Below are 72089 nucleotides of genomic sequence, written 5' to 3'. Positions count from 1 at the left end.
AATAGAAATGTTTATATGGCAGATGCTTTAGGAGGGCAGTTGCATTTTGGTGTAAGCGTGAAAATTATTTTCTAATGACACTATATTTTATAGCATTCTGGGTGGCTCTCATATGAGAATGTGTCTATTCGAGGTGAGAATATAGCACAGTTGCTGTGTGAATTATTTCTGTATCTCTTCATAATTAATCCATATTTATAAAATCTATGTTTGATAGTGTAGGCTTTATTCTATACTTGAAATCAGTTGGGGGCTAGATGGGAACAGCAGTTCATTTGTGAGCTGTCAGCTGCATGGCTGTGGATTGAGACTCCAATTCTACAAATATTTAGACATGTACTTGACTTCATAGTGTAAGTTTAAGTCAATGGAGCTGCTCAGAAGTGCAGCAAACTGAGTATGTCTTTGCAGGGTTTGATCCTAATATGATACATTTTCCAGTATTGCTTGATCATATGATGGGCAACTCAGTCAACATGCATAAAGGGACAGAATTAAAGTTGTTGTGAAAGCCTTCACTCCAACTTTACTAAGTTTAAATATCATCCATCATATGGTCATGTATTAATCTAAGTTTGGGAAGAATGCAGATAAAAAAGCAGTATAAGGGAATAGAAGAAAAAAACCAACAAAACAACTAGAATATAAGCCTATTTTTGTCTCCATGTATATACCCAGGACTGATGGGTGGAGAAGAGAATGGAGCCATGTAATATGAGGAGTAAATACTAAGGGTAATAGCTTTGGACATTTTTAAGGACCAGAAGCTTTTTTTTGCTTTGCAAATGCTTCACAAAATTTAACAGAAATATTGTATTACTATATTTTCTCAAATATAAGATGACCCTGATTATAAGATGACCCCCCAAGAATTACATTTTGTATATGAAAAAATTATAAATTTAACACAGTTTCCAGGCATATATAACATAATTACTGGAGCTTTGTCTTGACTTTATCCCTCTCCAATTGCTATAGCAGGGACAACAAATATGGGGAATCAGGTAGCCCCTTTGCCGTCTGCCCTTTCCTGCCCCCCCCAAACTTCTTCCCCATGCAGCTGTGGGAATGAAGAAGTCAAAATGTAGTCAATGTAGTGGCTCACCATGATTTGAAAAAGAGTCAGTGCCAAGTGAGGCTTCTCAATGGGCACTACCATATATCTTATTCAGATGGGCTGCAGGAGACTGTCTTTGTGCTGGGCTCCCATCAGCATTTCAGCTTTTTGGCTAAAATGTAGTCAAGCATTTTTGGCACCTAGAGAGGGGTGTCATGGCTGGCTATTGCCCTCCTGGTGCTGGCCTGATATTGCAGTACCTTCGGACCTGATGCCAGTTTCTTCCTGAGGGAGCAACTGCCCACATTTTAAGGGACACACACACACACATATGCAAAGATACCCATTAGGATGCTTGTCCAGTATGGGCCACATACTTCATAGTCATGCTCAGTGTTCACTGTATTTAATCAACTTCATGGTTGGTTTCTATCACTGAGTGAATGCTGCTTTTAGCACCTGTTCAATGATAGACAATGCATTTAATGCAGTTTCCTTGAATGCAAATGTAAAGTGAGGTGCTGACTGGAGGAAAAAAAAATCTTGTATTCAAATAAATATGGTAGTTCTCTTTTCCAAAATGAAAGTATCATTTCTGCTTTTGATACATTGCACTTGATGGGCATGTCTACATGTTGTCCTACAATAATGTAGTGACATGCTACATCACCTTACAGTGTGTTATGGTGAAGTAGCAATCATGTGTGTCTACACATGATTGCCTGCTACATCACTATAGTGGCATGCCACCCCCTTCCTCCCCCCGGTATAGCATACTGCTATGGCAATGTTGCGGCAAATTTTACCCAGGCACTGCAAACATGGAGCAGGAACCAGTTGTTCTGTGCATGCCTCAGTAACCATCTGTACTGCACCGTGCTTTAATTCCAAAAGGAAGTACGAAGGCATGGTGCCATAGCAATGTTGCCATAAGGTGGCATGCAGACACTCTCTATAGATATGTACTAGTGTTCAAATCAGTGGTTGACATTTAGTAGTTTAGTTTAAGCCATTTAAAACTCAACAGGGTAAAAGCTAGCCCAACTGAAATGCTGAAAGCACCCAAAGCACCCACCAGGAGACCCCAGAGCATGCATCCCAGCATGCTTTGCAGGCACCCCTGTCTGTCTGGAAACAGGTGAGAAAGGCCTGGGCCACAATCAGGGCCCAATTCCTACAGACCATGCAGCCCCTTCTCCCCAAAACAACCCCTCCTTTCCTCACAGCTGTCAAGCTGGGGCTAAGGCTGAGGTAGGCAGGCTTTGGCTATGGCTGCAAGTGGAGCTGGAAACACAGGCTTCAAGTCTTCCCCCACCCCTCCTGCAGCACTTGAGAGCCCTGGACTTTGGCCATGGCCAGAGGCCCGGCAGCATCACAGACAAAGAGTTCCCCTATCATAGCCAGAGTCCAAGTTCTGGCTATGGTGGTGGGGAGCAGAACCCAAGCTGCACTGAACCCAAAGCTACCCCACCACAACCAGAACCCTGGCTCTTGCTGTAGTGGGCTTGAGGTAAGGGCTTTGCCTGGCTATAGCATTGAAGGCAAAGACCTTCAGCCAAAAAAAAACCCTCCTGCAATCAAAGAGCCAATTTTACTTGCTCTGCTTATGGAGCTCTAGGGTGAAGTGCCCTCTGAGTAGCCCTTGTAACCACTGCATGTAATCCTGTATGGGGGGCTAAAGGCTCAGGGCTCTGAAGTGCCATGGGAGGGGAAATCTACTCCTCACAGCACTTCAGGTTGGTGCCTACAGGCCTCCATAGGGCTTCATGTGTAAGGTTCTGAATTGCTGTGTCGAGTGGAGGGGTCTTTTCCCCTGCATGACACTTCAGAGTCCTGCATATGCAGCCCCAGTGGCATTTAAGATACTGTCTTTGGTGTGCTTCATGTAGATAGGTGATCCCCACCATTCAGCACTTCAGAGCCCAGTGCCCATTGTGCTGCACATAGGCGAAGCATGGGTGGGGGGCACAGGGGGAGGTGCTTCCCCAGATTTCTATATCAACAGTGGGGCACAGGGCTGCAGTCCAGCTGGGGCCAGGGCCTGGCAGCAGCAAGAGTAGCAGTGGAGGTGGCACAGAATTGTATTCCCCCACTGACAACACTTATGCATTGTCTATAGTCTTGCACATGTGGGTATAGGTACTGGCCTGTAAGGGCTCTGAAGTATCACATGGTGGGAAGAAATCTACTGCCCTCCCCCACTACCAAACTTGCATACATGGTACTTCAAACAGCAACTGCAGCCCTACAATGGGAACTGCAGTGCAGGGTGGGCCTGCCCTGAAAGAGCATGGCTTTCTCCAGCCATCAAGAAAGTCTTCAGCCTTATGTAGTGAGGTTGAGAGCTCTATCACATCCACTATTTTTTCTCTGATTGAAGTGCTATGAAAGCTTGTATACTGGACTTTCAACCAGTGGAACCGTGATTCTCCCTGTTAAAATGTACCACTTCTATGTACCCTGTATGTACTGTTAATTTGCAACACATTTATGGAGAAAAAGAAAACCAATCCTGTTGTGTTCTGCTGAGCTGAAGCTATGTACAATCTGTCAATTTTGTCTTGTTGTTCAATGGTGAATTATTAAGGGAAAAAATTAAATTGAAAAGTGTTTGCCTGAAAACTGTGTGAAAATATTGTGTTGGGGGAGAGTGTGTGTGTGTGTTAGAGGGGGTATGACTGTTTTGTATCCATTCAACTACTGCTGCACCTTATGGGAATGTTCAGACAAGTGTGCACATGCCTTTTGCCTCGTTTCAAGCCTCTTTGAGGTGGGGCAAGAGGCACGTGCGGAAACAAAAAAATGCTTGCAGTGTGGGGAGAAAATTAGACCCCTGGATATCCAAGGGTCTTTAAAAAGTTAAGTTAAAAAAAGGGGGCAGGGCACAGTCTGGAACCATGCCCTGAGGCAACTGGAGGCTGGATTCTCCATGGAGATGCTCTGGCTACCAGACCATCTCTGTAGTTGTCCCCTTGCCCTGGTGCTGAAACTTGTGGACTGGCAGACAGCATGCTGCAGCACCAAGGCTCCAGTGCCTGTAAGTAAGGGGTCGGGGGGGGGGTTAAGAAGGGGGGAGGGGACCGTGGGGGGACCTCGCTGGCTGTGCCCACTCCTCCAGCCCCCCCATCACTTCCCTGCCTGTCCCCTCCCCCCCACTAGCCCCTCGAACCCCTCTGATTACTTCTGGGCCTGGCTTCTCCTCCCACCTGCCCATCTGCCCTCCTAAACCCTGCCCTTCCTGGCCCCTCCCCCTGCCAGCCCCCCCAACCCCATGATCACTTTCCTGCCAAGCCCCTCCCCCCACCAGCCCCCCAGACTCCCCAACACTTTCCTGCCCAGCCCCATCCCCCAAAGCCCTCCTGATCCATGCCTCCCCCATAGCTTAGAAAAACAACACAAAACTGCCCTGCATGTACTGGAAGTCTGGCTACCATCTGGCTCACTGAGGCCCCACCTGCACACTTCAAGGCAAAGGGACATCCCCAGTGGCCCCAGCCTGGGCCCTGCTGTCCTGTGCTGTCAAGGTGGACTCTGCCAGGAGGCCCCAGAGCTGCCCCCTTCGCCACCCCTGCTTCTAGGGTAAGTAGAGGCTTTTTTCCCATTTTTTTCTGTTCTTGTTTTGTTTTGTTTTTTAAAGTGACAGTGTCTGGGTTTGGGAGGGCCTGGGGGTGCAAGTGGGGGGTTGGGTTGGGCAAGGAAGCCATTGGGGGGGCTGGGGGATTGGGGTGTGTGGCTGGGTAGGGCAGCCATGATGGGGGCTGCAGCAGCTGGTGGGGGATGGGGCCAGGTGGGGAAGCAATTGGGGGGCTGGTTGGGGCATGTGGGCCTTGCAAGGGGGGGGTGGTAGCCCCTGCAGGGACCATTTGGCCCCTGTTGGGGGGGCTGTAGCCCCTTTGCAGCCATAGTCCCCCAACAACCAGTGCTTTAACACTGTAGAGATACCAGTAAAACATTGCCCAACTGATCGCTCTCTCTCTCTCTCTCTCTCTCTTTCTCTCTCTCTCTCTCTCTCATGGTCTTTTGTTTTAATTGTGAAGGAACATGGATTTTAGGGTATTTTACAGAGTGACTTTGTGATTTTTTTTATCAGGGATTTTTCAGTTTTCCAATAGGGAACACCAGAATTCCTGCTAGGCTGTGGCTGACCTCCTGGCCAAATGGGGCCAGGAGGACATGCTTTGACATGCTTTGACATGGTCCCTCAGGGACCATGACCCCAGGGAGATGGGAGTTCAAGAAGAGTGGTTGCTTCTCAAGGAAGCGATCCTCAGTGCACAAGCTAAATCTATTCCAACACGGAGGAAAGGCAGCAAGAAGGCACAGCAGCCCCCCTGGCTCTCCAGAGACCTAGTGGACCTACTGTGGCTAAAAAGGAAAGCCTACAAAGGATGGAGGACGGGATTCACCTCCAAGGAGGATTACTCCACGCTGGTCCGGTCCTGCAGGGACCAAACCAGGAAAGCCAAGGCTGCAACTGAACTCCAACTAGCTTCAGGCATCAAGGACAACAAAAAGTCCTTTTTCAGGTATGTGGGGAGCCAGAGGAAAAGCAAGGGCAATGTTGGACACCTGCTAAAACAGATGGGGCAACTGACAACTGACGCCCAGGAAAAAGACAACCTATTAAATAGGTACTTTGCGTCAGTCTTTCATCAGTCACACGGGATGCCCATGCCTGCTATGGGACAGGGAAATCTGGGTGAGGGGGATCCCCTACCCTCCATCAATGCTGACCTCGTGAAGGAACACGTTGAGAAGCTGGATACTTTCAAGTCAGCTGGCCCTGACAACCTGCACCCCAGGGTACTCAAGGAGCTGGCGAGCGTCATAGCCCAGCCCCTGGCACGGGTCTTTGAAAACTCCCGGCGCTCTGGTGTAGTGCCCGAAGACTGGAAGAAGGCCAATGTGGTGCCGATCTTCAAGAAAGGGAGGAGAGTGGATCCAGCTAACTACAGGCCCATTAGACTGACTTCTATCCTGGGGAAGATCTTAGAAAAGTTTATTAAGGAGTCCATCCTTGAGGGACTGGCCCAGGCTAACATTCTAAGGGACAGCCAGCATGGGTTTGTTGCGGGTAGGTCTTGTTTGACCAATCTCATTTCCTTCTATGACCAGGTGACCTATCACCTGGACAAGGGAGAAGAGATTGATGTCATATATCTTGACTTCAAAAAAGCTTTTGATCTGGTATCCCATGATCACCTCTTGGCCAAACTGCCCAGTTGTGGCCTTGGCTCCACCATGATCCACTGGCTGGGAAATTGGCTTCGTGGTCGGACCCAGAGGGTTGTGATTGATGGCAGTCAATCATCATGGTGCCCTGTAACCAGTGGGGTCCCTCAAGGCTCTGTCCTGGGACCCATACTGTTCAACATCTTCATTAACGATGTGGACATTGGAGTCAGGAGTGGACTGGCCAAGTTCGCCGATGACACCAAACTTTGGGGCAAAGCATCCACGCCAGAAGATAGGCGGGTGATCCAGGCTGACCTGGACAAGTTCAGCAAATGGGCAGACGAGAACCTCATGGTGTTTAACACCGAAAAATGCAAGGTTCTCCACCTTGGGAGGAAAAACCTGCAGCATCCTTATAGGCTTGGCAGTGCTACATAGGTTAGCACTACAGAAGAAAAAGACTTGGGGGTCATCATTGACCACAAGATGAACATGAGCCTCCAATGCGATGCTGCGGCTAGTAAAGCGACCAAAATGCTGGCGTGCATCCATAGATGCTTCTCGAGCAAATCCCGGGACGTCATTCTCCCCTTGTACTCGGCCTTGGTGAGGCCGCAGCTGGAGTACTGCGTCCAGTTTTGGGCTCCACAATTCAAAAAGGATGTGGAGAAGCTTGAGAGAGTCCAGAGGAGAGCCACGCGCATGATCAGAGGTCAGGAAAACAGATCTTACAATGACAGGCTGAGAGCCATGGGACTCTTTAGCCTGGAAAAGCGCAGGCTCAGGGGTGATCTGATGGCCACCTATAAGTTTATCAAGGGTGACCACCAGGATCTGGGGGAACATCTGTTCACCAGAGCGCCCCAAGGGATGACGAGGTTGAACGGTCACAAACTCCTGCAAGACCGTTTCAGGCTGGACATAAGGAAGAATTTCTTTACTGTCCGAGCCCCCAAGGTCTGGAACAGTCTGCCATTGGAGGTGGTTCAAGCACCTACATTGAACACCTTCAAGAGTAAATTGGATGCTTATCTTGCTGGGTTCCTATCACCCCTGCTGACTTCCTGCCCTTTGGGCATGGGGCTGGACTCGATGATCTCCCGAGGTCCCTTCCAGCCCTAATGTCTATGAAATCTATGAAATCTATGAAATGACAGTTCAAAGCAGGCCACCACACCTGGAATATCTAGGCAATAGCTGCCCAGGTGGCTGGGCAAGGGGCAGACATGGCAGTAGTGTCACACAGAGGCCAACCTTGCAACCACAGCCTGCTGGCAGCTGACCCAGAGGAGCAGATGCCTCATTCTGTAGGTGTGCAGCAGGTCACATCCAGCAGGTCACATCCAGCCAGCAGCCCCCACTGCCAGACTGCTGCAGTGGGTAGAGGGTGCAGGGAACTCTCAGGGCTGCTTTACCAGTCCAGCTGGCACAAGGGTTAGTGTCCCCAAGTACCAATTGGCTGGGCCCCGGAAGCTCCTAAGAGTGAGTAGCCCAGAGCTACTTGCCAGGGCAGCTTTTTGTACTGCTGGAGCCAGGACAGGGAAGCTTTTTATACTGCTGGGGACATAACAGGTAGCTCCCCCTGGCTGCAGATCTGGTAGGAGCCAGGCAGGGTTATTTTGCCCCAAGTGGCCACAACAATGTGCATGTCTGAGCACATGCACTGAGGCAAAAAGCCCCAGCTGAACTTTGCACCACTTCTATATGAGCTGTTGCAAGCGCATATGCTTGCATATGTGGAGGTGCCCTATGAGCTGAAATCTTGACATCCCACTTTCCTTAAGACCACACATCATGTCCTATAATGCACCCTACTGTCTTCGCTTGCTCAGCCACTGCAATGCATTAAGAAAGTTTCACGGCCCTGTTGGGTCAAGGGCAGCATGCTTTGTGACAGAAGCCCCACTAACCGAGGAAAGTGAGGACATATAGTAGCTGGACAACGACTGCCATGAAGCACTGCAGTGCCTAAAGATGCCAATATAAAGATAGTTTAAAGATGAAAATATAACTACACTGTTTCTGTTCAGTTAAAATATTAGTTTTCACATATTTTTCCCCTGTAAACCAACAATTTCCATTTCTCCTGTGTTGGCTTTAGGGATGGAGGAAGGAAGGAGTGAAAAGTTTACATTTTCTGTGGAAAACAGATGTACTTCATGAAAAATCCCATTTAATCAGAAACCTTCCTAATTTATCCAGAATTTGGTATCTTTCTTGTCCTGATTTGTACTGTCAACCCTATGAAAAGCCCTGCATACGAAAATCTTTCTGAACTCTTAGTATTTCAAATGCCTGCTGGAAAATCTCTGTATCTGCTGCATGTGCATTATTTGTTTTTGCTTCTGAGTTCTTTGAGGCATCTATATCAACCTGGTAAAAAAAACCTGATCATTTCCTTTCATCCCTCTCAGTGTTCAAGAAAGGGCACTCACTGCTTTCTAAAGAACTCCTGAATAAAGGTGTTGAAAATGGAGCTGATAAAAAGAACAGGAGTCAGGATCCCTGCTATGGCCATAGTTAGTTTTATATTGATAGAAGCAACTGTCAGTTCAAATGGCAATGAAATTGAAGAGTGTTCAGTGTCTTATTTGCATTTTTATTTTAACATTCTTATTTTCCACATTATAAAATCTACTTCACTATTTATCTACTGAATTCTATCAATATCCAGGTACTATATGGAAGTCTAAGCAGCAGTATTATTGAAATCTAGTTTCAACCATATTCTCTGCCTCTCCCAAGGATATATTGACTTTTTTTTTGCAGGATCATTTTTGGATATTGATTATAAAGCACCATGGGTATATATGTGGTAAATTTGACAACCTACTCCCTGAATTTGAGAACCTACTCCCTGAAGCCTCACAACCAATGCATAGCTTTTTTTCTAAAAATTAGGAAGATGCTTTAACAAGACACAAAGGAGTTGGTTTGTAAACAAAGCCTGGAAAACGAGGTTTGATTCAACTCACCGTGTAAATTCATTCATGTCAGTGGAGTTATTGCTGATTTATACTTGCCTAAATAAAACAATAGTCCACCAAATAAATATATATATTTCTGACCTTGCACCATTATTATTTCTATCCTCACAGTGCTACTTTAAGCAGCAGGAATGTTGGGATGTCTACTCCAAGAGTACATAGAGGAAAGTCTACTCTGATATTTCACATCGGTTTGATTCCTAGAATTACGTGGACCAGACTTTCCCTCCGGGTGTCCTTGTTCTACTGTTTCTTTCCCCTCAGCTGTCTTTCTTCTTCTTGTACCTCTGCCTGTCCCCTTCCTCCAGGTGTCTTTTTCTCTCATCTATAGCACAACAAGACTAACGGTGTTGTTACTCTATTTGATAATGCTTGCTATATCATCTGTTCCCTTTCTCTGTTGAATCAACAAAGCAATATACAATGTTTTTTGTAAACATACAACAATGCAGTTATAGGAAGCAGATCAACTGTTGCTAGCACTGGTGTCCATGAGTCAAGCTTCAGAATCATGAGATTGAATTAAAATCAGGTGACTTTAAATATAAAATAAAAAATGTATTTTGTTCTTTTTGTCTTGGTTTCTAAGCCTGTATTCACATCATGCTGTCATCAACTCTGAGTGCTAGAAATACTTTCCTGCTCATATTTTTTTTTAACTGAGAGCTGATATTTTAGACAACATTAAAGAAACTGTAGCTAGAAGAAGCTTATGAAATATTGCAATGAACTGTGAGAGTTGCTAACATAGCAGATAATGTGAGTGTGCGCACTGGTACCTATATACACATGCATCTATGGATGTTTAGAAATATTTCATTGGTTCATTGTTGTATTTGTTCTGGTCAAAGGGTGTCCTAACTGCTGGTAGTGTAAACTATGCTGTTATTCAGATGATAAATACAAGTAACTGAAAGAAGTTCATTATATTAATATGTGCTCATATAAATCTTTTCTAAATGGAGAACGGTTTGTATTATTCACTGACAAACTGCAAACACCACACTGTGTGCTATGTTAACTATTCCCAGGAAAGTGATATGTTGGGTCTCTGGGGCCTGGTGTTCCTTACTGGTTGCTAAAGTTGATGTTTGTAGGCCTTCATATTTAGGGCTATATTCAGTCTGATGTTATTCCAAGGCTTAGTTTCATGTTGGCTAAAAGCTGCAACTTTCTTTCCTATGTTTCTCATACCTTTCTTCTTGGAATGGCTGAGACTTTCACACATCTCTGCTGCATTTTCATCTTGCTGTACAGTAAATGTGGAAGGATCTTGCCATAGGAAGTGTTTGCGCATAGAATACCCACTTTTTGATGCTGCTTCTTTCGGTCTTATGCGCCTCAGTCTAAGCTTTCCTCAAACAGAATATCATGTTTAGAAAGGGAATGTTATCAATTTGGATAAAAGGGAGTTAGAAATCTCAAATGGGAAGGAGTCAAGCTGAGTTGTGGAAACAAGCTTGTGTTATCAGGAGGGAGGGAACCAGGAGACTGAAGATGTCAAAAGAGAGCACAAGGAGCTTAAAGTGAGGTCTGAAGGAGGTCAGTAAGAGGCAACATAGGCACCTTTGTCATTTGTACCTTTGACAGTTGTATAGTTCAGTATTTGCTTGCAGCCATTCATTCTGTAGTTGCTTCTGTGTGTAAAAATCTATTTGGCCTTTGGCATGCTGCATTTCATGGGCAGAGAGAGAGATGCCATATTTTAATACAGTTTGTGAATACTCGTTCTCTACAATAAGACAGTACCTTCTCTATAAGCCAATAATATATTGTTTTTTAAAACAGCTATGCTATGTATCTGAAAATACCTGACACACTGTACCTGCTGGTTTCTAAGTAAACTAACTTAGCTCAATAATTTAACAATTTTGCTTAACATTTTTCTTCATAATTAATTGGTCCCCAAAATATTGTATCGTTTGAGTTAAATCACAAATACATTATGCCTTGCTTAACATAAAGCTGAAATAATACTTAACACAGCAAGAAGAAAATGCATTTTAAAAATCGAATACTAACATTGAAAAATGATCGAGACCCCTCCTGGACAACGGGTGCATGGAAAAGGCTACTTTGAACAGCAGCTGGACATGTGAAGTATGAGAACATGACACAGTATTAATTAGAGGGAGTACATCGAGTGGTCAAAAGCATGACAACAGGCTTGACTAGTTGAATTGCTATCTTGTGTCTATTATATTTAATTAGCACTACAGAATGTTCAGTTTTACTTTAATTAGGTAGAAAAGAACGCAGAAAATGCTCACAACAGGTACTTTGTGGACTGGAATACTGAGCTTTCCCTCCAACTCCGACATCCATGTCCCTAGGAATACATTAGTGCTGGATTTAGGCACTGCTTGTTGACACAGGTTGTAAACCAGTGTATTATTGTTGCAGTGTATTTGATGTGTAACATATTTTTCTTGCAGGTGGTGAGCTAGAAATCATGCAATATTAATATTTCTCACATACAGTCAAGCCATGTAAATAGACTACTGAAATACCAAGCATCAGTGACACAGAAGGACATTAACTGGAACTTTTGCTGTTGCATATATAAACAGAAATCCTGCATGTGTCTGGCCTCAGTACTTCAGTATACTGGGAATATACTTCTTTAGCACATAAGCACATGATGATGGTGATGATGATAATAATACTCTTTATTACTAGTGATATGTCTAAAGCAAATGCCTAGTCATTATACACCTTCATCAAAACCAAATAAATGTCAAAAAAGACAGAGAAATCCCTAATAATAGAACACCTTTTTAAAGCTCACACAAATAAAAGCAGTCTGTAAGAAAGAATACACTAAGACAAGTAAATGGGGGGGAAAGTAACTTATAGAAGATTTGAGATGATGCTAAAAGAATATTTGGAAAAGCAATTTTTTTTTTTTTTAATCTAAGAGTAGTTTAATTTAGATGCATGTCAAGATAGAGAAGCTCACTGGAGAAAAGAATTAATAATCACCTCCTAATCTAAAATATACCAGTGAATCTGACAAAAACAAGTAATGCCTGAACTCTCATATCTAAAAAGATGAGGCTCAAGATGGAGGTCTCATTGGGTACTAAGTGTGCAGTAGCCTAATAACACTTGAACAGTAGAGTGCCAGCCAAAACCTTTGCTAATATACTACTTTGCAGTAGTATTAGACTACTGCACAGTTAGCCTGTAAAAACCTCTGTGCCATCACTAATGCACAGTATACCGCACATTGATTTAGTACTTGGCTATCCAAGTACTATATTTAATGCCGAGTAACTATAGTGTGTTAATGAACATGTAGCTGCACCCATTATGTACATAAATGTGAATGGGTACACAATCGATGCTTATATTTTTCAAGCTCATCCATAACTGCTTATTAGATTAAAGCTGCTGTTGACTTTAATGACACATGATCCGACCTTTTGTACTTTGGACCAAATCCTATTCTCATTTAGATTCTCCATCAAAGTCAATGGACAATTCTATGTGTGCAACCAAATTTTGTAAATCCCGTTCTATAGTTATGTTTCACATAAAGGTGTATTCTTTTAAAAGTAAATTTTTCATGCCACAGTTTACCAGTGGGTACAGTATATAGGCCGTTTGCTCTTTTACTAGGCTTACATTGTATCATTCATGAATTTTGGTGCCTATTCATTTCTTCACTGCCTATTACGGAGGTTCATAGAATTTCTACGATTTCAAACTGCATCACAGGATGTTCCATAAAGCCATAGTCCATTTACTAGGAGAAGGAAATTCACAATGTTTGACTTTGTAAAGTACTTCAGGTAAACTCAAAAAGTATTTCAAAAATTTGTTCAAGTACGTCATTGGATTTTGCTGCTTTTACTCACACATATTATATTTAGAGGGTGAAATGCACTCACCCAAAGTTCTAAACATGATCGATAGCCTACTTTCATGTTGTATTTGAGTTTATCCAGAGCATCACTACAGTCATATGGAGACCCTTTGTAGTTGGGTGGATTCCACTAAGGTAACATATCAATTTTATCGGTTTGTTAGGAATGCGTGACTGGTATTTTTGAACTGATAACAATTTTGGGTCTGATCTGCAGCTCTTACAAAAATAACCCCTTGGACTACCTGCAGTCTGTCCTTAGCAGAAGGGATGGCAAAAAAACATCCGTGTCTTTACTTCAGCATGTTTTTCAACCTAAATGTAAACACCTGTTTTAATTAACAAAATAAAGGTTGGTTAGGTTATTACAGTTTTAAGGAGGAAATGAAACATCATGGCTAAGACCCTTCTAGGAACAGAACGTCAACAGGGAGAAGCAGAATATGGATTGTTTATGTTTTGTGTTGTGGTTTTTTTGTATCATTACTGAGGATGACTAGTAATCTCAATTCAAGAGAAGAGGAGCTGGAAAACAAGGACTTTGCCAAATCAGGAATAAGCCACATTGGCAGGCTTGTGTTAGGAGTTTGCACAGTGCCTGTTCACATTACATCTGTGTGAATAGTTTTACAGTATTTTAAAGCAGATCCTTATTTGTCATTTCAGCCAACCCCAATGGCTCCTCTCTGAACAGTGAACCAGCTGACTGTAGAAAGTATCAGACTGAAAATATTATAGCAACTACCAAGTACCAGTTGTTGATCTATGGGTTCAATTTCTAAGCTATCCCACTTGCTGTGAGCAGGCAGTGAACTGGGACAATGTAAAGAAGAACACCTCTGCTTTGAGCAAGTTTCTGACCATCAACTTCCTACCTGGAAGGTGAGAAATGAGAAATGGTGTCTCTGAATGTTTTTCCCCCCCTACATATCTTTTCCTCTCTCTCTGACACCATACTGAGAGGAAGGAATTGCCACCTTGCATTTCATCAGTTTTCTGGATGACCTACAAAAATTATTTCAAAAAATGGAAATTAGGTTAGAGACTCTGGCTCTTATCGCAGTGTGTCATGTTGGTAATTTATTACAGGATGGAACACAGCAATATGCTGGAATTTCTTTCTGGAAATAACTTCAGGTTTTGCAGTACTCTAATGTTTTAAAACTAAAACTTCACTAGTAATTGGCTCCATAAAAATTTTTTGTTTATCTAATCGAGAGAAGTTGCTAACCCCTTTTTTAACAAACAAGGCACAATTTCAGAAAATCCTTATGAAATGCATGATTTATTGATAAGACTACGAATTAGGACTCCTGGGGCACATCTACATGAGGCATTTACCATAGAGTTGACCAATTAGCTCTGCAGTAAATTGTCACTATCTACATGTGCGGTGCTATTAGGATGTAGTAAACTAATGAACTCCACTGTAGTATAGTACTGCCAGACACAAGTACTATCCTATGGTGTAGTTATTTACCTCTGCTACAATGCATGTGTAGACACTGATAGGGCTGGCTGGGGGCTATCCCTGAACTAAACCTCACTTGTGCCCCAGCCAGCCCCTCTGCAGTATGTTGAGGTGGGTTGGAGCAGCCCCAGGCTGGCAGGCCAACTCTTAGGCCCCTTGCCAACCAGGGCTGCTCCGCCCTGGCTCAAAGTGCTGAGGTCCCAGGCTTATGGGCAAACACGATGCCTGGGAACAAAATTCCAGCGTGAACTGTAGCCGAGTTTATTCAGCCATATTAATTGCACATGTAGATACACCCTTGGATTCTACCCTTAACACAGATATACTACATGGCCTTGGACAGGTTAGCAATGTTTCTCTGCCTCAGTTTACTCTTCTGTAAAGCAGGAAAGATATAATAATTATTTATTTTACAGAAATATTTTTCAAGGCTAAATTAGTGTTTACAATGTGTCAAAGATCAAAGTCTTTGATTTCAGATGCCGATGGCAAAAGGTCAGATGACAAAAAGTCAGAGGCTAGCACAACAAACTCTGTGGTTGTAATTTATCCCTCTGTATTAACAATGCTGCATATACACACCCCTATCTGTGCCTTATTTCAAATCGCTTGAGCTTTTCATATGAAAGAGACAAACTGACCTTGACGGCCCAGCACGAGAGATATCGGTACCCATAATGACCAGATAAAAATGAAACTACTTTAGTAGAGTTGTAAAATTAAATATACTATGCGCGCCATCCTGTGACCAAACAGAACCAGTACCCCCCAAGTAAAAATAACCCCCCTTTTTTTATGAAACCTGAGCAAACAAACAAGTGCCAACTCATTAATTATTTATAACTGGCGTATAGTAATTGGTCACCAGTGTCAAATAAAACTTTGAAGGAACTTCTGCCCAAAGCAGAAAACAGAAAGCAGAGAACAGAGAGCAGAGAACCTCTGTATACACTCAAGAAAAACAGATTGTGCACAACGAATGTTATCTCTTCTGCCTACGTTTTTTTTTTTGGCATACCCCGTCTCGTCTTACTGGTCCGTTTATCACTTTATCTTTGACGTTATCTTTCTTATCAAGAGCTCTTAGTAATCTGCAGACTGCAACAGCTTATATGAATTGCTTGGAAGCAACTGTCTTACCCACCCTGTAAATGCTGGGTAACATGATATCTGCATGCTGTAACTGAATCAATCAGCTCCTCTCCCTACGCTGCAAGCCATCAATAGCGTAAGTAAAATAAACTTTTCTGTGTAACCATCACGCTGTGTTTAAATCATACTGACTCCTGCTCACCGTTATCACCCACCTGCCCGGTCATAAATCCCCCTCCTCGCCCCAAGCCGGTTGTGCTGACACAGGCTCACAGGTCAAGGGTGCACTGGCGTTATGGGGCATGACACAATGCACTTGGTTCTTTGGATGATATATGTTCCATTAATTGCAACATGCTATTATTGGCTTTCTCTCTCTTGAGAGAGGTCCCCCCCTTTCCCTTTTCTTTTTAAATCTTAGGAATATGCATTGCTCTTCACAGTAGCCACGCCCTTATGTTCAATGTAGTCTAAGGAAATACACTGTAACAGTTGTTTCCAAGGGCTATATTTCATGTCACAAAATAGATTTAGATCTAAATTCCTGGAATAAACCCAGAAGTTTTCTTCATAAGAAAACAAGAATGGTGAACACTGTATTTTATTTCTGCAGGTGTGAGAGACTGGCTGTAACAATTTAGTGTTTTGTGGCACAACCATATACTCACAGAAACGGAAGAATGCAATTTATGGTATTCAGCCCAAGATAAAGTATAATCTAGACATGTCATTGAAGTAATTTTTATAACATAATTTTATGCAAAATATCCTGAAGGCCAAAAATATTAACTCTGCAGTCCTAATTATCTTGTCCAGCCAATGGTCTAGATCTCAGAAGAGATGGTTAACTGTGTTTATAATGCTCCATTGAATATTACAAACAATTTTCTTTTTCAAGGGATGACTCATTTTTCATCATTTTTCATGAATGAATCATCTTGCAAATCCTATGTATTTGTTCATCAGAATGGGCATATGGGTGCAGTCAATTGCCTCTGTAACATTAGAACATCTAGCAATCCAAACAAATCATTTTCATGTGTTGCAGGTGCTGCCTATTAGAAGGAAAGATGTACTTTGATGTTCTTTTAATTAAAGTTTCAATTACTTTGGTTAGTATTCTGAAAAGAACAGAATGAGAATTCTGCTGGTGATCATCCTGTGAGGTCTAAAATGTACTGATGGCCAATAAATTCAGTGCTGCCAACATTTTTACATCAACAAGTGCAGCATATCAGTGCCATGCACTGTATTGTAAATCAAGCCTTGCATTTTCTAAGGCTTAGAGCTTTGTCCTCACTACAAAACATCCTCTTTAAGTAATCCTTTTCTTCTCTTTCTTTTAATCTTCTTTCTTTCCCTTGTTGAGTCTTTCTTGCTTTGCGTATTACAAGCTATTTCAACAGATTGAAATGACCTCAATGAAAATAAGCTTAAATTGGATAAAAACTTCCACAGAAAGGAACATATTCAATTTTGTGCCCACCTTCTGCAAAACGAAATTGGTATTGTTGCACTACCTTATTGCATAGGTAATACAGGGATGCATTACTTCACTACCAAAATACCCAAGGGGGCAACCTTCAGTGCAAGCATGCAACTTTATTATATTATTACAAGAGCATTATGCTGCTTTCCAATTTGCGCATAAATGGGTAATAACCAGTCATAGTTAGCACTAAAAGAACTATTAACATATGTAGTTCATTTCTAGAACTGTGGCACTGGTATGCCATGCAAATTTCTGTTTCTTGAAAAAAATAAACTAGATCACATATTTGTATCACTAATCAGAGTCTCTTTTGGTTTACTTTGAAAGAAATGATGTGTTACCACAGCAAAAGGGCATATCTAAATTATCCTAGGTCAGCATTTCCCAACCTTTTCCAGCTCAAGGCACACTTACATTAATACAAATTTTCCACAGCACAACTGTTAAGGCATTCCCCGTCCTCATACCAATTGTAGCTGATCGTCATGGCAAAATTCCACAGCACACCTATTAATTTCTGATGGCACACTTTTGTGCCATGGTACACTGGTTGGGAAACACTGTCCTTGGCATAAAAAGAGAATTTAGGGGAAATTAAGTGCCTAAGTCCTACAAAAGATTTCGTATCAACCCCATTCTAGCAGCCAAATACTTAGGCACATACAATCATTATGCATTTTTATTTTGACTTGAGAATAGCCTTCGACAGGTTGGTTTAAACCTACATACACATTCAAAAGTGATCCAAATTGGAGCTTGGAGGATTAGATCCTATACACCTTGCAATGGAAGCCTTTTAATCCCTATTAAAGGGAAGAAGGGACAAAGGCCTTTAAGAAAAAAAACAGACAGGCTGAAGTCCACATCCCTGAAAGCACTATAAAGGAAGGTCCAGAGCAGTGAGGGAGGCAAAAGTGTTTTAATCCTGGGGGGTGGTGTCACGGAACGGGGCCTAGGAGTGGCCGTGATCTCTCTAGAGCTCCCTACCGTGCCAAGTAGGCAATCCAGCACCCTCTTTCTCACCTGCCACACCTTGCTGTTATATATAGTTTTATATGGGAGGCTGCCTTTCTGTCCCCTTGGACACGGTGCTAGGATTGTCCTGGCTCCTACTCTGTACGGAGTGACCTGGTGCACCCCCCAGCCTTATGGGGTGTACGTGCCTCCAACCTCCCCTTTACCACACCCCAAGCCTCGCAGATCTTCCGGACATTATTCTGCCCATACACTTTCCCCAGAGGCTCTCTCAGTACGTGCCCTCTCCTGGGGCCAGGCTCTCTCAGTACGTGCCCTCTCCTGGGGCTTCTCCGGCTACCGCCCACCCAGGGCCACCCTGCTCGGGCTTCTCTGAATTGGGACTCAGGCGGCCTTAGCCTTACCTGGCCCCAAACCCGCCTTCTTGGGCCTATGCACCCCCAGGCTTTTGCCAGCACCCCCACTGGGGTCTGTTCTGATATCACCCTCACACGGGGCTGGGGTCAAGACACCCCCAACCACAGCGCCACCTTGGTGCCAAACTACTGTGCCTTCCCTGGCACTCCTCACTGTGCCCATACAGGGCACCAGGAACCTCCACGCTACTGGGGAGCTTCCCTGAGGCCTCCTCCTTCCCCTACAGTCTCACCCGGTCCTCCGGTATTACACAATAACAAACAGGGAGCATAAATCCATAAGCCAACCGGCTCTAACTCAAAATAAGCCTCCTGGCTAGAACGTAATGGCTGTGCTACCATGGCTTACCTTCCAAGCCTCCCTGTCAGGGTTCCCTCCACCCTGTACCATGCTGCAGCCGCTCGGGCGGTCAGGCTGCGCTGCGCTGCGCTGCACTGCACTGCGCTGCTCCATACACTGCGAGAGGGGAACTGCCACTAGGCTTCAGCCTGGACTATTTACAAATGCCCGGCCCTGCCCCCTTCTGGTCACCTGACCAGTGCAGTTGCCCCAGCAACCGGCACCTGAGCTGCCCTGGAGATTGGCAGCTGCCCTTATTCCTTCATAGGCACAGGGCACTCAGCCCTGTGACAGGTGGACAAGAACTCTTGTTAGAGCTAGAAGAGAACAGAACAGAACTAGGTGAACTGACTGAGGTAAGCCTGGGGTAAATAAAGATGGGCTTGACAAATTACAAAGAAGGCCAACTTGGTGAAGAGTTTATTCAGAAACAGTTAGAAGCTTCAAAGCAGGGAGACTGGCCTGGAGAAGAAGAACCAAGAATACTTGTAAGCAGGGATCCTGGGTTTTTCTACTAAAAAATTTGGGGATTAAAAAAGTAACCCAAAATCCACATTTTTCCATGATCAAAATGAAACACTATTATATATCAATTGGGGGTCTTTTTATTAGAGAAAACCAGTATATATGCTTTTTTTTTTTTAATTCTCAATTTTCAAATTTGAACAAGTAACTGGAAATCCACATTTTTCATGATGCCATGTGTGTGTGTGCGTGTGTGTGTGCATGTGTGTGGCATCATGGAAAAATGTGGATTTTTGGTTACGTGTTCGATCTGAAAATTGGGGATTTTTTTAATCAGAGAAAACCAGGATCCTTGCTTATAAGTGAGGAGAAAACCCAAGCTGAGAATGTTTAGGGGTGTAGCTGTGTTAGCTTAAGGACACAGGCAGATAAGGTTCTTTGGATAAATGCCATATCTTTTATTATACCAATTTAATAGTTGGAAAAAATGTTCTTTGCAAGCTTTGGGGTACAGAAGAAGGGAATAGAAGTGTGTTTGTACCCAAAATGTTTCAAAGAGGAATTTTTCCAACTATTTAGTTGGTCTAATAAAAGATATCACATTTACCCAAACAACCTTGTCAAGCTGAGAATGTGGCATACTAGGGGGACCAAGCAAAGCCACAACTTTGTCAGCTAGATGCTCCTTCTCTCCAGCTACCAGCACAATGAGTAAACTCAAGATGTGGCAGGAAAATTAAGCAAGGACACTTGGGGAAAAGGCCAGAAAATACAGGTAACTGTTCACCTGTAACAAGGGGAAGATGTAAGCTATTATACACTCACCAGATGTCTCATGTAGCTGCTGCGTAAGTTCATATGTAGCTGATCAGAATCATGTTGGGAGAGCAGTGGGTGTGATGCATCTTGACTTAACCAAGACTGTCTCCTACCACGTACCCATTAACAAGGTAAGGAAATACAGACTAGATAAAAGTACTTTAATCTGGATATGCAATTGTGCTCAGCAAGTAGTCCTCCATGCTCAACATCTAATTGGAAAGGGGTATCAAGTGGGGTTCCTCCTGTGTATGTCCCAGGTCTAGTATGATTTGGATGATGGGACTGAATGCACGTCTAGAGAAGTTGCATGGAGTGGCACTCTGGAGGTTCAGGGCTAGGATACAAAATTACCTGGATAGACTATAAAAATGTTCCTGTGAATATGCATTTCATCAACCAAGTAGCTCAGCAACAAGCAGAAGATCAGGGTAAGTATGGGTCCTTTACTGAATGGGGAAGGCAAGCTATTGACAGATTATGTCAGCAGAAACAGCTGACATAATGCCTTTTTCAGCTCTGTTGTCACAGACAAGGTCAGCTTCTAAATGACTGTGCCTGGCAGCACAGTCTTGGGAGAAGGTGAGTAGCCAACAGTAGTAAAGAACAGGTTAGGGACTATTTAGAAAAGCTGTATGTGTACATGGGACTGTATGCAATGCACGCAAGTGTGCTTAAGGGTTGGTCAATGTGATTGCAGAGCCACTGGCCAATATATTTGAAATCTCATGGCAATCAGGAGAGGTCCTGAATGACTGGAAAAGGACAAATGAAGTGCCTATCCTTCAAGAAAGAGAAGGAAAATTCACAGAACTGCATGCCAGTCAGCCCCACCTAGGTTCCTGGAAAGATCATAGAGAAAGTCCTCAAGGAATCCATTTCTAACCACTTGGAGGAGAAGAAAGTGATAAGGAACAGTCAGCATAGTTTCACCAATGGCAAGTCATGCCTGACCAACTTATTACCTTCTGCAATGAGATGACTGAATTGGTGGATGCAGGAAGAGCAGTAGATGTAGTATACCTTGACAGCAGCAAAACTCTTAATATGATCTCCTACAACATTCTTGCAAGCAAGCTAAGTATGTACAGGTTGCATAAATGGACTTTAAGGTGGATAGAAATTGGTTGGATCGTTGAGCTAGGAGAGTAGTAGTCAATGTCTGGATGTCTAGTTGGCAGCTGGTCTCAAGTAGAGAGCCTCAGGTTTTGGTCCTGGGGCTGGTTTTGTTCAATAGCTTCTTCATCAACAACCTGGAAGATGGGCTAGATCATACCCTCATGAGGTTCAATAGGGACAAGCGCAAAGTCTTGTACTTAGGATGAAACAATCCCATACATCGGTACAAGCTGGGAACTGACTGTCTAAGGAGCTCTGCAGAAAAGGGCCTGGGGGTATACAGTAAACAATAAAATGGATATGAATCAGCGGTATACCCTTCTTTTCAAGAATATTAACAGCATACCAGTCTGCATTATTAGAAGCTTTGCCAGCAAATTGAGGGAAGCGATTATTTATCTCTGTTCAGCACTGGTGGGGCCATATCTGGAGTATTGTCTCCAGTTTTGGGCTCCCCACTACAGAAAGGATATGGACCCATTGGAGAGAGTCCAGCAGAGGGCAATGAAAATGGTTACGGGGCGGTAGCACAAGACTTCTGAGGAAAGACTGAAGGAACTGGGCTTATTTAGTCTGGAAAAGAGAAGACCAAGAAGGGATTTAATAGCAGCTTTCAAGTACCTGAAGGGGGGTTCCAAAGAGGATGGAGGATGGATTGCTCTCAATGGTGGCAGATGACAGAACAAGGAGTAATGGTATGAAGTTGCAGCAAAGGAAGTTTAGGTTAGATATTAGGGAAAACTTTCTTGCTAAGAGGGTAGTAAAGCACTGAAACAAGTTCCTCGGAGAATCTCCATTCTCAGAGGTTTTTAAAACCCAGTTCAACAAAGCCCTGCCTGAGACGATCTAATTGGGGCTGGTCCTGCTTTGATCAGGGAGTTGGACTAGATGACATTCTGGGGTCCCTTCCAACCCTAATTGTCTATGATTCTATGAATTCTGTAGGTATTCTTGATTTTGATGTACAAGAGGAACCAAAAGGGAAGCTCCGAATGAAATGTCTAGGCCCTGAGGAGGAGCAGGAATTCAAATATACAATTGTTTCTGGTGTTCTACATTGGCTACGTGCCTCCCTGTGTCTAGGGACCCCAGTTTGTCCTTTGGAAGGACATGCTGGAACAATTTGGTTCTGGCTCTAAGTGCCAAATCCACAAAAAAGATATAGGTGCCGAATATTTTCAGTGCCAAAATCAAGCATTTAGGTATCACTGAGATCCTCAAGACTGGATCAGTTTTTCCCATAGATGGGCTGACTGTTCCACCTTTTCCTCCCCCCCACCCCTCAACTGTGTATCCCTTACCTGGGTGGTTCAAAGCCTTGCTCTGATGGATATTTAACAAGCTGTACAAAATGGAACAGCTGCAACATGAGAGGCAGAAGACAACTTATCCCAGAATAGACAACAGCCTGCTAGATAATGTGTTGCCCTTGCAATAGACCCTGTATAAAGCCCTAGCTAATAATGAGGCAGGGTGTGACAATGAAAATAGGTCTTCTGCTCTTCACCAAGTGACTTCCCCAGCACTTGGTTATTGGGTATAACAGTATGAGTGTGAAAGGTTCATGGCTAGGATCCTAAAATAGTGATAGTAGTTAGGAGTTTAGGGAGTCTTTATATATGCTCCAGGGTAGAAAGGGCACTTTAAAGCAGCTCTCTGGAGCCATTGTATTTAAGGTGCCGGCAGCTTCATGTGTATTTAGCATCCCATGCTTCAAAATTGTGATGAGCTGCTTTAACAAAAGCTCATTCAACAAGCTTTAGTAAAAGCACCCCTGCTGCCATTTTGAAGCGCAGGGAGGGACACTGAATACACATGATGCAGATTAATTGAGTCTGCTCCAAAGTGTGTCAATTATCCTGCTACATCTATAAGTGCTCCCAGGGCCAGATCTGAAAAAGAGCTCAGGACCTACGTGGAACTTGCATGGAATCTAGGTACCAAAACTGTTTGTCTGCATTACAGACTGCAGATCTTGTTAGGTACTAGAAGGGTGAAGTTACATGTTACACGTTGGCCATAATAAGGACTCTAAAATGGGAGTGTCTGAACATTGATGTTCATTGATTCTTGCTAAGTGATCTCTGAGCATCTCAGAATTATGCCACTTTAGATGAGTGTTAACTCTAGGCCATGCAACTTATCTCATGTCTCAGCTCACTTCAGTCTGCTCCATGGAGATAAAAAGAGCAACTACAATGCTCCAGCATTTCAAGATTCACCTTTCCTAGCAACTCCCCTGCCCCCTGCTTCTGGCTTTTTCTGAGCAGGGATAAAGTTCAGATGTCCTGGCTCCTAGCCATGCCACTGCTCACCAACCCTCTAATGGCAAATCACATCTGTGCAGGCAAGAAATGGTATTAACCCTTTCCATGTGACTACTCACAGCACATTCTGTCTTTAATATGACTTAACATTCCACATATGTAGCATGGTTTAAGTGTACCACGTGACTTCACCTGAAGAGTAGCTGCAGCAGCATGACGTTCAGTGTAGGTTAATTTATTTTACTGAGAACTGGTCTGTAGCATCAATATACCCTTAGTGTAGGTTACCCATTGCAGTTGGCTGACAATGGGTACGTAGCCTTTCATTTTTAAATGTAACTCATATTACCCCACCATGTTCAAGGGTAGCTCTGAACACATATAATAAATACTATTATTATGATACTTATTTGTATATTTAATCTCAATAAGGATAGTACTTTATTATAATGTAGAAGGAGAGAGAAAAGGTCACTGGATACCTACATGGCTTTGAAAAAGAGGAAGAATCACAGACATGCGCCAAAGATCTTCCAAAATGTTAGAAAAATATAGCAGGAACTGAATGATATTCTGGGCTGTCTCTCTGCACTGAGAGGCTATTATAATGATAATTTAACACCTGTATCACTGGTTTTTGATAGTGCAACCTGTAATCAGAGTTTGAAGCAATTACTGTGGCAGTTATAATTTAAATTATAATTTAATATATAATAGCATTCTTTCTGAGGGGTTGGCTCGGAGAATGTTTAATACCTCACTAAAACCATGATTATAAGAAGTGGGCTTTACTGTACAGGGTGGCAAATGTAGCTTTTATAGCCTTGAAAGGTAGTGAGGCTTGACTGAGAGTTGTGTATCCTGTACAAGATGTCCATCCATTGGCTCTATGATACTATAAAAAGGTCTCTCATGAGGCACCTTTTTGGTATTTTAATTTAGAATAGGACCCTCAGACATGGCAAGTTTTCCTTTGGGCCAGGTTTTTGAATAATAATTAGTATAATCCAGGATATATGAAAAAGCTGTAAGAAGAGAGCTTCATTAGTGGGACATTCTGGGTATTGCTCAGAAAGAAAATACCGCAGCCAAGCACAGTTAACTGTACTATGCTGCATGCCTTTGATCTGTGAAGACTCACCAGCATTGCCAATGACTTCTGCTCAGGAAAAGTCAAGGACTGTAGGTATGACATAGCACATATGTAGCCATTATGTTCTGGGGGAGAAGGAGCACAACACGAGCATCTTGGCCATTCTCTCTTCCTTGAAAGGTTTCCAGGGACGATACAAATGTCCAAGTCTATGTCTCTACAAGAGTTCTTATGAAAAAGGGATGACCTGTCTCCTAGATTATTACAATATTATCATACAGTACAATATTTATTTGTATATTGGGCTATCTCTACCTTCCCACAAGACAAGGTAGCTACAAAGATAGCCAAATCTGCTTGATGCTGATGGGTAGGACTGAATGCAGACTGTGAAAACCTGGTTGTGAGGTCTGCTTCCCTTCTCAGCTGCCCCAGGAGCAACTGTTTTCTGTAGGGATGGGATTATATAGGAGACTGGGGAAAAGGTAAGTAGTGTGGCCAGTGAATCTGGGCATTGGGACTTCAGCATCCAAACACATTCCAAGCCACAGAAATTTTTGTTGAAGGAATTTTACTGACAGAAACGTATGTTCCTGAGGAATTTGGGGGCCTGCAGAGTTAGATGATACCTCAGTGGGGTTGTAAGGGTCAAACTTTTGGATTGAAACACATACAATCATAGTTAAACACCTAAAACTTTTTTTGTGGATCTAACCCTAGGTGCTGAATTCCTATTGATTTTAAAGTTTACATCTTGTGTTGCTCCACCTGAGAAGACAAAGAGACTGCAACTGTTTCATAATTAAGGATCCCGTTATTTGTGGCATTAGAACATATTAGTGTCTTCTCCAATTAGGATAAACCTTCCTTTTGTGGTTTCTATTGATAAACAGCTTAAATTAGCCTCTGGGAAACGCAGGCAGGAGCTGGTTTATACATTACTTTCTCAGCAAAACAGTAACAAATAAGTAGAAGAATTCTGTTTTATTTTTCAAACTTTTTTTCAAATCAACCATAAAAATAAATATCTTGGAATTGAAATGACTTCAACAAAGCTTCAAACACATGGTAATAATGGATCACACTTGTGCTAGTTATTCCCTAACCGGGCCCTTAGCCATATTATTTGCATTTTTTTCTTTCCTCACAACTATCCTTCTTATGTTCTTGTCAGAGCTATTACACTTGCTCTTGCAAAGAAAGGAGGCGATCTGTATTCCCAACATTCTGGGACAGAATAAAGGCGCAAACACTTCTGCACAAAGCTCCTTTGAGCTATTTAATTTACTTTCTGACAAAAGGGAAGATGACATTGAGCACTCAACAAAGAACAAAAGTTATTTCTTAAAACATGAAATACAGATGATAATTCAATCATTAGGAAAAATTCTATTATGTTGAGGAAAATTCCATTATGCCTTATTCATTATAGATTGTGAACTAACCACAAGTAAAGAACTACTGTAGCAGTGATGTTGGATTGTATTTTTTAAATACGCCGACTTTACAAATCTACTTTTTAAAAGCAAGTCCCGCTCCTTCAATGAAAAAAAGTAGCCTGGACTAGGAATAAATAAAAGAAATATCAACAGAGGAAAAAATTGTTTTTCCCACAACATGGAACATTTGTATCTTTCTTTATATTTCTGTCTTAATACTTCCCTGGCTTCCCCCCTTTTTTTTTAAATAAAGATCAGGTAGTATTGATAGAAATTAAGTTATATTTATGCAGCTGCTGGCCTAGAAAGGAGGGGAACTTGGGTCCTAGCTAGGCCTGGATCCCAGTCTAAATTTAGGTTTTGGCTCACTCTATATCTGGGTATCGAAAGCTGCTGTACATCCACAAAGAGCATGTAGATAAGCTTCAGCTACTACTATGCATGCCCAGTCTGTGTGACTACATAGTAATGTGTAGTTGTCCAGGCTACCTAGGTTTAATGCCACCTACATGGCATTTGTGGTACCTAGAAAATCAAAAGTGCCACGTAGATGACAAGGAAGGGAATGCAATCTCACTTTTACTGGGAACAAGGACTGTGCTATAATATTATGTAATCCCCTGAGGACCACTTTTGGAATTGGTACTTTTGCGAGTTCCCTCCATCTTATTGTTAGCCTCATTTCATTAAGATACCCATGTACTTTACTTTATATGAGTAGGCCCATAGCTAATGGACAAAACAGCTGATTAGGAGGAACAATAGACTAAGGAACTGGCTATACATGTGTTTACAGAAGTATTAAGTATAGTTATGAAGTTGCTATAGTAATTTCACTGAATGAATACATTAATTAGATTAAAAATTATTTGGGTAAAATGACATGTGTATACAGAACATAGTGCCTTGAAGCTCAGTTATGCCTGTGGCCTCTGGGTGTACATGGAATAAAAACCCACAACTTCAGTTAAGATCTCCATGATGAACACAAGATCCTAGCACTCCAGATTTCTTTAGTTTGAGGTGAGTCTGGCACTGTCTCTTTGGTTTCTCTGAATTATATCCTTGGCCTAGGTATTCTATTACCCCTTCCATGGAAGTGAAACCTTTTAGGATATAATTGCCCTAGGTCCCCAGGACTGTTGTTGACTACTGAAAGCATATTAGTACCTAAGCTCTCCTCTCCTACAGCTCTCACCTCTGGGCACTCTGGTTTGCAATTTACTTTCCAGCGACATGATATTTAAGCGCTGATATTGCAGTTGGTTGAACACTAACTTTTCAGAAATGTGTCTAAAAACAATCACATTTTACTTAAAAAAATAGAAGACATATAGGCTTATGAAAAAACAATAAAGTACCTACAAACATTTCCTTTGTCAGTTCATCACTTTTGAGTGTTCTGTTTTATTTAGAGCAGTGGTGGGTGAGGAGGGGATTATGGGCAGACAAATAAATGACAGGTAAGATATAGGAGAGCATTTTGATACAAGGTCATCTCCTTTTCCCAAACATGAACTGGCATCTAGTTCTTCTTATCAATCCCTCCCATATGTGTGTCAGTATTTGGAGGATCCTGATCATATAGCATGGTATCTTCTTATCCCTCTTACATGAGCTGAGATCTGAGGGTCCTTGAACCTTTGGAAAAATCTGAGCCACTTTACTCACTGGGGACAAGAGTTGGGGACAAGGCCCTTCTGGTTCTCTCTGCTGTTTTTAGAGGGCTAGGATTGGCATGGACCTTGCCATTCTTGGATGGCCTGTACCTGTGCATCTGTTGGGCTCCAGGGGTAGTGAAGCATGTGTCCCTTTCTTTACTCTCCATGTGAGTCATCATTTGAGATAGCTCTGCTCTTCTACATGGGGAGCTGAGAATAGCTGTGCTAAAGCACACACCTAGAACACACACAGGTGAGCCTAAAATTAGGAGCTGAGAACACACTTTCTTTATACAGCACACTTGCTGTCAAATGCTTGCACTGGGGAGTATACATGAGATCACTCCCTGAGATTAAATGTGCAGTTCAGAGTTATTGTTTCAGGGTGTACTTGTCTCTAGGGGGGAGTTTTCATTTTTTGCAGTCATATGTTTGCTCAGATTGTCATGATATTTTGTCTCCCTTTGGGTGCTTCAGAGTTGGCTTATTGACCTACGGTGGGGTCATTTAAGCTTCTCTTTCTCAAGGTACAGTTTGCAAATTAAAGCACACTACTTAAATTTGACATATTGTACTAACACACCAGGGAAATCGACCATAGCTTTGAATGGACTCCCAATGGCAGCAATGCACCTTACAGCAACTAGCCCTTTGGAAAGCAGAACTCAACAAAGAAATTAAGCTCTCAGGATAGGCACCAGTGTTGTAGTGCAGTAACTATAATTGCTGTAATTGCTTTATATTGCTTTTTATAATGAATCTCCTGTAGCCCAGGTAACTCGGGTATATACTCCCCTTCTCCAATTGAAGGGATTTGTTAGCTGGCAGGTGTGCTGTGGGGTGGGAACTGCAGACCGCTCAGTTTCCCTCTGTCCCTATAGAACCAGACTAGGACAGTCAGGGGACTTAACTATATACACATTCATTTACATTATCTTATCACAAGGAAAAAAAAACATGTATATAAACATATACTATATATATATATAGTATAGCTAAACAACTAGCTTAAACAACTAGCATAAACAATACCCTCTGGGTAAATGCTATAAACTTTACAACAGTGCTCCAGATACAGGTAAGTATCTGATCTGAAACAGATAAACCCCAAAATAAACATAGATAGCCAACTGATAAACTATAGATAAGTATGGGTGAACAATAAATAAGCCACAAATAAATACAAATAAACAACAGGTGAAATAATAGCAACAGGAGGTTCCAACAGAGCCCTAGGACTCTACTCATCTACTAATTTACAAACATGAGAGTCCACAAAATATAAGGCTTGACATCACACCACTTACGGTGCAAGAATCTGAAAGATAAACTTAATCCCAAGTGCCCTTGGGCTTTTCCCAAGCCCTACAAGGAAGCTGGTAACTTTAAGGAAGTCCTCCCAGTGGGACCTCTACTTCCAGGGGTTTTTACCTAACCATGGGAGACTCCCCCTCCCCTGTGGGCTGAATCTCTGAATCAAACAGGCCGCATCCCCCACCCACTCTCCCAGCCCTGTCAAAGGCTGCCCCACCCAGCTCCAGCATCCTGGCTCTTTAAAAAAAAAAAGAAAAGCACTGCACTCATGAGCTCCTGCCAGGCAAGGTATCAATCCCCGCTGCCCTCCCACTAACCCACGCTGTGGGGGACTCTGCCATGATCCCCCACCCCTTGCCTGCTTTCCTAGCCCTGCCAATGGCTGTCCTGCCTGGCCCCAGCATCCTGGCTCTTTAAAAAAAAAATGGTGGGGCAGCCAGTAATGGGGCTGGGAGAGTGGGCAGGGGTCAGGGTGGTCCTCAGGGGGCTGGGGGATCAGGCAAGGGATGGGGCCTGATGGGGGTCCCACCATGGCCCCCTCCTCCTGCCTCCAACCCCCACCCCCGCTCCCTACTTACTGACATGGAGCCCGGGTCCAATTCCCTGAGGCAGCGAGTGGGGACTGCCCAAATCAGTAAATCTCCAAATATTTCTCTGAATCCTTTCTGAATCAATTCGGAGTCTTGAATCAATTCAGACCTTGTTACTGGTCTCCTAATTCAATTTAGATTTGGAGATTCAGCCACCAAATCAGGCCAAATCTCCTCTGAATTGAATCAGCACCCAAATCTTCCCACAGCCTTACTCCCCATTCCCTGCATGACTATGCTTTGTGACCCTGAACTTTCATAGTCATATCAATCTATCCAGTAATCCTTCTGCAATTCAACAGTGTTAGATCTGAACAGTGAATATAGCTGGAGTTCTTGTAGATAATTCTAACTGGCTAGTGTTCATTTCTGGGGGACAGTGTTAAAGTTACATGGGGGTCTTTCCTAAATGTATAATTATTTTTTTTCAAACTTTTTGATGTGAAAAGATCTTAATTTTCATTTTCTCTTTTCACAAGTTTAAATTTTCTGAACTCAGTGTTCTAGAACAGAACAGATTACTGCTAATACACCTCAACTCTGTGTTAATGATTTTTATTGTCCTTGACTATTACATTTGTCAGGTATGTTCTCTGAGCAATACACAAATTCTAGAAATCCTGGATCTCTCCCCACTTGTAGTTTGGACAGGGAGGGGGCAGACGGGGCATTATTTTTTAATGAATCTTTTAGCTGAAGAAGTGAGGTGTTCATATCATTCTAAAGTCTGTAAGTTTGTAAGATTTGTGGTGCTTTAATCTCCTGCAGCAGTGAGTTCCAGAATTGGGGTCCAGTGGCTGAGAAAAATCTTATCTACTGTGTTCATAAGCCTCTCCCTTGTGGCTGACAGCTCCTTTTTTCCATAGGAATATAGCTGCCACAGGAGATCATGATATTGAAGATTACAACAATATATGAAACTGATGCAAGACTCCCTTCACTAAGACTGAACAGCTTGATGTGGTACAGTATCTACTTAATGGCCTGAAGAAAAAAAGAGATGATAATTTCTGAAATACACAAATATATCTTTTTAGTTATATGTGGACATGTGTGTGTACATGTGTGCATGTACACATACTCATATAATTGACGAACTACACACATATTTCTTCTCAATTATATTCAGGAACTGCATCTGGACAATTTTACTACATGACACTACGTAGTGCAAAGTCAGCAGTTGCTTCTCTCACATAACAGGTTCCAGGATTTAAGTAAATGTCATTTCTATATGCTTATGCTAATAGCAATCCAGAATGTATAAAATAAATGCTTGAAATAATTTCCTTATTGAAAATCAATAATTTGTTCACTTATTATAGGCACAGTATACGACATAAAATGGAATAAAATTTGCATTGCATTTCATTCAAGGACTCTATAAGGAGCTACAAACAATGCAGAATCATTTTATCTCCTCAATCTTTTATGAAAGACTTGGAAGACTTAAGTCTTTTAAAACCACGTCCATATGCCATCTGCATACATTTTATATTTATTGTGATTGTGATCATCTAGGGAATAGTGGTGTTGTGGGCAATATGTGCTCTATGTGGAAATAAGCAAATAGAAGCTCTGTAACTGGAGAGATTAAACTGTAATTGCTACTTTTATCTTTTTCATTCTTTAATATAATATTTTGATCCTATTTAGTGTTCTACAAAGGGAGTTATATGGGATTATTGTCAGCTTCTGAAAAGTCCATTTAGGGCCTATAATTAGGAAGAAGCATGGAGGGCCACCACTGAAAGACTGACTTTCTTTTTATTTTTGTGTTGGTGGATTATGCTTAACCTTTTCCAATACTGGGTGCTATTTTGACTGTAACAGTATAAATTATATAATGTTGCTCAAAAGGATTTCACTGAAAAGTTCAACATCCTGGTTGGTTTGGAAGTGTGACTGTCAAAACAGATGCTTTTTGCAAAATAAGTGATCACTTTTGTCAATTCAAAATGGGCTAGATCACAACTTGGATTAGGCAGCTGCTGGACCACTGTGGGACTCCCACTAGAAACGCAACATTTTGCAGAAGGAAACATATCACAAAGATCATTTTCTCTTTGATTGCTTCCCTTCCCATTTCTGAGGCACTCTCTGCAGGAGCAAACTGTTGACCCCTATCATGTTATGCAAAGTTGCTTCCACTTTGCTTGCTTGTAAGGGTGAAATATATTGCAGTGTGGGAGCATCTACATGTACCACTATGGGGCCATAGTTACTGCACCGTCTTTTAGTACATCCAATTTAAAGATTTATACCTATAATGAAAAGAGGACAGTATTTACAGTATACTTTTCCTCACATACAAAGTCTTTTCCTTATAATTTTATCATTTAAAATTTTTTATTTTAACAAAAATCAATTTTTTAGAGACCACATTCTTGATTCTCCAATGCATCTAAGGTAGAGATTTCCAATCATGAAAGGTGCAACGGGCACATGGAATGGCTCCAAACCGAAGTGGAAGTTAGTCTCACCCACTTCTTATGGGTGTAAAAGACAGTAATAGATGTCAGTTGGGGAATCAAGATTGGAAAAGTGTGAGCTCTGCATGCAAAGGAAATGTAAACAATAATTTCTCACGTAGATGGAAGAAAAATGAGAACTAATTCATGTTTCACTGAATAAGTCTTCGTGCTGTTTCCTTCCTCTGACTCTGTGCCTTGAGAGAAACACTAGTGTTTACTCCTATTATTTACTTTAGATTTTTAGGTGCTGCTTCTCCAAACTTGACTAAACCTGATATCACAGGTAACCTATTCATTTTCCTTTGTTCAGGCTCACTGAATGCAATACTGCATTTATAAAGGTCAATGTGGAATTTGTTTTCTTAAGGAAGAGCCTTGAGCATAAAGGGTCATGAATTGTCAAGGGAATCACATACCATAGTGTGGTTGTCAGTCTGAAAATGACAATAGAGGTATATAGTCTACAGTTATTTAGCAGGTTGCTTATATATTTACTCATAAAAATAAACAGGGCCATGGTTTCCAAAAGTGACTAGTGATATGGAAACTTCAGATTTTAGATACTCAGTGTGAAGATTCATAAACATGCCTGAAGCTGGAATATTTAAAAAATGTGAATGGCTTTAAAAGTGCCTCAGGTAGGACACCCAAAAACGTATTAGTCACCAAAAATCATTAGACACCTTTGAAAAGTTGGCCTAGTTTTGGCTGCTTTATTCAGTAAAGTGGTGAAAGTTGCACTTCAAGGCAGATATATTATTTTCACCTCTCTATCTAATAATTTCCAAGAAAAGGAAAACTAAAACAGTGTCAGGGCTCTACATTAGTTCAGGACTTTTATGGACAGGCTGCTCAGAACCAAAGAATATTAAACAGAAACCCTAGGCACGTGAGAGTGTGTTAAGGATGGAATAAGAAGCCTTAACTCTGTAGTTCCTGGCTTTTGTTGGATTATTTTTACACAGCTTTTGTGTTTAAGAAGGATTATAGCACATATGGTCAATAAGATCACACAGTCTTTTCAGACCTCTATAATACATAGAGGTGAAATGAAATGAGTTAAGGATGGAGAGAAAGCTGCATCTATCAGTTTCTTGGCTTTTGTGGGTTTAAATGAGAACCCGTTACATTTTTTAACAATGCCATCCCCATTATTTTTAACATTAATGGAAAAAGAGGAAAAATAACACAGAAAAGAATAAAGAAAATCTTACACTAAAAGGACCTGATCCACTTTCAATGGCAATCATTGTTCAGTTCTTCCATGGTGATCACAAGAGACCCTTCAGAATTATTATGATCACAGTTGAAGTGCACGAGATACTGCCATTTAATTTCACCGATAACTTAATGGGACCATTATGGTTCTTCCATTGAAATCATAATTATATGTTCTAAAGTCATCATGACATATTGTGCCAATACATACTACTAAGGAAATCCTTTATGCACAGATCATTGACCTAATAGACTATTATAGTTCTTTTAGTGCTGCTATGGTCTACTGTATCAATGTCTACTGAGGGAGACTTTAATTCACTGATCTGCACACCTAGGGTAACTCCACATAATAAAAACCTTTATGAAATTTTTGAAAGTAAGCAATTATTCTGCATTGCACTGCTCAGTTTATTTACAAGTGCCAAAATTATTAGCATACGCTGCAGACAGATATGACATTCAAAGTTTCACTTAAAATTTAAACTATCTTTGTTTTAATTGACTGCAAAAGCCACCAAAATGACTTTGAATTTTTACACTTCTTCTGTTTTTATAAAACACCAAAGAATAGGAGAAATTGAGCTTTTTCCCTCTCTTCTTTTGCAGGCAGATCTCACTATTGTCTATAACATTGCATTTAGAAACTTCAGTAATTGGAATTGAAGATAGATTAGATTAAATAGGATATCATACAGGATCCTTGGTTCACTGAGTTGAGTGTTGTTTCCGGCACTAGTGGAAAGATCAAGAAATGCTGCAGTTGGCAGTCATGCCCACAACGTAGTTTTTTCATAAACCCCATTACTTAGAAGCTGGATTATTCCCTCAGGCATAAGGATTCTGATCTCATGCAATTAAAAAAAATAACCCACTGTAATGTATCTCTGGGTTATTAGATTAGATAGGGAGCTAAATAAAACTGACAAAAAAACTTTAAGCAACCTATTTGTTTTCTTGTAAAGTATCTCTGAAGAGATCATAATTTCTTTGTGCTTAATTTTTCCAAAAAAATTGTAGGTTTGTGTTTGTATATGTGTTTTTTTTAACCTTTGCAACAATCAGCAGATACATGGCATTGTTTCCCTTCCTTGATTGGCCGAGTACCAAAGGGCTTGTATTCATTTATGCTTGTCACTAGCTGTCTGGGCTATACAGGTTGATTCCTTATTTAGTAAGGTTCCATAGAGAGCTGTAAAGTCTGTCCCCAGGGATGCAGTTATAGGTCTAGGTATATGTTGGTATGCTGGGTTGTTGAATCTGATATTTCTTCCAGTGATTAATAAGGCTGATAATATTTGATTCCACGAACATTCACAGAAGGTGAGCACAAAGGGGCATAAGTGTGACCAAAGCAAATGTATTAAAAATATGAGCAAATATTCATAGAAAATATTCTGCTGCATTTGCCTATCTGTAATTAAGTAAAAAAATGTCTTCCTAGGTCAAATATGCCACAGTCAGGTTTTTTTTTGGACTAAGATATAAGCACCTGAAAAAAAATGTAGAATGAAAATGTAGACAATTTCTTATTTATAAATGTGCAAAAAGAATTTTCTTTAATAAAAAGTCAATTTGAGCTAATACCTCTTTAGGATAGCTGGGTACAAAGGCTACTCCCTCTCCTTCCCCTACCCTGCTGGTTGAAGTTGGACAGCCAAGAATACAAGAGTCATGGAGCAAGAAAGAGAGAAAGCAAGAGGGTGACTGACTGTAGCTTAACACTTAGGGAACTCAGCTGTGGGTAGGGAAACTGAGCTTTAGGTTTTTGGTTTTAGGGTTATTTCTGATTTTTATCCAGTGTCCATCTCCAAATGTGTAAAAATCCCAGAGACCAAAACCCAGGTCTCCTTACCATCTTACTGCTCAGTTGTGCCTAGATTCCATCTGTCATACTTTAGATTATTGTTTTCTTTTTCCCCATCTAAGGCCTAAACCCCCATATTATCCCCTGGCATCCATCTTGACTGCAGGGCTTGATTTGATAGGCATTTTCAGAACACACCCACCAAAGCAGGCTCTAAACAAAACATGTAGGGGATGTTGGTTGACTGCACCCACCCCTTTATAGCCCATAGGCTAGAGCACTCACTTCAGGTGAATGAAACAGCTGGGTTCAAGACCTTATGTGAACTGAAGATACATCTCCACCTCCCTGGACATCTTTCCTAGTCATGCTGAAACTGTCATGCCTTAGAGAAGGGAGAGATGAGGGAATGAGTGTTTTACGAACTCTAGTTGCTCAGCGTTGTTAGCTCTTGAGATGCTGTATACATTCCTAGTAGCAGAACTGGAGGGGCCTAATGGACTTAATCAGCAGTTTATACACTGAGAGACTATAGGCCCCTCCAGGCTTAGCCAGTGGCTAGGCCAGCTTTATGTGAAGCTCTAAGGATTGCACTTAGGCAACCTAAATTCTACTGAGGAAATTGTCTCCTTTGTCAATCTAGCCCTGATAACCTAATGTCAGAATGCAGATGTGGAGCAAAGATCTAGGTGCAAATTTTCTGAGACTGGTGGTATTCAGATAGAAAAGCTTTCTCTGTCATAACCTTTTCTAAGCTGGGTTATGGTAATGCCACTCAGGCCTTGATTACAATAATGATTTTTCCTGTGATGTATTTACAGCAATGCAGCTGCAGCATTTTAAGTCTCTAGTATGCATACACTCCACTAGGGTGAGCAAAGATTTGCATTAGTACAGTTTACTTCCATTTCAAATAAAGTTAAACTGCTTACAGCAGTACATCAATAGTTGCAATCCCTATTTTAAACTAGCGCAAAGTCGAAAGTACTTTGGTGCAAATATGTCAATGTAAAAAACCCTAAAACCCATAATGTAGCAAGCCTTTGACAATGTTTATTTCTGTTTATCATATATGTTACTGTTACTTATTTTATCTTTATTAATGATTTATTTTATTTTTATTTATATTAACCATAATCATTTCCATGAACAACTTGTGCCTCCTGAGCCTGGGAGGGCACAGCGACTGCCTGCAGGTGGCAATGTCAACTGCAGAGGCATGGCAGTGGTTCATGGGGACTGCCCGCAGATGGCCACAGAGATGTCGGTGGTGAGGGCAGGCCAAGCGGGGACTGCCTGCAGGCGGCTGTGGCAGTGTCAACTGTGAGGGGGGTTGTGGCAAGCGGCGAACACCTGCAGTGTCGCTAATGGCCAATCTCGGGGTGGAGGGGCACGTGCCCCCTTTGCCGCTGCTATGCATCGCCTATGATCATTGCTATTTAAAAACTCTGCTCCATACAGTCCCTTACTAGCATATGATGAGGTAACGTGCTGCTTACAAATGCTTATGAAGCTCTGATTCCGTGAGTCTGTGAAGTGCAACTCTACCCTGCCTTCTGTTAACTGCTTACCTTCAACTAGACAATTCCTTCAGGTCAGTAGTTGCACTAACAGGTGATGGCTAGAGAATGATATTTTGAAATTTGCTTTTAGAAATTGCCTGTTAAGACGACTAAATATTGCATTAGATCAATGGTTCAGGGGAACAGGAAGGGTTAATTAGTTTATAAAGTCTGTTTGTGGCAACAGTCTAGGGGAACCAGCAAGGATATTCATATTCTTAGCATTGTAGCATTCAAGGGCACATCCATATGAGCTCCCATGTGCGTTTCCCTGGAAAGAAATAGAAGCAGCACAACATAGTTGTGCTGCTGCTACTTGTCCTTGGGAAATGCTCCTGCGCATGTGGTCTGGAACTTGGCAAATTGTCTTGGGTGGGGTAGGAGAGGCTGGGGCCAGTACCTGAGCTGGCTTAATCAGCCTTACATGGGGTACTGGGGGCCTTCTGGGGCTGCAGTTGTGACAATCTGGGCATGTGGAGCCTGGCTGGCAGCTGGAGCATGACAGTAGCTGGCCAGGCTCAGGTTCCAGGAAGCACACACTGCAGCCCACTTGTTTTCATACATGTTTTTAGATATCTAGATTTCCTGGTATCAAATCTTTGTTCCATGATGCGAATATGCAGTGTGGAGAACCTGTTCACATGCACCATCTCAAAAGCCTTTGAAGCATCACAAAGTGCACATGTGTGTTCATCTGGACACTCCCCAAGCGTCCAATATGAGCATACAGACAGGCACACACATCCCAGGAAATTGGAAATATGCAGCAGTAACACAACCACAAAACAAGATAGGAAGATGCAGGATCAGCATCAGCTCACAATGATGAATCTGCAACCTGATGAAAAGCCTGTGGGATCCCTGGTTTTTGGGGAATGACCAAATTAGGAGACTGGGAATGACCAAATTAAGGTACCAGCAAATGACCAAATTAAGATGTATTCACATGATGGTTTGAAAAACAAAGGACAGGACAGAATGTGAACAGGATGATGACCACATGCAAACCAATCAACAGTATCCAGAAATGAAAAGTCATCAGGAGAAAGAAAATACAAACAGAAGGATCACCAGGCAATGATTTGGCATTGGCCCCAACCTCCAAGGTTGCTGACATCCTCATCAGGAAACCTGAGAGATTGATTCAAGCAAGAACTGTGAGGTGGCATTTGCATACTGGTCAAACATATGGTCTCCTTTTGAAACCCTAGCACTGGTAAATAAATAGGACTGTGTAGTCATTTGGCATGCTTTACCTGCACAAGTCTTATTTGTTATCACTGTGTATCAATAAAATTCTCTTATTATCGAATGGAAGTGTCATGATCGGTCTCACTCAGAAAGGTTGTGCCCACTCACATTGAGGTATTGGACCTGGTTTGTAAAGCCAGTGCCAAAACAGGCAATAGTGGTAGGTATGCAATCATGTCTATTTTGCAGCTCCCATGAAAAGAGAGAAATGCAGATTAGTTTCACATACAATATGTTTCTGATAGAGTGAAATTAATTGTTTTGCTGCCTTTTACTTTAATAGGAATCGGTTCTGACTCATAAAACATAATGTACAGATAGTGCAGGGCCCATTCAAATGAATATATATAGAAAGTGTTAGATAAGCACCTCCAGCTAACTGAAACCCATGACTAAGAAAATTCCTTTTTTTTCCAAATTAACTGACCAAACTTCATGTGGAGATTTAGTTGGAAAGATAGTATTATAACATTTTTTATTCATATGTACATAATACTAGTCACCATGGCAGCCTGATGTAGTGAATGAAAAATAAATGAAGTTCTCATTTACTTAGATTCATAGATCAACAATTTCCTCACAACATAAATAATATATCAACAAATTAAACCAGAAAGAAAAAAAAGAAAAAAACTGACCAAATTTTAAACAAAATAAATGGCTACCAAAGTATTGGACTATATTGTGAAGTGGGCCAATGCACTCTGACAGATGGATCCTAAATAGCAATTTTAAAAGGCTCACCTATAGAGTCCTTCCACCAGTTTTATCTTCCAATAAGCAGGGTATATTAACTTAAAGCTAGCTTGCATATCTGTACGTTATATTGTAGTCATTGCTTTGACTGCTCTGTAATTGTATGCAGAGTTTCCTGATTTTTTTCCTTATTCTTAGAAAGTTTTTCATAGATTTCATAGACATTAGGGCTGGAATGGACCTCAGAAGATCACTGAGTCCAGCCCCCTGCCCCAGAGGCAGAAAGTCAGCTAGTGTCAAAGGATCCCAGACAAATAAGCATCCAGATGTTTCTTAAAAGAATTTAAAGTAAGTGCTTGCACCACCTCTGGAGGGAGTCTATTCCAAGCCTTGGGAGCTTGGACAGTAAAGACAGTAAAGTTTTTCCTTATGTCCAGCCTGAAACTGTCTTGGAGGACTTTGTGACTGTTAGACCTTGTCATCCCTTTGGGTGCTCTGGGGCGTTCCTCCAGATCCTGATGCACACCCCTTATATACTTATAGGCTTTTAACTTAGAAGGCAAAAGCAAGAACACTCGAGTTGTCTTAAGTGTCATAACATATATGCAAGGGGCAAGAATGCCTGTGGCTGATATATGTTGTCTCAATTTGTTCCAATGCAAAATAAAACCTTGGAAACCTTGATTTCCCCTCCAACCCCCACCCCTCCACCCCTATTTAAAGAGCATTATGATTTTCTGACTATTTGATTTAATAACCTAGAACCAAAAAAAAAGAATTTTTGCTGAATCCCATATGCAAAGTAGCATAAGCAGGGCAATGAAGTATTTCATATTACTCTCAGGGATCTCTCTGAGCAAGTTTGGTGGGCAACTGGAAGATCATTCATTTTCTCCATCTAAAAGATGAGAGATAGAACATTCCCTTTTTCTTGCTGAGGAAAACAAGGCATATCTAGAAGAGGATCTGACATGTGCCCGACTAGAGATTTTCTAGCCGTTCCAGTATTCCCATCAGTAATTTGAGAACTAGCAGCAAGTGATGACAGGAAGAGAAGAAACAGCTTGGAGTCTGGTTCTAAGAGATCAGAGAAGTGAATCTACTAAATACTGCTCTCCTTCCCCTTTGTGACAGAAACCTCATAACCAGCCTACTTTCCTTTTTTTTCTGGGACAAGCCAGATAGGTAACATGTGATAAGAATTCCAATTAAGCCATTCGGAACATCTTAAACCTCTAAAAAATTGACCTGGAAATTTTAATATCTCCTGAGGAAGTACTGCTGGCTAGTTCCACGAATTTCATTTGCTTTTTACATTCTCTGTAACTCTGAGTGACAGCACTTATAAGCAGGAGGTAGAAGAGCTATCAAAGAGGTGTCCCTACTCAATACTATACCCGTTCACACACAGATGTACATACATATATTTTTCTTCATTTGCTGAGGACTGCATGAAGACATGCAATCTTTTCAAGTACAATAAATCGTTTCTTATTTCTCCAAAGACTTAGGTACTATGGTGATACAGTTGATATAGTATATGATGTAGGTACTTTGTCATTTTCTGCTATCTTCTTTTTATGTCCCAATTTAATACATCTAGACCTTTGCTGATATTTTTACCCAGAAAGAGAGCCTGGACCTAATTAACAACAACCAGTTCCATTCTGTTAAATTTAATAATATCAGCATGAACAGGTAGCACAACTTCACTATGAGGAAGGTATTAACATTCAGTATGAAGATGCCAGGTCCACACCTTGGTTCACAATAAGATTAGTCAAAATTAGTGAAATCAGTTGCATCTAATTGTATCTGGATTTTTCTATCATCAATGAATGTGTAAGGCTAAGAAGGCAAGCTATCATAATGAAAACTGCATGGTAAGTTTAGACTTATCCATGGCTTCAGGATCTTTTAAAGGATGAATATAAGAAACACTAACAGAAAGATCATTGTGAATGTTGGTAACAGTAGAAGGTATCAAATGCACAGGGGCTGTACATAGCTTTGCTGAAAAAATAATTGCAGATCATGCTTAAATGTGGAATTACTGTTCTAACAGGTATTTTTAAAATATATATATTTGTTTGAGCACACATATACAATTGTTATAATAATTTTTTTTTCATATTCTGACCTAACGCTAGCTATTATTCTCTTATGTTGTAATTGGAGAAACACAGTCAACCACCATGTTAGGCTGTTTACAGACCAGAAATAAAGACCACCCTACTCCATTTTGCAATAATTACCATCCACATCACAGTGGAAACAACAGTTGAAACAGAGATTGTATCTCTCTGAAACAGAGATACAGTAGTTTCCATTGTAATCATGACTATGTTGTCTATAACTCTAATAAAGAAATCATTCTTGGAGAGACCCAGATGCCAAGTATTGCGGTGAATATTGTGGTACACCTAAGGCTTAATATCTCAATTGTGTTGTGGGAATTGGAAGTTGATCCAGTCTACCACTGAGCGTGCATTTGGATTGAGGTATAAACTTCAAGCAAATTATGTTGCTTAGAGACCTATTGGTATATTGAGTGGTGAACAGACTATATGTTTTCTAAATAATAGCCCAATAAAAGCAAAGCTCCTGGAAGCTTTAATATAATATAAAAGACAATATTGTAATATAATGCTCCTAGAAGCAGTGGGGCTGATTCTTCATAGGCTTGGGAATATTGTGGTATGGCTGTTTTCATTTAGAAAAAAAATCAATTGGATTTAGATGCTGGAACATATTTCAGGATCTGGGCCTGAGATTCTGTGGTGATAAGCATGGTAAAAATAATTGAATGGAATAATATACAGTAAAAGCTTTGCTATTCGGCATGAGTGGGGTAATGGGGGTGCTGGTTATATAAAAATTGAGGTTACCTGAAAGAAGGGGGTTTTTGGTCAGATGCAATGCAGGGTGGTGCATGGCGGCAGCAAGTTTTCCCTGCCACGTGTGAGCTCTACCACCCTCCCCTCCCTTCCACTCCATGTCTGGCTGGCCGGACAGAAATTAGGATTAATAGAGTGTTCTGGTTACTTAAAAGCTGGTTAACACAGCTTTTACTATAGAATGGAACAGAATAGAAAAGAAGTTAGGTAACATTTCGACAAGAAAAATGAATTATCACAATATCTCTAAGATATGATAAATCATTATAATTCCTATTATACAGATGAAGAAACTAATACTCAGTAACTTTGTGAGACTTAGCTTTCGGGTGCAAGACTTGGACACAGAAGGAAGAATTCAGTTTCTCCTTGTGGGAGTATAACTGCCCCCATTATAGGAATGGGTATATGTCAGCACATCTCCCGGTGATGATCCTATTCCTATAATTTATTCCTATAATTATTCCTACAATTCCTGGAAATGACATGACTAAAGAAAGTAATAGAATCATTCCTACATGGTAGCTGGGTATCTAGTTAGATCACCCTAAGTAGGTTTAAGGCAACCTGTAGGGCAAACTGGGTTTAGAGCAATCTAAGTGGCCCAACACGCAAGTCTTCACAGGGCTAAAGTCAGCCTAAAAATGCACACAGGGTAAATGTTAAAGGGTTGACCTAATTTATCAAGGGATAGCCTGACCTAGTGAATGCTTGCATGCAGCTCTCCTGTGCTTACCCATTCTATCCCTCCCACCCTGCCCCCAGCTCTGACTGGGCTATTCCCCACCCCCGATTGCCCATGGACTGGGTAGAACCCTCCATGGACCTCCCAAACTCCCCCCTGCTAGCCAATCCTCTCCAATCCTGCCACCCCAGCTCTGCAGTTCACTTACACCTTTGACTGCCTGCACTTCAACAAGCAGCGAGTGCCTGTATGCGTTACTCCCAGCTCCAGTTTAGGCAGGTTAAAATAAGCCACCTACATGTAAGCCAGGTCTCATGAATACTTATTCACATTTTGGTAGTCTAGTAGGTGAAACAGAATTTTGCCCTGATGAGCACCAACAGCTGTAAGTGAAGTAAATGATGAAACAGGGAGTTTGTGGCAGAACTTAGAACAGGTTGCCTTTTTCTGTCAGTATTGCAAAGGAGATTTTCTCTTTCTCTTCCTTCTTCTTTTCAAAACACTCCACATGCATTTTACAGATCTGAGATTAGAATTTGGCTTTTGTAGTGAAAGATACTTTTATCATATTATGTTCTGTGTTTTATAGTTTTCATTGTGCTGCCTGGAAGGAATTTCCAGCCTAAAAGTCTTTATTTACCATAGTCTCTCACTAACAGCCTACTTTTTATGTCTTCTTTTCTACTATGATTAAGAGTTTACTTTTGTATTTTTGGGTGCTTGAAGCTATAGTCATGGCAACCCCTTTAATAACTCCCGTATATATCTCCTGACATTACATGCATATTTGTGTTTGATCAACTTTTCTTATGGGTAGGCAGTGGATATAATATGTAGGTGTACTTTTTCTTTATGTTGCACTGTCATTAAACAGTTCACTTCTTTTGGGGGTGTGGAAGTCTCTGCCTGACTAGTAGACTGAGTTGGACTAAAGGGAAGAAGTATTTTCAGACTGCAGACTTGGGAATTCACTCAAATGAAAAGAATAAAAAATAGAATTTTTCTCTCTTCAAGCTTTTTATTAGTACTTGTTCTGCCACATGAGCATTACAACTGATCTAATTGGTCCAACCACTGCTCCTCTTTTTCTACAGAACATGACTTTATCTTGACACTAGAAACAAATCAATATAGATAGCTTTCAGAACTGGAATGCAAAGAAGAAACTTAGAAATCCTGGAGAACTGAAGAATTGAAATGAATAAAGCCATACCTTCCTATGGAAGAACCCATTCTTCCAGCACTATTTACAGATGATACTTTTTTCTAATCAGAGTGGCTTGCTGTGGTGCAAAGGAAAAAATATTAGCCAATAAAACAAAAACAAATATTTTTTCTTAATTAAAAATTTGGAATAAAATACTTTAATCAAATAGTATTTGCACGTGCTACTAGAATCATAAATGATGGGCAAAGACAAATTGTATACATTTTCATAGATGACATATTAAGTAGTATACAATGCTTTCAGTCATGGTGCCTCTGAGATACTAATGGGGCTTGAGCAAATTCTACCAGGATGCGTGGCATTCTAAACAAAGGTTTCAAATTTGCCCAGGTTTTAGATTGTGCTGGTCCCAGACTGAATATGTCTCTCTCCACTTTGAACCAATTAAAGATTGGAATTTATCAATTGTCCTCAACTCCTGCAGGTTGCCTGAAAATGCTGATCAGATCATTTGCTATGAGTAATTTATCCAATGGATACACGTCTTTTTTGCTTCAACTAGTTGAACCCATGCTTTGCTGCGGAAGATTAATCTGATTTTTTATAACCTTTTTTTCATAATCATCATCATCATCTTTACTTTATGGTTTGTGCATCATTGCCTGTTCCAACTTCAAAAGCTTTCAGACCATCCTGGTTTCTTCTCTGGCAGACTGTAATTGACATTTTTTACATGGGTGAGCTATGAACCTGGAGGACCGACCAGATCCCCTTGGGATGACTTGTTCACAGTTCCTTAGAGACCTTTGTGGAAGAAATTAAACTTGTGTTGTGTTTTGGTATTAGAATTAACAGATTTAGTCTACACCTCCATGGCACTTTAACAACATATTGAACATTGTTAGATGCACTGTAAATGGTATCTAGGCAATGTTGAAACTTGAGCAAAGCATTTACTGAATGGCTTTTCATCATTGTATCATTACGAATTGTGTGTAGGCCAGGGGTGGGCAAAATATGGCACATGGGTTAGATCTGAGCTGCCAAGCACTTTCATCTGGCCTGAGGGCCCCCCCACCCAAAAAAATTGTGTCTCTCCCACCCCTTTCACCCATGAGGGTGGGAGCAAGGCACCAATGTGTACATACAGCCCCAAAAGTGTACCCTATTGCCTGGCTCCCACCCTCATGGGTGGAAGTGACCAGATGGCCAGTGTGCAGCTTCCATGTAGGGCTGCTGCTGCCCCCAGGATTTGCTTGCTTCCCCAGTTTCCTACTGGCTCCAGACAGGAGGTAGGGAAGCACGGGGGGTGGGGCTGCAGCAGGGAAGGAGCTTGGAGTATGGAGCTAGGGCTGGTGGCAGCATAGAGCCCATGCCCAGAGGGACAGGGAACAGTGGCAGAGTGGAGCTGGGGTGGGCAGTGGGTGGATGTGAGGGAGAGTGGGGGGTATGGGGACACCCCCTATGTCACACAGCTCTGCCTGGTGGTGGCAACAGCAGCAGGTGGGGCACTCATGGCACAGGTGCCTGCTGGGACATGGCTCTAGCCAGTACTGCATGTCACAGCGAGAGGCACAGCCTTTGCATGGCTGCCTGTATTGCCAGTGCTCCCTGCCATTCATGCACAGCCCCTGCACTCACGCAGAAGGGAGGAAAGCCCCACACGCTGGAGCTAGGTGTGTTCCCTGCCAGGGCTGATTTGGTTTTATTCTGGTTCAAAGATGGTAACCTCCCCCCAGAAGTATTTCCGGGGGGGAAGAAATTCTGGTGGCAAAAGTCAGGGGTTAGGATATGGGACTTCCAGTCCAAAGATGGCAACAAGGAGGTGGGGCAACTCTGAAGGGGCGGAACTACCCATTGGGACCTCAACAGCTCACCAAAACTTGTTAAGTTGCCCTCCACCTGAAATACTTGCCCACCTCTGTTGTAGGTTGACATATATGGCATCCAGAATAAGAGATTTAATTTATATATATTATCTGCAAAATGATAGATTGAGTTTTCCTTAATTTGTTATTAACAATTGTCTGATAAATATTGTGCATAAAAGTAGCTGGAGGCATGGACACTAGGCTTGTGCGAATAGGGAACTATTCAATTCAGATTCGTCTGAGGCAGGGGACAGTGATTTGATTTGGAGATTGTCCTGAATCGATTTAGCTGAATTGACTTCAGATGATTCGGCTCTGATTGGGAGAGATTCAGTGATTTGAAAATAGACTATAATTGGAAATCACTGACATAACTTTGTCATTTTTTGGCAGATTTGGATGAAAAGAGCAGGAAATGGTAGCTGCTTCTGAGGGCATGAGGCCTTCACAGTTTCAAGGAGTTAGGTGCAGGGGTTTGGGGGAAAATGTACCTCAAACTGCTGAAAGCAAAACTCATGTCACTTGTGTGTGTTGAGGCAGATTTGAATGAAAACAGCAGCGGTGGTAGCCTGTAACAGGGGGCCTTCCTGGTTCCAGTTAGCTCTTTGTCCACCCACCTGTTTCTGGGCTAGCTACCCACCCCTGTTTTGCTCAGGCAGAAAGAACTCACAAAAGGCTGCAGACAGAGAGATATACTTTTTCTACGTCCCTCCCCCAGAGCACTGTGACTGAAAGGGGACTTAGTGAAAGATCACAGTCAGCTACAGATATCATCATTCCCCCCCCCACTGCTCTCCCTCCTACTTCTCAGTTTCTGTTCCCCTGAAAGACTGCCTTCTGAATCTCCAAATCTCCTAATCTTTTTCCAAATCTTTTCTGAATTGATTTGGAGGCTTCGAATCAATTTGGAGGGTTTTTGTGGTCACCCAATTGTCATAGATTTCATAGATTTCATAGATATTAGGGCTGGAAGGGACCTTGGAAGATCATCAAGTCCAGCCCCCACACCTGAAGGGCAGGAAGTCAACTGGGGTCATAGGATCCCAGCAAGATAAGCATCCAATTTTCTCCTGAAAGTGTTCAATGTAGGTGCTTGAAGCACCTCCGATGGCAGACTGTTCCAGACCTTGGGGGCTCAGACAGTAAAGAAATTCTTCCTTATGTCCAGCTTGAAACCGTCTTGCAGTAGTTTATAATCATTGGCTCATCATCCCTTGGGGCGCTCTGGTGAACAAACATTCCCCCAGATCCTGGTGGTCACCCTTGATAAACTTATAGGTGGCCATCAGATCACCCCTGAGCCTACGCTTTTCCAGGCTAAAGAGTCCCATGGCTCTCAGCCTGTCATCATAAGATCTGTTTTCCTGACTTCTGATCATGCGCGTGGCTCTCCTCTGGACTCTCTCAAGCTTCTCCACATCCTTTTTAAATTGTGGAGCCCAAATCTGGACGCAATACTCCAGCTGTGGCCTCACCAAGGCCAAGTACAAGGGGAGAATGACGTCCTGGGATTTGCTTGAGAAGCATCTATGGATGCAAGCCAGTGTTTTGGTCACTTTACTGGCCACAGCATCACATCGCAGGCTCATGTTCATCTTGTGGTCAATAATGACCTCCAAGTCTCTTTCTTCTGTAGTGCTAGCCAGCATAGGACTGCTGAGCCTATAAGCATGCTGTAGGTATTTCCTCCCAAAGTGGAGAACCTTGCATTTTTCAGTGTTAAACATCATCAGGTTCTCATTTGCTCATTTGCTGAGCCTGTCCAGGTCACCCTGGATCACCCTCCCATCTTTTGGTGTGGATGCTTTGCCCCAAAATTTGGTGTCATCAGCAAACTTGGCCAGTCTGCTTCTGACTTCAATGTCCACATCTTTAATAAAGATGTTGAACAATATGGGTGTAAGGACAGAGCCTTGGGGGACCCCACTGGTCACAGGACACCATGATGATTGAATTCCATCAATTATAACCCTCTGGGTCCGACCAAAGAGCCAATTTCCCAGCCAGCGGATCATGGTGGCCACTTTGGCCAAGGGGTGACCATGGGATACCAGATCAAAGGCTTTTTTGAAGCCAAAATATATGACATCTATCTCTTCTCCCTTGTCCAGGTGACAGGTCACCTGGTCATAAAAGGAAATGAGATTGGTCAAGCAAGACCTACCTGCAACAAACCCATGTTGGCTATCCCTCAGGATGTTGGCATCTGCCAGTCCATTAAGGATGGCCTCTTTAATAAACTTTTCTAAGATCTTCCCTGGGAAAGAAGTCAGGCTGGTGGGCCTATAGTTTGCCGGATCCACTTTCCTCCCTTTCTTGAAGATAAGCACTACATTGGCCTTCTTCCAGTCTTTGGGCACTACACCAGAGTACTAGGAGTTCTCAAAGATCATGCCAGAGGCTGGGCTATGATGCTCACCAGCTCCTTGAGTACTTTGGGGTGTAGATTGTCAGGGCCAGGTGACTTGAAAGTACCCAACCTCTCAAGGTGTTCCTTTACAAGGTCAGCATTGACCTATTGGTGAGAAGAGGGAGGCTCAACTGTCAGTCACCAGGGCAGCACAGGTGCTGGTTGCTAGGGCTGACAGGAAGCGGCAGGGCTTGGCCCTTCTTAAACACAGGCAGGAGGCCAGGAGGGCAGTTCCCCTCTGGCAACCAAGGAGGGGGGAGCTCGGCCAGTGCAGTAAGAAAGGAGAAGATCGACTGCATGAGCATCCCTGGATTGCTGTCATAAATGGCAGTATTTTTCCTGGTAGGGCTAGAACGTTGTTTTTGACCGGAAGTTTATTTTTATGTTATAGCCTAGGGGCTTCGTGTTTTTGTGTTTACGGTTTTGACCGGAGAACCGGGGGAGGCTATTAGGGGTTGGAGGAGGCCTCATAGGAGCTCCACAGTAGCGTGGGGACCCTGGCATCAGAAAGGGTGCAGTGGTTTGGGGGGATGCATTAACCCCAGCCCCACATTGAGAAGGGGGCGGCGAGAAGCCCCAGACTGAGAAGAGGCAGTGGAGAACCCCAGAGTGAGAAGGGGGTGGCGAGAAGCCCCAGGGCAAGAAGGGGGCAGTGAGGAGCCCCAGAGTGAGTGAGGGGCCCTGGAAGAAAAGGAGAGGGCCAAAACATACCAGGGCCTAGGTCAAACCACCTCAGTTCCATCTGAGAGGCTTGGGCTGTGGTGTAGGGGAGGAAAGGAGCTGCAGGTAGTGCCCCCTGGCACCGGGGCACATAAAATGGGCAGCCTCCTGCTGATTACACCAATCAATTAATTAATTAAGACCAAGGCGTGGCAGGTGAGTAATCAGGCGGTTGGCCCATTACAGGACGGCAGAGTCACTCTCGAAAAGGCTCCAATAGTGATGCTCCTGTCACAGTACCCATTTAATAAGTTGGCTTTTTCCTGGGCATCAGTTGTCAGTTGTCCCGTCTGTTTCAACAGGGGTGCAATGTTGCCCCTGCTTTTCCTCCAGCTCCCCACGTATCTGAAAAAGGACTTTTATTGTCCTTAATACTTGAAGCTAGTTGGAGTTCAGTTGCAGCCTTGGCTTTCCTGGTTTGCTCCCTGCAGGACTGGACCAGTGCAGAATATTCCTCCTTGGAGGTGAATCCCATCCTCTATCTTTTGTAGGCTTTTCTTTTTAGCCTCAGGAGGTCTGCTAGATCCCTGGAGAGCCAGGGTGGGCTGCTGTGCCCTCCTTCTGCCTTTCCTCTGAGATGGAATTGAATTAGCTTGTGCATTGAGGATCACTCCCTTGAGGAACAACCACTGTTCCTGGATTCCCCTCCCCCTGGGGTCGTTGTCACTTAGGGCCTCCCTGACAAGCATCCTGAGTTTGTCAAATTCGGCTTTCTTGAAGTCAAGGACTTCAGTGTTGGTGACTGACTTGCCAGCTTCACGGCAGATGGTGAAGGTGATCAGCTCGTGGTGGCTGTCACCCAGCTTCACATCGATCACTAGGTCACTGATTAGGTCATTCCCACTAGCCAGTACCAGGTCGAGCAGCGTTTTACCTCTTGTTGTCCTATAGACTTCTTGAATCAGGTAGAGGTCATCCACACATGATAGGAAGCTTTGCGACCACTCAGATTTTGCTGAGTGATCCTCCCACGAGATGTCTGGGTAATTGAAGTCACCCATGACAACCATGGTCCTGGAGCACGTGGCCTCAGCCAGTTCCCGGGAGAACTGGTCAAGCTCTTTACTTTGGAATTTGATTCAGATTCAGTGATTCAGCCTTCAAATTGGAGTGAATCTTCTCCGAATTGAATCAGCAACCGAAGTTTTGCATATCCCCAGTGGACAAAGGCTTATAGCCATAAATTTTCAATTTATTGTTTGCGGCCAGTACAGTATGATTGTCACTTAAATCACATGGTTTTGTTTCTGTTCAGTGACTGGATGATACAAGTTTTATCAACTGTAAGAACCTGTTTTTGTTCACAAATTTTCTGCTAAAGTAAATAAGAACATTGAATATTTTGTGTGAATAATAAAAGGAGCCTTTCAACATGACTATGATGGTTTAGAGATTATAAATCGGGTGCTTGTCAACGGTGTAGTATGTTTGACATTTTCTTGAAAGCCTTGTTTTCAGTTGCTTATGACTTGGCCAAAAATTAACTATTTGAGAATACCCATGCTGAAAAGTAGCACACAAGATGGTTTCACTTTGAATTTGTAATTAGTTTTTGGAACACTGTCATGCATGTCGGTAACTTACTCAAATTTGTGAAATTAATGACAGGTGCCAATCAGCTAATCCCTACCCCATCTTTTTATTTATTTATGTATTTTTAAAATGTTTTGGATCAGTATCTTCCTTTTATTTCAATGGGACCTGAAATTTTAACTTAATTACATGACTCAAGGGGCTTGAAGTTTTATGAAAAATAATAAATATCAGTAGGCTCATGACAAAAGCACAATAATTTTGTAGGTAGTCTTGATGGTTTTTCTGGGTATTCATGACCAAAACCTCAATCTCACCAAGATTTATCCACATGCTTAAATTTAGACAATACTTATTTGAAATATCTTGAGAGATTTTCTACAATCCCCTACCAGTGTGTATAAAGATCATATTATAAACTATTATTTGGGGTATATACATAGAAAACAGTGCAAATGACTTTAGTTCCTAACACAATTGGACCCTGTTCTTGGCTGGTGCAGAGAGTCTTTTCTCAGCATGTGCACCGTTAAAATGCAGCAGTCACAACTCTGTATTAACTATGGTACTTTGGCTTCTACTATTCTTAACACATGAGAAAAGAATGTAACATCTCTTAAGGATTCCACTTATCTAAGAAAAGGTACTATGCTTTGCAGCTAGGTGGAATCAGGACTCTGGTTATGTCAATATGGTCTTTCAAGCAAACCCAGGAGCACTATCTATTGATAAATCCAGCATCTTGTACCTGCTGTGCATGTGTCCAAGCCTGAAAATTAGAATACATAGTTGCAATAGCCAATGGTGCTTCCACATTTAATAATCATTGTAGAAGATGTAGACAACAGAAGTTATGGTCATCTCCTGTCCCAAGGCAGTGTCCCCCTCACTGGCTGCGTCTAGACAAGATATTGACTGCACAGTTGTTACTGTGCAGTAATTTAGTACTTATATAAACAAGTTACTGTGCAGTAGCACTGACAAACATTTTTTTTTGTGATGCTGCTGTGCAGTAGCCTAATACTACTACCCAGTAGCATCACATCATGGTTTTTGCCATGCAACACCACTATACAATAGTATTGGGCTTCTGTTCAGTCAGTGTCTCATGTAAACGTGCTCACTGAGGCACAGTCAGATTCCTTTGACTTTCTCTCCCTCTGACCCCATCTACCTTTCCCCATTGGCTGTCCAATGGGGCAACAGGGATACATGGTGTTCTTGGCTCTGCCTAGTTTGTTGCCTAGTCTTTAGGTCTTTAGGAAACTTTGCTGGTAAGTGCCCTAAAGTACATATTTTAGCCTCACCTCTGGTTAAGGGTGAGGAGGAGGTAGAAGCAATTGTTCTAACCCCTACATTGTTGGTCTAAAAGGTGGGAGTACCCTTTTCCACCTTCTGCCCAAACAGCCACTAGGAGTGGTAATTGACCAAAGTAGATCCCTTCTAAGCATGAGTATGTGACTTGTGTAGGATAAGATTAATTTAAAATATCTATAAGTGGACCAAAATGTGACTTATGTGGCTAAGCTTTATCCATATTTTGACAAGTGCAAGCTCCCAGGCCCAATCTCAATATAGGCCCACCTCCTGTCCATGGGCAAACTGCCCACCTCACTTTCCTGCCACACCTTACTGTAAAGTAATTGAGAAGTCAGTAAGGTGGGAGGCTGCCCTTCACGTGCCCAGCTGTAATGGGAGATTCATATATGCTCCAACATCCCCTACTCGTGTCCCATGCCTTGCAGATGTCACATTATATGATGACTCTGTAGCTCAAAGCTGGGTCAAACTAGGCACGCAGTTGGGTCTTTTACATATTGCCCTCATGGGCCACACACACACTGCCCCCCTTCTCTCTCCTCACTGGAGGCCTCTTGCACTCAGGTGCTTCTTTCATTAAGCGTGCCTGGCCTCCACTCTGCCTTCTATCCAGGGCCCAGGGTCTTACACCCCTTGGGCTCAGGTGCTCCTCTTTGAGCATGCCTGGCTCACACCTCGTGGGGCTCACGTGCTTTTATTAAGTGGCCCCCAGCCCTCAGGTGCTTTTATCAAGTGGACCCACTCCATTCAACTGTAGATTACTCAAATATGAACTACTTACCTGCTTAAGGAGGGAGAGGGGTACAATTTGGGCCATTTTTGGCTCAACACTTGCTGTATGACCTCATTGACTTTTTTGTATCTACGTTATGACATATGCAAAATTGATATTGTAATATATCTTACAGCACAAAACTGAATTGGGGATATAATTGAATTATGTTTGTAAAGTGAATGGTTGCAACATTTTTAGACTAATCACTGGGGACATTATATGCATCTAGCTGATGGTGTTAAAATGACTCTGAGGTTTCCTTTAAAAATCTTTGGCACATAACTGGTCCACAGTTACCTCAGGAAAGATACATGCGGTGAGAAGGCGGTCCAGAGAAAAGTAATGTGCTAATATGACGATTAAAAAAATACATTATTGCAGTGAATAGTTATTATAACAATTATTACATTATAACATAATAACATTGTATTACAATTTATTAGAATAATTTCCCAAGTATTTTAAGTGACTGCACGTCAGTGTTGTCAGTTTCTTTCTGTATATGATGTTTTATGCAGAGTACTAGACCATGGTCTTTTTTTGGGTCAGAGGCTAGCTGTTGTCTAGCTGTTGTTTACCACTGCCACCGTATCTGCTGAACCCTTCAGGGCAGCTCTGAAATATGGTGCAGTATGTTTCATAAGGACAACATCCTGTAAAGACAGGAGGAGACAGACATGTTCTCTCTTCTTGAAAATTTGCATGTGGAACACTAGGTACAAAGCAAGTAAATGCACATTCACCATGCACACAGTTCATGGAGTGACGAGGACAATAAGAGCCTCAGAGGGAATGATTGTTTCACAACAAGGAGCTCATGCATTTCAAATTGCTCGGCACCTGGGCTTGAAATCAGTCCATGCTCCTGTTGCTTAATGCCGTTACTCAATAGCACTGGCAACAGGAGTGACAGCTTGAAGGGTTATTCTCAAAATCATACAGCATGTTAAATTCTGGTAACGTATTTTCCCTCCCTGGCAAGATGACAAGGAAAAAATTGGCCATACCTTAATGGGTGAACATCTGGTTGAATGGCATAACATTGGCTATCAAATTGATGACTATTAATTCATTATTTTGATGTTTTTTAGTTTGCTTAGAATATATAAACTTCAAACTTGGTTAGTATGCCTCACATTAGGCTGAATGATGATATACATGTTGACAGTGTTCATACAATGTCCCGATTCACTTTCATCTAGCTTTGATGGTTTATGAATATGAACTATTTTGTGCACATCAATAATGTTTTCACATTGCATACACGGTTGAGTTCTCTGTTGCGCAGAGTTGTCATTTGACACAGCAGTGAGGGTAAAGAGAGGTGTCAGGGAGTAGGTTTAAATCCCTGATTTTTTTTCTAGCACCTGGCACCAGTAGTCACAGGCACTGACTGCTAAGGAAAGATGGACATTCAGAACATAATAGAGTTCTCTGACCATGCCTTTCTATGCTCTTACACTGGAAGGGGCATACTGCAGACTACACAGCCCCACTGCAGAAACCATCTACACTGCACCATCACCCCATGAGAACTAAACATTAGGGAAATTCCCAAGATAGGGTATACAACTTAACTGCATTACCAATGCTATGCAGAGGGGATATAATGTGGGAGTGGATTTGACCCACAGTATTTTGCTGTATCTCTGACTAGATAAGCAGTAATACTCTTCCCGATATGAATGAAGTAAAGACACTGAAGTGAGGAGCCTTCTAAATTATCTCTACTTCTACAACCTCTCTCTGTCACTGTCTCTGTCCCTGTCGCTCTCTGTCACACACACATATGCATTCACACAGTGTGATTTTTATTTCACCCAGTTGTATATATAGCTTCATAAATAACCTTTAAGACACCAAAGGAGGCCTCACAACTGCAGTATATTCACACTCTGGAAGAAATGAAGGAAGGAGTAACAAAGCAGGCAGTGAAATTGTTCTTTACTTCATAATTATTTGTCTGTATAATAGCAGTATTGTGCATGGGCATAGTAGCTGGGATGAAGATCATTTGGGAGTCATAAGACTTCAATTTTGTTCACTGTATTTGAACAGTGGTTTTGGTTATCCCACTAGTGAAATCTGTATAATAATATTTACTCACATTTTATATCTATGGATAAGATGCACAATAGGAGAAGGTGTTTAATTATTTATTATCATTATCATTGTCATTATTTTATTATATATTTATTATAAATAGCTTACTTCTCAGATAAATGCCTTGGCATTTTTTTCCAAGCAGTTATCATTTAATTATAAATATCTTTTCTTCCAACAAGTTGTAATTTTCAGAAATATTATATTTGGTAGAATAATGAATGTGTTTAACAGACGCAGAGCTAAAAGTGTTAAAACGTGGCATTATGTCAAATTGTGATTAGAATGAAAACTAAAAAAAAAGGAAAAATCCTTATTGAGCTATAACCCTTTGATTTCTGTTTGCTATTTTGTGGGATACACCCCATTTTTCTCAATGCTGAAACTAGACAAACAGTGCTTTGGCAGATTATTACTAGCCATCATGTCTTGCAATTTTGAGGTCAGAGCATTAACACGTTTGCATTATAAAAAGAAAGAAAACTTGTTGGGAATCCCAATATATATCTCATCTGGTTTAAAACTTTAATCCTGGATTCTGAGTGCTGTGTGGTTTTAAGAGTATTAGCATAGATTTACACAAAATGGCTTGATACTGTATGTATAAGCACTTTCCACTGACAGCAGAGAGTTAAATTAAAAAATCCTAAATCAGAGTTAACGGGGTCTAACTGTTGGAAGACCAGATGGCTGTCTGAAGCAACTGTATTGCTTTCTCTATTGTTCTGGAGATAGCTTTTCAATCAGACATCCTACACATTTATTTTTAATGACAAGGATGTAAAGAGAATCTTTTCAAAGTCTGTTTTAGAAGATTATTTACAAGCAGGAGTTATCTTGGAAAACGGTCACAACAATCAGCCCTTTCTGGTCACTGGCTATTATTCAGTCTTCCTCTTTGTGACCCACCTCTGTCATATGCCTAAAGGAAATGAGGAGCAGATGGGAAGGGCTAGTATAATAGTTGGCTGAAATGCAGGTTTTCTGGTTCATAACAAATTCTGATATTCATGAGGAAGCCAACATTTTCTAAATTCCCTGTGAAGTGGAAATTTGAAAAACATGAGTGTTTCAGAAATGAATTAAGCTTTCTGGGACTAGTTACTTAATGAAATTCACATTTTTGACAGTCAAGAAACTTGGGAGCTAAAATCCCAAAATCTGGAAGTATTGGGCTCCTTGGTCTGGGGCAGGTTTCATAGATTTCATAGATTTCATAGGGGCTGGAAGGGACCTCGTGGGATCATCAATTCCAACCCCTCTGTCATAGGCAGGAAGTCTGCTGGGGTCAAATGATGCCAGCGAGATATGCATCCAAACACCTTTTGAATGAATCCAGGGTAGGTGCTTGCTCTCTGGAGTCAGGAAACGTGAAAGCCAGACTCCAAATCCTCCAAGGACAGAGCACTTTGCACAGGGTTCTCAGGTCTTCCAGGTTCTCTCCTGTGAACAGGTATAGTCTTATAGCTGTGTATTGCCACTAGGTGGCAAAATACATAAAAGCTGGGCAATTTTCATATATTAATAATCCCATTGAATGCAGTGGGACTGTCTATATTCCTAAGCATTTGGATGATAAAGCCCTTGGTTTGCAATCTCTTCAGGGATGTCTATACAGTACATAGCAGCACTTACCCCACATCCCACTTGTGCATTATAGCTCCAAAACAAGAAGCGATATAGCTGCTTATTGTGATTCTGCACCTGGGCTAAATAACTTTCCTGAGAAATTTAGAGTACATCTGCATGGCACTTCCCTGAGCCATCCAAACATACCCACTCTTTCAGGCATTTACATGGGCCCATGCTACTGCTTCTGATAATAAGACAAATGACATTATTCAGAGGAAGATGCCAAATTTTAACTGATTTTGGATTTAAAGTTCATTGCTGAACAACAAGAACGATTTCTATACCTCCCTGCCTTTTTGCCATCTGATACCACCAGGGAAGTAATCCTGCCTTATCTGCACACCAGAGAGCAGCTCACAAAGACACTCTCATGGACCCAGAGGAACAGACTTCCACCTTCAGATTCCTCTGTGCAAAAATGAAGTTTATGTTCTATCAGTGGGAAATTTTTACCATCTTTAATTTTCCCTGAGTTTGAGGAAGGGCACGTGTGCCTGAAAGCTTGCAGAAAAATATTTTTTGGGGGGGTGGGGGGGGTTGTTGCTATTTCTTAGTTGGTCTAATAAAAGGTATCATCTCTGAACCAAGAGTTCTAGAGTTTTGCATTTCAGAATATCATTGTGCTTTTGTTCATCATTTTTAAGTTAAGACAGTAATTTGAAAAATGATGTCCATACTGAACACAGATATATTTGTAAACGTCATATCTCAGTTAAAAAAAAACAAAACAAAACAATAATGCATGCCTAAGCAATCACTGTATTTGTGTTACTGGCAAAGGCACTGACATGTGAAGTACTGTGTCCAGTTTGGACACTATTTGCTATAGAAAGGACATGGATAAGTTGGAGAGAGTTCAGAAGAGGTCAGTGAAAATGGGTAGGGGGCTGGGACACATGACCTATGAGAGAGGCTGAGGGAACTGGGTTTATTTAGTTTGCAGAAGAGATGACTGAGGGGAGAATTGATAGCAGCCTTTAACTATCTGAAGGGTGGTTCCAAAGAGGATAGAGCTAGACTGTTGTCAGTGGTGACAAATGACAGAACAAGGAGCAAAGGTCTCAAGTTGCACAAGGGAGGTTTAGGTTGGATATTAGGAAGAACTTTCTCACTAGAAGGGTGGTGAAGCATGGGAACAGGTTACCTAGAAAGGTGGTGCAATCTCTATCCTTGGAGGTTTTTAAGGCTCAGTGCAACAAAGCCCTGGCTGAAATGATTTGGTTGGAAATGGTCCTGCTTTAAGAAGAAGGTTGGACTAGATAACCTCCTGAGGTCACTTTCAAACCTAATTTTCTATGATTCTGTGTTGTACCCAAATACTAGAAAAATGTCATTTTACTTACTGAGTAAAGGTTGCAGAAGGAGGCCCATAGTCTTATCTGTATGGTATACTCAGAAGAAAAGTGTCTTGCCAATTCAAGTGACCAGGAAAAAAGATTTATGATAAGGAAAAACCTGTAAGATTAGGCGTAGATTCACACAATCAGAATGCCAAAACATTTCTTTATTTTCAGCCTCTTCTCTGTTTAGTTTTTGAAGTGAGCCAGAATTGATCAAATATGTGCGATCACACAATAAAAATACATGCTGGAGATTTCACCAATTTTTCTCCTTAGCACAAAGTTTAGGTGTTAGAAACCTAATGTAATTTGCAGCCCTGCATTGTGTTAATATTAAAAGGCATCTGCAGAGTTTCCTTAATAACAAACAGATGAGATCACAATATGCAGTATTAAATGTCACAGTATGTAATGTATTAGCCACATGATATTTTTGATTGTTTTCTCAGGAGATTCAATTATTTAATCAGCTACAAAGTCCACTCTTAATGATTACCAAAGTTTTGTGGAACTCTATTGTATTAGAGTGTGTTTTCATTAAAAATGTGTCTTCAGCATTCAGCTCCACCTTATGTGCTCGTAACGAGATATCAGTCTTGAAGTATTTATCCGTTTTCAGATCCACATATAGATCATAAGTATTTCATACCATTGTTCTAATGAAAGGTTAGTGATGGAATGTCACATCTGTGAGGAAGCCCGTGACCTTCCTTGGCAAACAATTATTAACAAATGGAGAATAGGAAGACTGAAGAATGTCTTCCAAGATTTTCAAAAATAGATTTTCACAAACTGCTGTGCTCCCCTAAGTCTTTGTGTTAAATATATAGACATAAAAAGAGGGTTTGGTATTCAGAAAATCTTAGAAGCACTTCCAAATCAACCCCCAGCATGTCCTCTGGTTTCTTCCTTTGTTTGTTATTATGGGTTTTTTTTTTCATTGTTTGGAGTCTCACAGAAACAAAAGAAGGAGCAGTTGTGTGAAGACCAGCAGCACCGAGGCTTTTTACTAACAAAATAAACTGCATGGAAATATGTCTGCCTTTACCTCTTGTTTATGAATACTAATACTAATAATAATCCCTAGCACTAGAGCTGATTAGAAAATGGACTTTCCACCCTGAAGGAAACTGATGTTTCACTATTTATTTTCAGGATAAAAAAAAAAAAACAACCCAAAACTGCTGAAGCTTTTTACCAATCACTGAGTGAGTTTGGAAATATTGTTGTTTAGTGTTAAATTCTTCAGAATTGTGAGAGCTGTAGTCCTTGGTTCTCCATGCCACCATTCTCCATTCTGGGCATTGCTTCTGGTCAGCCTCATTTCCTTTGGTGCAACATGGGACAGTGTTCACCAGGGATCCCAGTTTTCTCTGATTTAAAAAAATCCCCAATTTTTGGTTTTAATAAAAGTAACTCCAAATCCACATTTTTCCATGATTAAAATCTAACACCACTATATATATGTATGTAAGTATGTATTAGTGGTGTTAGATTTTAATCATGGGAAAATCTGGATTTGAGGTTACTTTTTTTAAAACCAAAAATTGCGGATTTTTTTTTTTAAATCAGAGAAAACCAGGATCCCTGGTGTTCACTAACAATAATTTATTCAGTATCACAGCATTTATATGAGGCCCATTATCATTATTATCATTCCTATTTCACAAATGGGAATACTAGGCACAAACCAGTGTAGCACAAAACACTTAAGAGTGTGTTCAATGATTAGTCATGTTTTGTTGGATTTGGGTCCAAGACCCCAGGTCTGGATAAATTATATAGGCACCTGAGTGGGGATTTTAGTGGAATATATACACCTAAGTTCCAAAGAGTTATTTGGAATGGTCTTGGTCCAATGGCCACAAAATGCATGAGTATATCTAAGTTCATTCAATACATCCAGGTTGAATTACGAAGTTCATAAGTTCCCTTACAGTTGGGGTTCTGAACATTTTCAAAAGTTTTCTAGTCTTAATATGTGGATGCCTAGTTTTATTACAGTCCAGACTGGTGTTATGGAGGCTCTTAAATTGTGTGGCCACATCTTTTTAGCTCAGTCTGGATAAAGGCAGCTTCCATCCTTCTTGGTACAGGCACTTTCTGAGTCCGGTTCCTGTTGCCTTGACTTTTATGCGTATTACCATAGACAGTCATTAAACAGAAATAATTCTGGAACTAGGGTCTCGCTTCTTTCAAAGAAGTACCGTTCCCACCAGAGCCAGTCTTAGGGATGGGCAACTACCCAGAGTCCCATCGTCAAAGGGGTGCAAAACACCCCATCAACCTGCCCCACCCTATCTGAACCCCCAACCAGGCAGGAGGAGTGGTGCCCAGCCCATGCCAGCAGGGGCCAGCTGAGCCCAGCTGCCACCCCTTGCTTCCATGGGGCCCCTTCATGCATGCCTGGCTCATCCTGCCCCCTGCTCCTCCCACCTCCATCCAACCCATTTCCCTGATATCCCAGTGTAGTAAGGCATGTGGAGGGGCAGGTGAAAGCAGGAGGTGGGGGGCAGCTGGGCCAGCCCCACTGTTTCCTGCTTGACTCCTACCTTTCTGCTCTTCCATCACCTAAATTTCCCCTTCCCAGACACTGGCTCCACTCCACACCATGCGGGAAAGACAGGCAAGATAAGGATCACAGGGGGCATGGTGGGAATGATAGCCTTCCCACTGTGGATGCTGAGCTCCTGCAAAACCATCTAAAAAAGCTAGACATTTATAAGTCAGCTGGATGAGATGGACTTCACCCAAGCGTGCTGATGGAGCTGGCTGAGGTTATTGTGGAACCCCTGCCAAAACTCTTTCAGAAATCATGGCACAAAGGGGAGATCCCTGAGGATTGGAAGAGGGTTAATGTTGTGTCCGTCTTCAAGGAAGGGAAGAGGGAGGACCTGGGCAACTATAGGCCAAGCAGCCTAACCTCCACCCCTGGGAAAATAGGGGAAAAACTCATTAAAGAATCTATGTATGATATGCTTGTTAAGGGTAAGATTCTGAATGACAGCCAGCATGGCTTCATCATGGACAGGTCTTGCCTTACCAATCTCATCTCCTTTATGAACAGGTCTCTCACCACCTGGACACAGGGGAGAAGGTTGACATTATAGACCTAGACTTTGAAAAGGCTTTTGAACTAGGATCCCATGATATCCTTGTGGAAAAATTGGAAGATTGTGGGCTTAACTGCTCAACAGTTCAGTGGGTGGAAAACTGGTTGCATGGTAGGACCCAGAGAGTTCTCATGAATCGATCTATGAATGAATGTCATCCTGGTGAGAAGTGGTCAGTCATGTCCCTCAGGGATTTGTGCTTGGACAAGTGCTTTTCAATATGTTTATCAATGGTTTAGATGTGGGGGTGAAAAGCTTACTGGCCAAGTTTGCAGATGACACCAAGTTATGGGGAAGCATGGTAATGCCAGAAGATAGGTTGCAAATACAGGTAGACCTGAACAGGCTGGAGAGTTGGGAGGACCAGAACCAGATGAAGTTCAACACTCAGAAGTGTAAGCGTGCAAAAAATCCCCAACATACCTACAGGCTAGGTGGTGACAATTTACTTGCAACACAGCTGAAAGGGTCCTAGAAGTAGTGATTGACCACTGCATGAACATGAGTTGGCAGCACAATGCTGTGGCCAGCAGGGCAAACAACATGCTGGCATGCATTAACCGTTGCATCTCATACAAAAAAAAGGAAGTGATACTCTCACTGTACTATGCACTGGTGAGACCATAGGTGGAGTACTGTATACAGTTCTGGGTGCTGCACTTCAAAAAGGATGTGGAAAAACTTGAGAGCGCCCAGAGAACACCCACCCATATGTTCATGGACTTGCAAGACAAGCCGTACAAGGAAAGGCTGAGGAACTTGGGCCTCTTCAGCCTATGGAAGAGAAAGCTGAGAGGGGACTTGCTAGCAGCTTACTGCTACATCAGGGGAGTACATCAAGAACTCAGTGAACAGCTGTTCACCAGGGCATCCCTGCGAAAGACTGGGAGCAATGGATACAACCTCCTAGAAGGTTGTTTCAGGATCAATTACAAGAAAAACTCCTTCACAGTCTGGGTGTCCAGATTGTGGAATAAACTTCCTCCAGTGGTGGTACACTCACCTACCCTGGAAATCTTCAGAAGGAGACTGGATGGTCACCTTACTGGGGTCACTTGACCCCAGTTATCTTTTCCTGCCTAGTGCAGGGGGACTGGACAAAGTCCCTTCCTGCCCTTAACAATCTATGAATCTAGGCACCCAGCCCAGCCCAGCCCAACTCACCCCATGCTATCTGGAGCATGGAGCAGTCAAGTTCCCCACTCCAAACCACTCTTCTCCCCAATAATTTTGTAGATAGCCTAGGCATTTTACCCTGAATCACTCTTTGGAGGTACTTATGTCTCCTCATTAAGTGTAGAAGGATCCTAGGCTCCCAACATGTCAACTGTATCACCCTCCTGGAGCGAAGTACCTATTTGAGGCATATATATAGCCCCCCATATATATATACCCCCTACATATTTTAAAGTTATTCTAGATCAAGTGAGGGTTATCTTTGTACTCACCACGTTGTTTGCCCTTTCTTGTGCTGCACTCATCCATGGATTCATTGCATGCAAGAACAAAGGCACTCAAAAACATGTAATGAGCCTCTGTCCACCAGATGGTGCTGCAACTTTTTTGTAGTTCACCCCTTTGAATTGCTTTCAGTTTTCAATTGCTTCTGCTTGTGTGTGTGTGTGTGTGTGTGGTTTGCCAATTGGGCACTGGGCAGGGTGTAGGTGGGGGGGCAGTGCTGAACCATCCTGCTTTCCTGAGGCACTGGCTGGGGATCAGGCTTAATTTGTTTGAAAACCTAGTGCATGCAAACACTGATGCAACGCTGCAAAATAAACAAGTTTAAATTTTGTAAACCTATTTGATTTAATGAGGATTAAAACTTGTGGTGTGTACAGGTGCCCATAGACACTAAAATAGGCATTTTGCCCCAGGAGGGCGATACAGTTAACATGTTAGGAAACTAGGATCCTTCTACAGTTAGAGACATGGAAGTGCCTCCAAAGAGTGATTCAGGGTTAAATGCTTAGATTCTCTAAAGACTTGATGGGGAGAAGTAGGTTCCTAGAAAGGTGAATGAGTATATATATATGCTTATGAGAATCAAATGGATTTAGTTCAAATTTAATTGTCCAATTTTATTCATAAAATCACTGTTAGAATCAGGATTAGAAACAACTTCATCTGAATTCCAAGCCTTCACTAGCTTCCAATACACATTTATGTTTGAGAAAATGTGGGGCAATTGCAAAAGGAGTGGTGATTATAAGAGTCAGGATAGTGACTCAAAAGGAAACAGTGTTCTAACCATTATGACTGGAAAAACTAGTTTATAATTACCTAATGACTCTTTTTTTCTGTTTCAGATTATAAATTAGGAGGCTAGAGACTGTCTTTACAGGCTAAAGACAGAGAACATTGGAAAAAGAAGAAATGGAAGTAGAATTTAAAATGCTTTTTTCCATACTAACATGAATCATGGATCTGAAATTGTGTTCATTTCAGCTGGTTTTCCATCATCAGAATCACAGCTACCATTTTCAATATTCAAAAGCTTTGAAAAGGAATAGAAAATAACATCTTTCAGGCACACTTTTCTTTCAAAACATGAAAATATTTATGATACATTAAAAGTCTTCTGCATTTTACTTGAGAGTTATGACAGTTAGACATTATGAGTTCCAGGGCTTGAATACAAGTTCCATAAACAGGAATGCATTGCTCTCTTAGGTGACAGATCCTGTCAAGGAGAAAGCCATTTACCACATACTTGTTATGCTTCAACCTTGTACTATAGAACATGGTTTAAAAACCCTTTGTTTGCTGCCTTCCAAGGGTGGTATTACAGGTTACTTTAAACCTGTGTAAAGGCACTTAAAATGTAAGCATTCACTTATTAAAGGGTGTTAATCCATACTAGGTACCTCCTAAATATTTTAAAGTTATACCAGATCAAGTGAGGGTTATCTTTGATCCATGTTACCCAAGTCATAGAGTATTTTCAGTCTTCTCTGGTGAGATAAAATGCTGTATTTTCATTTCTCCAGCATCCCAGGATGTACCATACTAAACCCTTCCCACTGCTTTGCTCCATGGGCTAATTTCAACCCTCCTGAAATCTACTGCCTAGAGGGGTCATGCTGGCCCCAAGCCAACATCTCTTCCATGTCCTTCCCCTAAGGGCTGAAAGCCCAGCACACCCTGACCACTCTAAGCACCCAGGAGCAGCACACCAATTTGCTGCTTGCTCTGGCACCCTGGTGCACTCTGCAGGCTGGCTGTTGGTGCAAGAGGAGCAGTTAAAAAGCCAATTAGCTGCTCATGAACATGAGCACTGGCTTCCACAGATGGGCAGCTGTCTCCCACCCCTCCCACCACTTCTAGCCACTGCATCATGACTCAGTTTCCCTAATGCCACAGCATTAATTTGAACTGAACTGCCATTCAATTGAAATTGCTCAGTCAGAACCCCACTTATCCAACCCAAGGATCAGATCTGCCTTGGTGTGGCATGCATGCAGTGAGCCTGCTGGGTCTCAGCTTTCCCCAGTGGTGGGGTTAATCCAATTCCTACCCCAGGGCATGTCTACATGTGGTCCTACCGCATCTTTGTTACTGCACCATCATTTAGTACTTCCTTTTGAAAGTAAATGACAGTGCAGTAACAGTCTGTACTGTACCTTGCACACTGTGCACAGTTATTCTGAGCTGCTGCATTACCATAGTGGCACACTATAATGAGGGAGCACATTGCTACAGTGACACAGCTGTAGCATCACAGTTTGTGACTGCTGACACTCCACACTGTATGGCAATGTAGCATCACGTGTAGAAACGCCCCCTGTGTAGCATGTAGCAAGCCCACTGGGTCTTAGCTGTTCCCTGGTGTGAGTACCAGACCAGCTCCCTCCACCTGACCCAATTTCAATGCAGTGAAACACATTGGGGTTTTTTTATTATTATTATTGTTATTTTCACTCTTTTCTCTTTACTTCTCTTTATTTCTCCCCCTTGTCCATTCACATAAAACATTTTTTTTGAGACTTTTCCCCTCCCAAAAAGTGGCTTCACCTGGCTCCTGCAGAGCGAGGGAAGCCACATGGTGGTTCCTCTGCCTCTAAGCTACCCTCTTCATTCCTCTGCACCACAGATGAGGGATCCAGTCCTGGTTCTTAGCTACACTCCTGCTCACAAGGCCCACTAGTGCAGGTCTGAGACAGCTGTGCAGGTCTGAGATGGCTGTGACTGCTATGAAACTGTTCTAACTTTATGACAGCATAACGTTCAGCAGATTTAAAATGTTTAAAGATAAAGGTAAAGGGGTAAAGGTAAAATGTTTAACGGTTACCTGTAACAGTGCCTTAAGAGCATATGTTATGCACTTCTATTAATTTTAAGAGAGTAACAATGCAAGATGGGAAAAAAATTTCATGTGGAGGATCACTTGCAAGTTGAAGTACATCATAAGCTTAATAAGCAATTACTGTTACAGTGCTTTGAATTTTTGTAGTCTATGTTCTGTTAAAACCATTCCCTTTACCACTATTTTCCTGAACAATAAACAAAATGCTTGACCCCAAGAAACTTGCTGAAATTATGCGCTACAGATGCTTATTATTTTTGTTATCTTTAATTGTCTCTGTTTATTCACTGAAACATAGCTTTGTATTACGTTATGTTATTCTGTATATTAATGAGAAACTCTTAGGTTCTTGCTACATGTTTCTGTATCTTTGTAATGAAAATCATGATGTGCTTGTGAGCTCTAGACTCCTGATGCCATTGGAATATGTGAGAGAGGAGACATTTGCTGCTGTCTACAGACTGTGCATGCATTTCAGTAGCATACCTTCCTGTTAAAAAAGGGAAAATTATTGCAGTGACACACCTCCCTGCATATAATTCAGTTGAGATTATAAGATTTGATGTATGGCTGTGTGCTTAATGTATCTGCCTTTATCGGCACTGCAGCCAGAAGCATCTGGAACAATAACTTTGTCACATTAGATCGTTTCAGAAACAAAGTTTCCTCTTGTTTAGCTGTCTTAAATTTCAGGTTACAAATAAAACTTTTCCTTTAAACTATATTTTTTGCTGTCAGCATGAGCCAGACAAAGTTCCAACAGAATCTGTAAGATTTCTTGTTGAATTATATACTGTCTCCTTCTTATAATATGATTTCCCTATGATGAAGACAGACGAAATATTTTTCCATTTTACTGAATACATTTTTCACTGTACCGACAAACCAAATGCTGAACGGAATTACATAGCAGCATTTAACACCCATTGAAACATATCTATCAGAGATAGAAGGGGTCTTTTAAGCCCCTAGTCTATGAAAAATTCTTCCTGCAGAGTATATGCAGTATGTTTGCTAAATAAGGTGTTCTTACTTTTTATTTTCTAAATAATAGTAAAATACTTACATTTTTCTAAAAGTATTTTTTCACATAAGAAATTGATGTTTCTGTCTCTGAGAAGTTATGCAAATATGAAAGAAAGTGGCCTGACGTCTGTGTGCATGAATTAAAGATTTTTAGTCATTTAAATAATGAGATTTTTCTTTAATGCAAAGGTACTAAAATTTTCATAATGTACATTACAATTTAATGGAGAGATTGTCTTATGGCCAACTCCCTCCCTTTCATAATTGCCAGGACCACCTTCCCTTCTATTTTCTAACACACAACATTCCTATGGCAATTATAGGAAGGGCTTATGTGTAAAAATAACATTAGGAAAGAATTGCGTTTATTTTTAGTTTCTTTTACTTCTATTAAGTAAGAAAAATCAAGGGGGAGCATCATGTGACCAACCAATTCCCAGTGGGTCACAATTTGTGTGTCTGCATCTGTGAAGGGTTTTTCTGGGGGGCGGGGGAGGGATTAAATTTGTATTAAAGTCCCCTCCAACCCAATGATTCTATTATTTTGTATTTGTGCAGCAAACACATTATACTGATATCATGAACATGCTGATTAAAAATCAGTCAATACTGGAGTTCATAAGTACCTAATTCATTAGATGAATTTTAAACTAACTTCCTTAGCTATATCAAAATATAGTTGTTAATGTGAGTGGGGACAGGAGCAGCTTCTTAATCCATAATTTTTAGCCATGGTGTGGGTGATATAAAATATTAGATGGCTAGGTTTGCAAATGACACAAATTTGGTGGGGAGTAAATGCCAAAGAGACAGTTTTTTGTTCGATGATCATTTGAATCACCTGGGTAAATGGCTATAATTCAACAAAATGTGATTTCATACAGCCAGATGCAATGTAATACACTGTGGAAACTATATGGTAGGTGATACATATAGGATTGGAGATACTGGGCATTTCTACACAAGAAGCTGACTGCTCAGTAAGCGAAAAATACTATGTAGTAATGTATCACAGCACGCACAGTGCTAATACACTACTGTGTAGTATTATTAAGATATTGTGCAGTAGTGTCACTTAAAAGATGTTCACCAGCATTACTGCACATATATTTACTACTTGCTAATACAAGTATTAAATAAATGCACAGTAATGATGGCACAGTAGCATCTCATGCAGACACACACACTGTCTAGGAAAAGAGTGCTGTAGGAAAAGACCTAAATGAATAGATGTTATATTTCAAATATTACTTTTCATGTTTTATAGAGGGTTTGGCTACTTGTCAACTTAAGGCAAAATATATTGAACACATTTAAAAATAGAGTGTGGTAGCAAAATTCAGGGCAGGAGTCAGAGATCTTAGGAGAATGTTGGACAAATGTCATGCCACGTGGATACGTTCTTCAAAGCATCCTATCTTTTGGAAATTTATTTCTGAGGTCCCAGCTTTACATGCTGGAGGTAAAAGACAATAAGAAAGGACAGCGTGGAGAAAAGTGTTCCATTTTACCCCTGTCTAAACCTTGCAAAGGAAGTCAGCAATAGATATATAGTCTGCAGGTATATTATTTAGTATTATTCCCCAATCTTTGTATAAACTGCCTCTTTTGGGAAAATTGTTTGGTACTTGGTGGAGCTACCTCAAAGACCACTGAAGAAAACTGTCTGTCCAGACCTAGAGAGAAAGATGGAGCTGGATCCTTTTGGGTCATTTTGTGAGTCTGAATGAACCTATGGTTAAAAAAATCAGAAATCCTAGCTTATTTTACAGGCAGATGGCAAACTAGCTTTCCATGCATGAGTTATTCTGCTGTAAGGTAAAATTAAGTCTTCTTCTTATTATTATTACAAGATTGCTCATTTTCTATAAAAGAGGGAAAAAAATTTTGAGCCACCAAAAAAAGAGAGCAACAGTAAAAAAGGAAAGTGTTCCATTTCTCCTTTTTGAAACAAAAACCTATTTTTTCCTATTGTATTATCAACATCTACCTTTCTATCTGTCTAAATTACAGGCTGAAATATCTTGGCAGTAAGAGCCTGAGTCTGTGGGTGACTGCTTGGAGCTCAGGAGGATGGATGCTTTATTATAGAATTTAAAACTCTGACTAGGGATTTATAAAGCAAGTGCTAACTTCATATTAACCAGAATAGTGTGCCTGTGAAAATTCAATATAGTCCACAAATACTTTTTGCCCATTTTGATGATCAAGTCTGTTATGGCTTTACTACATTACATATATTTGTCCAGGACCCAAATAAAAATAAATTGAACAGGTTTAAAGTTAGCTTGATCATTTGATGTGTATAATAAGATAATACATTGATTACTAAGAAAGTCACATTTCTTAAAGCTTTTACTCCAAGGAATTTCCTTGAAATAATATCTATATACAGTTTTGTAGAGGTGAGCTTGTCTGACTTGCAAATTCAGCAAGTTCCCTAGAGAAAAAAGAGAAGCAACACGCATACACATAAATTGTTTCCCTAAATCACTTTGAGTGTTTTAAAATTCTGACAAAGAACAATTTAAAAATAGAAAAATCTATGTGAATATCATTATTATTTCACTTCAAGAAAAAAGTTACTAACTTTACCATGCATGGGCAGTGAAACTGGATTTACATTTTGTTCTAAAATGAAAATGACACAAGTAGTAATTCAGTGGGAATGGTGAGTGCATTTAGACTCACCTTTATACCCTTCCTTTGAACCTGCTCCTGGCATATGGATGGTGTCTATGTGACCTCTAGACATCCATCTCATATGAGCCCATCCTCAACAGATTATAGACAATCATATTTGAAAATCCAATAGAAAGAGCTGGGCTCAGATACTAGGCTTGCAGAACAAAGGTAATAAAGCAATCTTATATTATTTAAACATATTATCCGTGATATGAGATGGTGACCAATACATGTAAATTCAAAAGGTTAGGAGAGCTAATAAAGATATTTTGGTTTTATGGACATCGTGTTTATATGTAAATTACCCTAGTGGAAATTGTTTGATGCTCAGCAGTTCTGAAAAGCAGGTGCATGTCTAAATAGGGATAAAACTTTCAGCTTTTGATTTTCAAAAGTCTTGGCCCAAAATGAATGTGCCATATTTATCTGATATCAGAGGGTAAATGTAGAAAGATCTACACAGTGTGGATGAAAGACTTAAATTCTTATTAATTAAATACTTATTTAAATATATTATTTAAATATAGTTCAAACACTAGGTTAATCGCGTCCTTTTCTTCTTTTATGTATTGTAGTACTGACCCTACAATACACATTGTTGTTAAAATACCATTGGCTTCATTGAACGTTGGTATGAATGGACTAAGAAAGCATGGCTTTAGAAGCTGTTTCCAACCATTTGAAAGGTTTCCTTACGTCCCTTAGGTCTTCTTCTTGGTGTTCTGACATGAGAAGGGTGTTAGATGCTCATTTCTCTAAAGATCAAATAAGATTTTGTGATATCTGCTTAGGAAAATCTTGGCCATAAATATTGCATCATTTCATCCCCTCCCCTCCACCCAACAGTTGTTACAGATAACAAAAAATTGCACCGGGTTGTGCCACCAGTATACTACTCTTTTGTTATTTTGAGAAAGGAGAAGGGGAAAATAGATATGGACAGTCTCCTCACCAAATAAAAGGTAATCAGCTGCAAACTCAGACTCAGCTTTGCCTTGGTTTCATGTTATATATTGCCACAGTGACTCATTCTTATCTCTCTTAAGGCCCAGTCCTGTATATTGTTGTACTCTACACTTCAATAGGAGCTGACTGAGGGCATTCAACAGCTCACAGGTTCCTACAGGGCACCTCAGAATTTGTTGTTTTTTTCTCAGCTAGCCTGAGATTTGCATTGTCAATCAGAGTGACTAAAATGTGAATTTTGAAGAGGGATACCAAAATCCATAGGCCAGAAAGGAAAATACGTTGAAAACACTGAAGCCTCCAAAGGGGATAGCTTGGTAATATCGGCAACTAAGTTTTGTGGCTACCTGCCATAATTTTTGATGAATAATACAGGTTCATGTAATTTATGGTCACTGTGGCACCATGGCTTAACGTACCATTTTAAATGCTGTTTACATCCAACCCAAATCACCTCTGTACTACTGTGCATTCAACTTCATAAAATAAGCCACAGGCACAGCATGAGGTTAAATATATCTAAATATTAGTAAATTATACACGTAATTAAGCACAGATCTGACTTACATTACCCTTATTTTTTAAGACATAAAACACTGAAGTTGAATATCAAAATGAGAAACAGGAAAACTGAAAAAATTCAGAAGGAGGGGATTTGGCATTTTAAAATGTTGTCCTTCAGCACCAGCTGTCTGGGAGATTTTTAGTTAGGTTATATTGTTTAGTCTTTTCATGACATTGTCTAGTTCCATAGGCTCAAGCTTGTAAGATAGACTTACTTCAAAAAGATCAAATACAGCCTCAATTCAATTATTTTACTTAATCTCTATAGCCTTCCAATCTCTGTCTTGGCTATAGGTCTAACCACTTTGTCAATTGATGTTGAGAGCACTCATATGCCAAAGGAGGAAGGACAGCCTCCTTGGCTTGTATTACAGCATTCAACAGCTGACTCCTCCTTAAATGGGTTCTTGATTAAAGAGCCTTGTGAATTAAAAAAAAAAGGCAGGGGAGGGGGCACTAAGAACATTTAACACTGTGAGAGAAGCTAGATTTGAACCAAAAGCATTTAAAAAGGGTCATTTTGTTGTCACTCATTTTTCACAAGATCCTTCTCTCTCAAACATGCTGCGTTATTATCAGGGTTTTCTTGGTGTAATAAGTGGTCTCCTAGTCATAAGCTTTGTAAGGACCTGTGGAGGGATAGAGAGAGATTTACCCTTTCCTACTTCTAGGATTACTGGGATTTTTGTTATTCCTCTCAGTACTATTAATATTGTCTGCTTTTTTTACCTCTCTGCCCTTTCTCCTTTTCTAAGCCTATTTATTCTAAGGACAAGATTTATAAATTTCTATTTTGCTTTTTTTTTTAACTTACAAAATTATGAAACTAAAATTGCGCTCTAAAACGGAAAGACAAACCCAATGCACTCCTCTACAGCTTAATACCACCTTACTAACACTAAGTAGTTTATGCCACAAATTATCCTATTGATTTTAATGGGACAATATACTGACTAAGGTATTAATCAGAATGAATTAGGGTATTGAAATCTACTCCTTTGATGCCTTACTGCCCTGCTGCTGCTATTCAGCCAGATCATAATTATCTTATTCAAACTGAATAATAGCTTCTACCCTGAATAATTGCATTAAGGACAATGAGACCATGTGTTAAGTTAGGCACTACTCAACTCAGTGGGCACGTCTACACAAGATGTTTACTGTAGAGTAGTCTACGTGTGCAGCCCTATTAGGCTGCAGGAAGCTAATTAACTCCACTGCAGGGTAGTACTTGTAAATACAAGTACTATCCTGCTACAGAGTTTTTTACTGTGCAGCACCACAAGTGTAGATGCTGACGCAGGTGGCTGGCTGGCTGCCAGCTAGCCCTGCACTGGCATACCCTTGTGTCCCAATCAGCCCCTCTGCAGCATGGTAAACTGGGTTGGAACAGCCTCAGGCTGGCTAGCTGGGGCTGCTCCAACCCAGCGCAGTGTGCTGCAGTCCTGGGTGCACATGTGAATGTGGCACTTGGGAGCAATAAACACCAGCAAAATACATGCCAGAGTTTATTGCTGCATGCTAATAGCATGGGTGGATGTGCCCAGTGTGTAAGTAATGGTACCACAATCTGACCCTTATGAATTGTGGTGTTTTTTCAGGTCCAAGGTCCATATAGTATTCTTTTTCTGTTGGTGGTCAGTATTAAATGCTTCAGAAGAATGCACAAGAACCCCAAAGTCCTAAGTTAGGGAATAATTCATTCTTATGTTAAATTTCTTCCCAAATACAGGATTTAGTGGTTGAATTACACTAGAAGTATAGGGCATATAATCCACCCCTATCATTTAGAAAGATAATGTTGCTGCTGTGGTTGATAGGTTCCAGAAGTTGGTTTTGCAGCAGTCTATTTTACAGAAAATACACAATGTAGTAGGTTTCTTGCTAGGTTGTATTCAATTCATATGGTATGAAGCCCTAACTAAAAGACGAAGATGCTGCTCTCCCCATAAACTTTGCTGACACAACAGAAAGCTGTTGGGATTTTCTGTAAATATAAAACTCAGACAATTAACTCATGTACAACACACGTCATCATATTCATCTGCCATTTTCATGGTGACTTGTCCTTTCTACATTTTATTATTCATTTATGATAGCTATTATATGCCTTTCAGAGTCTATCTAGCTCTCCTGAGGAATATTTATGGCTATTATAGGGCTCTTATGAGAAGACCCAACGATAGTTATTGCAGAAACCCTGTGAAATGCTACATTAATGCAGAGATATGCTGGCAGTAAAATACCTGAACTTGTTTCAAAGTATCCCTTGATGAAGATTAAAAAGCAGGCTCCTTCTTGTGACGTTCTATATTTCCTCTAACCCCCTC

This window comes from Crocodylus siamensis, chromosome 1 (assembly GCF_052110815.1).
Source record: "Crocodylus siamensis isolate JL-2025a chromosome 1, ASM5211081v1, whole genome shotgun sequence".
Lineage (NCBI taxonomy): Eukaryota > Metazoa > Chordata > Crocodylia > Crocodylidae > Crocodylus > Crocodylus siamensis.
This window is presented reverse-complemented; position numbering follows the sequence as displayed.